The 68,588-nt window shown below is 33.6% G+C and overlaps 11 protein-coding genes across 13 annotated transcripts in view; 3 read left to right on the top strand and 8 right to left on the bottom strand.

Annotated features, from left to right (window-relative positions):
• Positions 1 to 1,917, bottom strand: part of LOC18039011 (transmembrane emp24 domain-containing protein p24delta9) — a 2,529-nt gene extending 612 nt beyond the window's left edge. The window contains exons 1-3 of one of the 2 annotated variants that reach the window (XM_006431146.2): positions 1,513 to 1,917; positions 928 to 1,137; positions 246 to 322 (exon numbers count right to left, since the gene is read on the bottom strand). In XM_006431146.2, coding sequence (XP_006431209.1) covers positions 246 to 322; positions 928 to 1,137; positions 1,513 to 1,728 — 503 coding nt within the window. In that variant the 5' untranslated portion in view covers positions 1,729 to 1,917. The remainder of the gene's footprint in view (positions 1 to 245; positions 323 to 927; positions 1,138 to 1,512) is intronic. The other variant, XM_006431145.2, reaches the window with a different exon arrangement.
• Positions 1,918 to 4,866: 2,949 nt separating this feature from the next.
• LOC18039010 (phosphate transporter PHO1 homolog 9) lies at positions 4,867 to 8,629 on the top strand. Of its 2 annotated transcripts, none has more exons than XM_006431143.2 (13): positions 4,867 to 5,506; positions 5,630 to 5,918; positions 6,015 to 6,063; positions 6,160 to 6,231; positions 6,318 to 6,447; positions 6,545 to 6,665; positions 6,747 to 7,005; positions 7,104 to 7,208; positions 7,300 to 7,344; positions 7,473 to 7,622; positions 7,737 to 8,015; positions 8,096 to 8,235; positions 8,338 to 8,629. In XM_006431143.2, exons 1-13 carry the CDS (start codon positions 4,945 to 4,947, stop codon positions 8,435 to 8,437), a joined length of 2,301 nt encoding a protein of 766 aa, XP_006431206.1. In that variant the 5' UTR covers positions 4,867 to 4,944; the 3' UTR covers positions 8,438 to 8,629. The 2 variants fall into 2 exon arrangements, with proteins under 2 accessions (XP_006431206.1, XP_024037291.1); XM_024181523.1 differs by having other exon boundaries at positions 5,419 to 5,506; positions 5,635 to 5,918.
• A 148-nt stretch (positions 8,630 to 8,777) lies between these two features.
• Positions 8,778 to 11,194, bottom strand: LOC18039009 (SPX domain-containing protein 4). The gene is made up of 3 exons (XM_006431142.2): positions 10,282 to 11,194; positions 9,563 to 9,722; positions 8,778 to 9,369 (listed from the first exon to the last, which is right to left on the bottom strand). Exons 1-3 carry the CDS (start codon positions 10,600 to 10,602, stop codon positions 8,891 to 8,893), a joined length of 960 nt encoding a protein of 319 aa, XP_006431205.1. The 5' UTR covers positions 10,603 to 11,194; the 3' UTR covers positions 8,778 to 8,890.
• Positions 11,195 to 11,425: 231 nt separating this feature from the next.
• LOC18038986 (cystathionine gamma-synthase 1, chloroplastic) lies at positions 11,426 to 14,871 on the bottom strand. The gene is made up of 10 exons (XM_006431141.2): positions 14,247 to 14,871; positions 13,899 to 14,002; positions 13,724 to 13,797; positions 13,453 to 13,621; positions 13,224 to 13,283; positions 12,903 to 13,106; positions 12,734 to 12,820; positions 12,413 to 12,520; positions 11,903 to 11,998; positions 11,426 to 11,810 (listed from the first exon to the last, which is right to left on the bottom strand). Exons 1-10 carry the CDS (start codon positions 14,725 to 14,727, stop codon positions 11,568 to 11,570), a joined length of 1,626 nt encoding a protein of 541 aa, XP_006431204.1. The 5' UTR covers positions 14,728 to 14,871; the 3' UTR covers positions 11,426 to 11,567.
• A 12,646-nt stretch (positions 14,872 to 27,517) lies between these two features.
• Positions 27,518 to 29,678, bottom strand: LOC18038985 (transcription factor MYB16). Its single transcript, XM_006431139.2, has 3 exons — positions 29,440 to 29,678; positions 29,197 to 29,326; positions 27,518 to 28,725 (listed from the first exon to the last, which is right to left on the bottom strand). Exons 1-3 carry the CDS (start codon positions 29,570 to 29,572, stop codon positions 27,834 to 27,836), a joined length of 1,155 nt encoding a protein of 384 aa, XP_006431202.1. The 5' UTR covers positions 29,573 to 29,678; the 3' UTR covers positions 27,518 to 27,833.
• Positions 29,679 to 42,100: 12,422 nt separating this feature from the next.
• Positions 42,101 to 44,017, bottom strand: LOC18038984 (NAC domain-containing protein 100). The gene is made up of 3 exons (XM_006431138.2): positions 43,492 to 44,017; positions 43,073 to 43,350; positions 42,101 to 42,930 (listed from the first exon to the last, which is right to left on the bottom strand). Exons 1-3 carry the CDS (start codon positions 43,664 to 43,666, stop codon positions 42,337 to 42,339), a joined length of 1,047 nt encoding a protein of 348 aa, XP_006431201.1. The 5' UTR covers positions 43,667 to 44,017; the 3' UTR covers positions 42,101 to 42,336.
• A 5,683-nt stretch (positions 44,018 to 49,700) lies between these two features.
• LOC18038887 (pentatricopeptide repeat-containing protein At5g15300) lies at positions 49,701 to 51,747 on the top strand. The gene has a single exon (XM_006431137.2). It carries the CDS (start codon positions 49,918 to 49,920, stop codon positions 51,538 to 51,540), a length of 1,623 nt encoding a protein of 540 aa, XP_006431200.1. The 5' UTR covers positions 49,701 to 49,917; the 3' UTR covers positions 51,541 to 51,747.
• Positions 51,748 to 52,002: 255 nt separating this feature from the next.
• Positions 52,003 to 52,941, bottom strand: LOC18038886 (casparian strip membrane protein 3). Its single transcript, XM_006431136.2, has 3 exons — positions 52,701 to 52,941; positions 52,481 to 52,604; positions 52,003 to 52,352 (listed from the first exon to the last, which is right to left on the bottom strand). The coding sequence occupies exons 1-3, from the start codon at positions 52,916 to 52,918 to the stop codon at positions 52,137 to 52,139; spliced, it is 558 nt and encodes a 185-aa protein (XP_006431199.1). The 5' UTR covers positions 52,919 to 52,941; the 3' UTR covers positions 52,003 to 52,136.
• A 2,196-nt stretch (positions 52,942 to 55,137) lies between these two features.
• LOC18039085 (pentatricopeptide repeat-containing protein At5g15280, mitochondrial) lies at positions 55,138 to 59,217 on the bottom strand. The gene has a single exon (XM_024182830.1). It carries the CDS (start codon positions 59,096 to 59,098, stop codon positions 55,319 to 55,321), a length of 3,780 nt encoding a protein of 1,259 aa, XP_024038598.1. The 5' UTR covers positions 59,099 to 59,217; the 3' UTR covers positions 55,138 to 55,318.
• A 634-nt stretch (positions 59,218 to 59,851) lies between these two features.
• On the top strand, positions 59,852 to 60,364 carry LOC112097281. The gene has a single exon (XM_024182461.1). The coding sequence runs from the start codon at positions 60,049 to 60,051 to the stop codon at positions 60,208 to 60,210; it is 162 nt and encodes a 53-aa protein (XP_024038229.1). The 5' UTR covers positions 59,852 to 60,048; the 3' UTR covers positions 60,211 to 60,364.
• A 3,331-nt stretch (positions 60,365 to 63,695) lies between these two features.
• Positions 63,696 to 67,654, bottom strand: LOC18039955 (KH domain-containing protein HEN4). The gene is made up of 8 exons (XM_006431130.2): positions 67,489 to 67,654; positions 66,383 to 66,981; positions 65,799 to 66,230; positions 65,440 to 65,697; positions 65,060 to 65,320; positions 64,768 to 64,832; positions 64,377 to 64,443; positions 63,696 to 64,196 (listed from the first exon to the last, which is right to left on the bottom strand). Exons 2-7 carry the CDS (start codon positions 66,959 to 66,961, stop codon positions 64,398 to 64,400), a joined length of 1,641 nt encoding a protein of 546 aa, XP_006431193.1. The 5' UTR covers positions 66,962 to 66,981; positions 67,489 to 67,654; the 3' UTR covers positions 63,696 to 64,196; positions 64,377 to 64,397.
• Between the last annotated feature and the right edge of the window lie 934 nt (positions 67,655 to 68,588).

Raw genomic sequence — 68,588 nt, 5'->3', positions numbered from 1 at the left:
TCCCCAACATTTAGTTGAGGAGAACTAGTCATTGTCTCTATTCAGCGTTCATCATGATGAATATGAAGAACTTGAGCTGAAAAAATTCTCTCCAAGTGTCTACACAAAATATGTTTCAATTAGAAAGATTTTTTTATTTATTTCCCTAAATCACTTGACCATCATTTAAACACATGGAAATATAATTTACCATGAATCAAACATCTGCTTGTTATTAGAATGTCTTTCTGTGCAAGAAGTCGTACCTCTCACGAAGATAAAACATTTCTTCATGAATGGATGAGACGGTATCAAATAACTTCTTGAGCTCCAGTTCCATCATCTAGCACAATTGATGAAAGCATACATCAATAACAATCATAAAGTTTAGATCTCTTGTGATAGTTTGAATATAAAATTATCTTGTTTTTTTAAAATAGAAAAAATTTTGTACATGGAAACAACAATTACCAAACCAAAGAATATACGATAACGTCGCTGAAAGTCACATAAAGATCACATTATTCATACATACATTAACTATCACAAAGAGAAAGCCAACCATGCCCCTCCTTAACCAACTCTTGTATATTGACAAGCACAAAATGCAACCCTAACCCGTACACCAACAATAATGAAATAGTACAGGCCTTGTACAAATGTAAATTCTCTTGTAAATAGAGTTTTGGACTTGTCCAGCAACTTTAATGGCATTATGGTTAATTGACAGAATACATATTTATAGAACCAAATTATATATCATTTTAGTTTAAAAGAAGAAGAGTTTACTTGGTATTATTAAAACAACTTGATCTTGCTATCTTGAATATAATTGGTATTAACCTAAAAGAAAGTTTTTAGCATACCAAATCATCTTGAAAGATACCACAAGACAAATGCAAAGTACTAATGAACAGAAGAAGTAAAATGCTTGTAACAGTCACTTACGTCAACCTGCCCTTTCTTAGCAACCTTAGTCCAATCCTTGGAAACTACACCGGTCTTCCACTCAAATTCAACTGTCACAGTTGCTGGTGGGTTGTGCTCAGGTGACCAAAAGCAAGCAGTATAGTCACCAGCTTCAGCTGCAGTAAATGCAAAATTACCCGATTCCACGTGATCCCCCTGGTGGTAACTGTTCCCATAAGGCGAAGTCACCTATATCATATTAAGCCCCTCATCTGCTTAAATTAAATCTCTCCAAACCAGTAATCTCAAGCATTACCAAAATGAGACAAAATATCAAAAGCTTTTGAACATGCATACACTCACAAGGATGCTAAGCTCCACATAATTCACACCATATACAAAATTTTCACTAACAAAAACACACCCATTTGGACTTAAGCTCCACTTTTGTCATCCAAGTACTCTAGATTTCAAGTTGCTACTAAAATCATATTCACGCTTAAAAGTGATGGGATTCAATTTTTCGACTCATAATAATGCACTCATCCCAAAAAGCGCAAAATTTTTCACATCAACTTCCGAAAAGATGAATACTTACAAAGCATTGAAGATTCAATCACAAACCTTAACAGTGAGCTTGTGCGTATCAGGCAAAGGGTAGCCTTCATTTGGATTAACAACACCGTACTTTCCCACAGTCATTCCATTGTGATTTATATCCTCTGATACGCATTTCGTGTGTCCTGATGTCAGATCGAACCTCATTGATTCTCCAAATTTTGAAAATAAACCAAGAATTATAACTACATTCGTTACAAGATTTGATATTGGCACGGTCATTTTGTGCCTCTAGGACAAATTTTGATTTTTTGAAGTGGGGTTTTTTTTTGGTTTGGATCAACTAGTTCGGAGATGTTGAAAATCCTGGAAGTTGCTTAAAAGTGAAGAAGACCTCCTCCTGTTTTTGTTTAATACTGTCTGAAAATTGATAGAAAGAGGCAAATGGATTGAACCGGCTCAAATGGGCCGTTGTCCAATCTGTTTTAAGTGGGTTTGCTACGGCCCATTTTTAGTGATCTTATAATTTCTGAGCACTGTACATGGTATCATCAAGCTGCTGCCGGTAGACGCAATGAATGCTCAACCTCTCTCTCTCGCTACACTACTTAAATGATCTGTGGACCCATTTCATTAATTATATTTATATTCGTCGATAAAGTTGGATGAGTGAAACGAGTTGTAAATTCGTAAGTCTTGTTTTGACTCGCAAGAATTTATGAGATTCATTTGATACATCCATTGATATATTCATAAGTAATTAAATTCACCCACATAATGTATACATAAGTACAAAAGTTAGGATTGTTGAAGTCCAACAAAATAGCAAAGCATGTGCATTATGCAGTTTCAATTTGAATGAATATGGCAATAAAAATACAGCTTTCATTTATACGGGGGCAATTAAGTTTAATCGCAGCAGCACAAGGAGAAACATTCAAATGGCATCTATTAGAAGCCTTTAGTTTAGGCCCATGCATTCCCATGTTTATATTAAAGCTCATTTATTCCGATTAAAGTTTGCAGGTGGGTGTATGAAGAAACTATCATTTTTTGGGTGATTTACACATATTAGACAAAAGAGAGAAATATCAATTACAGTTGGTTGTTTTGTCTCAAATTTTTAATGGGCAAGCTCTTGGTGGACTCTCATATTCATAAATGCATGACCGTAAATTAACGTGCATGCATAAACCATAATTTGTTTTAATAATTGAACCGACTATTCAAATTAATCAAGAAATAATAATAATATATAAGACAAGCTAACATTGAATCAAGCATTCATATGCCGCAGATCTTTTGGGTATGGAACGCGTCGACTTTCAGCACCACATGAATGGAAATAATAATAAATTTTCCAATACTCCTATGCAATCCAGAATTCATTTATGATCTATAACAAACCAAAAAAAAAAGATAAAATGTCACATTTCAGCGATTGAGCGACAAGTATTTTGTTAAACTATAGCATAAATGTCATGTCACTATTTTACTTTGTATATACACGACAAGTCGTACTGAAATGGGGCTTACCGGTCCCGTTGGCTGAATTTATACGCGAAATTGCAAGCTGGCCGGGCCTAGAAGCTAGAAGAAGAGACATCGAACAACCCTAATAATTGGCTTTAATTTGGTCTCGTCATACAAAGTAGAAAATAAAAAATAAACAAAGATCCTCGATATGTAAGTTGTAATCAAGCACTCGCATGATAAAATCTTTCATCATATATTGAACAATTTGGTGTTTGATGCATCATCCATCCGCGTTTCTATGAAAAAGGGAGATTCCCTCCCAAAGTAGAAAACTTTCAACTTGGATGTACCAACAAGTCTTCTTTTGCTTTGCACGAAGAAAATTTTTCAACTTGATGTACCAACAGAACATAATAATAGGTCAAAATTAACTTCAAATGACAGGTTGTGTATGTTGTATTCATCGACAGCCGTGATTGAAGGCAATAAACGCTTCATTAATTCTCAGCCCCATATCACAATTTACTCACTTAAAATATTGAAAGATATGTCATTATCATGGAGGAAGTGGGTATTACTATATACATATATATATATATATATATATAGAGAGAGAGAGAGAGAGAGAGAGAGAGAGAGGTGGTAATTGGAAAAAAAAAAAAAAAAAAGAAGAAGAAGAAGAAAATTTGTGACTGTTAAATAATTATAGTGTGCCGAGACGAATTCTTTACATGTGTCATGATTTTTTTTTTCAAAATTATTAGGGCAATAAATATATAGGTCCGCCTAAATAAATTACATTTAATGTAACCTACGGTCAATCTCTGAAATTTCATCTAGCCTCCTATGCTCTATGTTATTTATATTTTATTCATGAATATTATAAACTTTTTAAATTGTAAACTTTCGTTTAACTTCTTATACTCAATTTTATTTTATTGAAACCCTAAAGTATGAATTCGCCCTCATAATTTTAAATTCTCAAAATAACCTTCATTTAATTAAAAAAATATAATAATTGTTAAATGAATTATAATTATAATTATTATTTTATTATAATCATAAATGTAATTATATTTTTTTAAATAGATTATTGTTATTATTAATAACAATAATAAAAAGTATTATAATTAATTAATCTATTAACAATAATTAATAATATTTTTTATTAAATTTTTAATAATAATAATTAACGATAATATTATTAATAATTAATTTTTGAATAATAATAACAATAAAAATAATTAAAATATAAAATAATAATTATGATAAAAATTAATTAAGGATTTTATAGCAATTGGTTACAATTTAACTCATTCTAATTTTTATTCTAAGACAAAATAAACACATAAATGGTAATACAACTCATTCTAATTACGATTTCTTCAGTTTAAGTAAATAAATTAAAATAATAATAATAATTATTATTATTCATTTAATAATATATTTTCTCAAATATTTATTTTTAATTTACTTTTTTTTAACAGCCAATATATTTTCATCGAGTTAAAATTGATTTACATCTTATTCTATCGTAAGATTTTACAAAATGTGATTATTTTCAAAAGTTAAAAAAATCTACTCTCTCTCTCTCTCTCTCTCACAAAGGCTGACCGTAAGTTACGTTAAATATAACTTAGGCAGACCCTAAATATATCTTGTATCTATTAAAATGAAAGCACTAATGAATGAGTAGTTGAACAAACGAAGTTCTTTTTAACAAATACACAAGAAGTCATTTTCTACTATGAATGTTTGTTTTAAATTAGACATCAACTACATAGTTCAAATTCTTATTTTGAAATGAACGGCTTGATAATTTTCATATTATAAAATGTAAAACATAATTTTTATGTCAATAGCTGCGGAGTGGAATTAGATTAATTTTGGAAGCAAAGTCGATAAGTGGCTTCGTGCTTTCAAAACAAAGCTGAAGCACAGCCGTTTTATTATGTTGGTAAGGGTTGGTATATATATATGTATTAATCTTGAGTGAGGGGAAGATTTTGTCATTTGGAGAAAATGAAGTTTGGCAAAGAATTTGAAGCACAGTTGGTGCAAGAATGGAGAGAAGCATACATGGATTACAATTATCTGAAAACAATCTTGAAAGACATCTTACATTTCAAGCAAAAACACACAGCATCTCCAATGACAGCAACAACAAAAGAAGGGAGGTCATTGAAGAGAAAGGTATCATTTTATAGAGCCTTCAGTGGGCTGACAAACAAGTACAGAAGCTACTCTCCAAGGAAGAATCGTCATGAAGAAGATGAAGCAATTTTGGTGAGTTCTAAAGTTGATGAAGGAGACCAGTATCAGACAATGTTTTTGATGTCGTCTGACGAAGGAGGCCAGTTTGAGGTTGTGTTCTTTAGAAGGCTTGATGACGAGTTCAATAAAGTTGTTAGTTTTTATAAGAAGAAAGTTGAGGAAGCTGTGGCTGAGGCTGATGAGTTGAGTAAGCAAATGAATGCTTTGATTGCTCTTAGAATAAAGATTGACGATCCAATGTTAGCAGGAGCTAACATTTCTCCATCTTCATCAGTTTCTATTCATCCCAACAACGGCAGCAAGCAACAAGGTAAGGGGGCTCTTTTCTTTCTTTCTTTCTTTCATTCATTTTTTTTTCTTCATTAACGATGGCAAACTGGTGTGAATTCGATTGTGTTTTGCTATGCTCTCTGTTTGGACATGAAATATGAAGGGCAGTTGCATATGGAGAAAATTCAAGAACTTGAGATGAGTAGTGAGGGATCCTCTGATGGGAAAACGAGAGCTGATATGAACGGCTTTAGCCGAGCTTCATTGGAAGTGCTGGATCATGTAAAGCTCAATGTTGAGCCTGAAACGCCGGTATCGATATTAAAAGGAGTACTCATGAGTTCAAAATCAGATAGGTCATTCAGCAGAAATGAGCTGAAGAAAGCAGAGGCGCTAATGACGAGGGCTTTTGTTGAGTTCTATCAGAAGCTTAGGCTTCTGAAAAGCTACTGGTATAATTGGCCTATTTCGTTTTGTTTAGAACTAACAACAATTAGAAGCTTTTGGGTTGTGATTTAATCCAGTTAACATATCTAACTGTTTAACAGCTTCTTGAATCAATTAGCATTCTCCAAGATCATGAAGAAGTATGACAAGGTCCACATCTTTCTTTTTGAATGAACAGCTTCTTTTAAAAAAAATATATCTATCTTCTTTTGGGTTTACTTGGGCTAATTTTTGGTATCAGTGCAGATCACTTCAAGGAATGCATCAAAGGTATACTTACAGATGGTGGATAATTCTAATCTTGGCAGCTCTGATGAGGTTAGTTATAACTAATGAGACTCTTTGGGGTCAGTAAATTCATTGCCCTCCTGTTAATAACTTTGGCGTTACGTTCTTCTTCTTAGGTTACTAAGCTCATGGAAAGAGTAGAAGCTACTTTTGTGAAGCACTTTGCAAATGGGAATCACAGAAAAGGAATGCACACATTAAGACCAAAAGCCAAAAGAGAGAGACACACCATTACATTTTTCTTAGGTATAACTCGTTCTAATAAGAACTAGAATCCTTTTCCATCAATCAATTTTGTTAAATCCAATCGGAGTACTCTTAGCTTCTTTAAGCCTTCATGCAGGTACCTTCTTTGGCTTCTCTCTCGCGCTTATTGTTGCCATTGTTGTCGCTATTCATGCAAGGAATATCCTTGAAAGTCCTGGAAGAACTCAGTACATGGAAAACATATTTCCACTTTACAGGTGATGATGCTGCATTGCTTAGACATCGAAAGAAGCAAAATGAAGTCAAGGATTGATAAATTTTGCGCATACTTTTTGCAGCTTTTTCGGATACATTATCCTGCATATGCTAATGTATGCTGGAGACATATACTTTTGGAAGCGCTACCGGGTTAATTATTCATTCATTTTTGGCCTCAAGCAAGGAACAGAACTGGGTTATAGAGAAGTCCTTCTTCTCAGTTCAGGTCTTGCAGTCCTTACATTTTCTTGTGCGCTTTCAAATTTGGATATGGAGATGGACCCAAACACAAAAAGCTTCAGAGCTCTAACCGAAGTAGTCCCTTTGGGTCTACTCATTGTAAGTTTTATTTTTAGTGTCTTTTAATGCATTAAAAATTTACAATGAACAAATATTATCATTTGAACATAAACGGCTGGTCATCTCTTTGGCTGCAGATTGTGACTCTTATAACATTTTGTCCTTTCAATATCATATACCGTTCAAGCAGATTCTTCATTATCCAATGTGCGTTGCGCTGTATTTGTACACCTCTTTACAAGGTACCAAGAGTTACAAAAATTCTAGATATTAAAATGAATTGAATATATTTCAGCTTTTTTATTTTAAATAAAATTTTCTTTTGTTATTCAGGTTACCCTCCCAGATTTCTTCTTGGCAGACCAGCTCACTAGCCAGGTTACACATCATGCTGACGCTTGCCTGACTTCTAATTTTTATTGCCTGATATTCGAAGAATCTTGAGCTCATATGAAGATTCCGGCTTGGTTTATTTTAAAATTATCTGCGTTGTTGTTTCATTTCAGGTTCAAGCTCTCAGAAGCTTAGAATTCTACGTTTGCTATTATGGATGGGGAGACTTCAAAAGAAGATCAAATAATTGCAATCAGAGTGAAATTTTCCAGAAATTTTATGTAGCAATAGCAATCATACCATACTGGTTCCGGTTTCTTCAGGTACTTTATGGTTACTCAAACAGATCAATGTTCATTTCTGAGCTGTCCATGTTCAAGTCTGCATTAAAGCATATGCAGCAATGGTTCTTACAGTATCTGTGATCTACATTTTAGTGCCTTCGCCGCCTATTCGAAGAGCAAGATAGAGTGCATGGTCTTAATGCTCTAAAGTACTCATCAACAATTGTTGCTGTCGCTACAAGGACAATCTATAGCTTAAGAGCTGGGAAAACTTTGCTGATAGTGGCTGCTGCCAGTTCAGGAGTTGCAACAATTGCTAATACATACTGGGATATTGCCATAGACTGGGGTCTTCTGCACCGAAATTCAAGAAACCCTTGGTTAAGAGACAAGCTCATTGTACCAATCAGAAGTGTTTATTTTATAGCCATGGTAACAAAACTTGTGAGTTTCCTCTGCTTTTTATGGTGTAATTACTTGATGATGAACAATAATTTCGGATTGAATTGCAGGTGTTGAACACCCTACTGAGACTAGCGTGGATGCAGACAGTGCTAGGCTTTACAGAAGCTCCATTTCTGCATAGAACAGCCTTAATTGCAGTAGTTGCTAGCTTGGAGATTATCCGGCGTGGCATCTGGAATTTCTTCAGGTAAGAGAAACTGGAAAAGTATGTTCACATCAACAATAAACGAAAAACTAGAGGTATTATTGTCGATTTCATGATGACAAATTCACGATTTTGATTGGTCAGGCTTGAAAATGAGCACTTGAACAACGTGGGGAAGTATAGGGCATTCAAGTCAGTACCTTTGCCTTTTAACTACGCTGATGATGAAAACAAGGGATCATGAACAAGCGTATCAGCTCAGAAAGATATGACAGATCCATTTTAGTGCAGATTTACTGCACATGTATGATTTTTTTGTACCCCAGCTGATTGATATGTTATATAAAGAAAGTCGCAAAAGAAAAAAAGAGAATGTATGTGTTAGTACCGATACAAAGAAATGACGATGCTTGCATCATAGCAAATGATGTTTAGTCAAACAAAAAATGAAAAAAAAAAAAATCATCAACTAAGTGGCTTAAGTGATAGTTCTGCAAATTGCAAAAATGTACAAAGGCAACCATCTAATCCACAAACAAGAAACTTTGTTAGTAACTTCTAGAGGAGTTAACCTTTAACACACATTAATTCAACTAGCAGCTTTCATACAATTGAATGCCTGTTATTATTCAGTTTCAACTTCTTACAAGGAACTTGGAAAGGAAACAGAACCCAAAAAAAAAAAAAAAACACGCATTCATGAAGAGTGGGTATCATCGTGATTGTCCTCTCGATTGTTTAACATGGCTGGAGAGTTACAAGCAGAGTTTTCAGCCGTTACAGCACCAATGCTTTCATCATCCAGACTCTCAAATAGAGACGAGAAGGACAATGGGTTAGAAGTAGAGCTAGCCTTTCGAAGGCCTTTTATGGCTTTCATTGCAGCAAGGGTGCTTCTATATACATCCAAGGTTTCATCCCTGAGATTTGGTGGATTGTCAGACGATGTGTTTGCGGTATTCAGCTGTGATTTTGATTCGTCTGGTGTGGTGGCAGTAGCCTCAATGACTTCTGCTTCCAACGGGAAGAGAAGCTCAAGATTTTCCTCACATTCATGGACTAGCCTTGTGAGAGATTCTGTAGTAAAGAAAGGTTGATGAACTGCAAGTTGTGTGAAAGGTTGACGCAACAGTCCCCCAGTTCTTTTATCATACTTCTTCAAAATTTTCAATAGTCCTATCAAGCCAAAAAAACAGAGAAAATAATTTCAGAAACTGAAGCAGCTGCACTAAACCATCCCATGTCGAATATAGGAGAAAGCAAATTAATGATGCACCCTAGAAAAATAATGTTTAATCAGCATCATCTGCGAGGCAACAAAGTTCTTACAAACCAAAGTCAATAGAACATCACAAATGTAGTTGCTGACCTGCAAAATTTAGGGAGCTATAATTTTTAAGGAGCACCATTTCCCCGTGAATGGTGACAAAGTCCTTCCGAATTTCCATCATTTCCTCGCTAAATTCACTTTCAGAAGTAAAAGCTCCACCAGTTTTCTCCTTGACTCGCTCAATTCTGTCCTTCAGCTCCTATTGTAACAAAAAGAAGAAAAGATCAAAATAGCCATAGTAGCATAATAACGTGGGGCCTTGCCATCCTAAATATGCAAAACATCATCCATAGAATTCTTCAATGACAGGTCATTTGGTTCCATCAAGGAAAATACTGAACAAATCATTGATGCAAACAGAATTTATAATGATTATAGTCTAAAACCTTCATCAAATCTCTCTTATCAACAAAATAAACGAGTACAATGAAAATTTTGATTGATAAGATAACGTAATCTCAAATACACCCACATAAATACCCTCAAACAATGAAAAAAATGCTCCTGTTATAATCAAATTCATTCTAATTCATTCCACTATAATCATTGACAAAACTAACAGACTCTAAATACACAGACAGCAACATACATATTCTACTATCCAATCAAAGGTCTCTCCTTTCCCATGAAAAATATGTCCCTTTAGGATTTTCTAATCAATTAACTCCAATTCAATGTTCATTGATAAACAAACAAATTTCTAAATACACCTATACAAAAATATGATTTTGAAAACAAAGTTGGCAAAATAACGGTACCTGAAAACGGATGACAAATTCTTCCTCCTTATCAATATAAAAATCATTAAACTTTTCAAGCTCTTCTCTGAGAATTCTGACAAACCAATCTTGTAACCGATCCAAAGACCAGCAGTTACTGCTACTGCTGCCCGTACGATTATGATCATCATCAATAATAACAACAACATCAACGGTGGGCGTTGGCTGTGAATGGGGTTGAAAGTCAGCCGCAGGGAAGTGTTTGAGGAGCTTTTTGAGAGGCTTGTAGCACAGAAACTTGTCCCTCCACTCCGGCAATGTCTCCTTCAAGTGGGTTGTGAATTCTTTGCCAAATTTCATTCTATTTGATTGAATTTCCCTTTTTCTCTTTTTTTTATTTAATTTTTTTCTTGGCGATGATAACAAATCACAACGATGATGATCAACTGAGAGAGAGAAGAAAACAAGAAAAGAAAAAGAAAGACACAACCCAAAGGTGGCCGAGGAGGCGGTATTTGGTATCTTTTGGCAGTGAGTGTTTGCATGTGTGTATTCGGATTTGAGGCATCGTTGGATTTGACATTTCTTTTTGCTAATGACATTTTGCTCCCTAATCTCGTGTTTTCGGATCTTCCTCTTGAGTAAGCTTTTATATAAAATTTACCTTTTTATTGATATTATAAATAGAATAAGACTAGTAGTCATGAACTTGATTAACATTAGGATAATAAATGTAACTCAAAAGTCATCTGCAAAAATTAGAACAGTCTTCATGAAAACCAAAAATCAACTCTCACAATGATCTACTTTCATTTTTATCGAAATGCTCAGTGGTCCATTTATATCCAGAGATCTATACAGCAATGAACAAACTGTTCAACTCATAAAAAATATACTAAAAGAAATTAAGGGGCCAGGATAGTTTCGTTTTATGAATAGGTATATCAACGACTGTGGAAAACAATAAACTACAAAATGTCAATTTTCTTAATACATACTCTTTAACAAAATTAATGAAATCCTACTAAATTTCCTTGTGCGTAAAATTAGTCACCAAATTTAGTTGTATAATATTAAATATGGATCGCAAGCCCCTCTTCTCTACATTTTCGTTTCCTTCTGTTCTCTTCTCCACTCAATCATTCAGAAACTAAGTAACAAACTAAACAGAAAAGGAAGAACATTATAGATGAAGTTTTAAGATTATTCAAGGATTATTGTCACTAAAACATAATAACAAAACGAACATATTCAAACATCAAAAGAGAATGCCGTTAGGAAAAGTAAAATGAAAATTTTGCGAAGGTGAAACACAAAAAACACTTCTATATGGCATGCAGGGCCTGAAGTACATCTGCCTTCAAATCTTCAAAATCTTCCACTCCAAAGCTAAAGCGAACCAAGTTATCCATAATCCCATACTTGAGCCTCTCCGATTGGCTAAGGTCCCAATACGACATTATAGCTGGCTGATCAACAATGCTCTCACAGCCACCGAAGGATGGAGCAATATATGGGATTTTCAAGGCATCAATAAATTTTATGGTGGCCGTTAGGTCTCCATCCACCTGCATGTATTATGAACAGTGAATGTTCAAAATTCCACAAGAAGGTACTTCTGCGAATAAAATGTGAATCACTGCTACAAAAAGACACACACCTCAAAACTAACTACCCCACCAAAACCAGTCATTTGCTGTGTGGCAATGTGATGCTCAGGATGACTCTTCAAGCCTGGATAGTGAACGCGCTTCACCTGCAAATGATATTTCACATAAGCTCTTGGAATACAATAATTACTAGGAAATACAAGTGCACAAACTATCAAATAAAATTTCAATAATTTTAACATTTTTAAGATCGTATCGTCAATAAAGAGTAAATGGTAATATAACCCGTCAACAATCAGATGAATATATTGTTGCTTAACACACCTATCAGCTGCACTGCATGTAGAGAGAGAAGTTTACAGTGGAAGTGAATGCTTGGCTATATTAGTAAGATGTACCTAGTCGTGCTAAAAACCAAAAGTTTTGTAGAGAAGTTGTTATTAAAGTTCAGAATACATCACATTCATTAAAACCCCCATCAACATGGTTAATTATTTCATAAACCCAACTAAGGTGCCATTATAAAAACACAAAAGAAATGTGATAAATAGCAACAATACCTTTGGATGTGCCTCTAAAATCTCGGCCATCCTCAACGCAGTTGAATTTTGTTGCTGTACACGAAGATGCAATGTCTTCATGCCTCGAATGATCAAATATGCGGCATTCTGTCAAAGGAAACAAAATAACATTAATATCTCCAGACTTAAGTTGCATGGAAGTTTCAACGAATAAGATATAAAGCCAGAAATCCTCAAAAAACAAGTTAGCAGCATAATTGAAACACCATCCAAACTCATATTCTTGAGTAAAAAAAGTCTCTCATTTTCTGGGTATATGCCAACTAAAAACCCTTAAGACTGATTAATACATTTACTCACCGGGTTGAGAGCACCACCCAAAACATGATGCAAATTACGAATTTGTGTAACTAACTTCCCTGAACCACTAATGCTCCCAGCAAGGACCTGTACAGAAATATTAGTTTGTTCAGTGATCAAATTAAAGAAGATTGGCAGAGTGGTAGCGGATCAATGCAAGCTGACTAACATCATTGTGGCCACCAATGAATTTTGTTGCAGAGTGCAGGACAAGATCAGCACCAAGGCTGAGGGCCTTCTGATTGAGAGGTGTGGCAAAGGTTCCATCTATGCAAACTATTGCTCCTTTCTTATGGCAAAGATCTGAAACCAGTTTGACATCCACACATCTCAGGAATGGATTGGTTGGAGACTCAGTGAAGAATAGTGAGACCTGCATGAAATTACCACATCACTCAACTTAGTATGACCAGTCATTTTCAAAGTACATCAAAAGATAGAATTAAATGGAGAAAGAAAAAAAAAATTGGCATATTTCTTCACTACTGACATTGTTATTGTTGAGTGCTGCCTCCAAACCTTCCATATCAGCTGGGTCAATCACCGTAGCCTGCATATCAGACAAATTGAAAACATATGTTGAATACCGGAAAACTTTTGTTCCAGAGTACCAGAAAACTACCCTATGTTTCCAAACATCAAATACCAATGACCTAGAAAATATTTTCTGTCGTCAAAGCACAAAGCAACTGCAACCTAAATGATAGCATAAGATGTACCGTGATTCCCATTTTGGGCAGAACAGTCTCAATGAAAATCCTAGTCTTCCTGTAGCAATCAGTGGTTGTCACAATATGCCCACCGGCTGGAACCAATGCCAACAACATGACTGTGCTAGCACACATTCCAGATGCCATAATCACAGTTGATTCAGCCCCCTCAAGTGCACTAAATTGAAAAAAGAAACGACATGGCGTCAAAAACATTCAAAACATATCACTGCCAACGAAGTACTAAAACTCTATTTAGTCAAAGAACAGATTAGCAAACCTTATCTTCTCCTCAACGACCACAGTTGTTGGGTTTCCATACCTCCCATATTCAAAACTTGCACGACGTTTCTCCTGCCACAAGACCATAGAAACAGCATTAGCATCCATCCCAACTTCCTTAACAATAACATCTTTAATAAACCACTTGGTCAAAACTTAAATAAAATGCATACCTTGAAATCAATAAGCTCAGCAGTTTTCTTAAAGAAGTAAGCAGAAGTATTCACCACTGGGGTAGTAATTGCATCTGTTACTATACCACGACCTAATCTTTCACCTAAAATTGACAGAACCCAAATGTTACAGATTCATGCATTAGCTAAACATCACTCATATTAGCAACTTAATTAATCACCTAGACAAGATCAATAATTTTGGAGAAAAATCATCTTAAAAAATATATGAAACTAATATCCAATACATTTATTGCTGTCCGCAACATATAAATATCTAAAAACACGAATTAATAACCACATAAAGCATCGAAAATAGAAAAATAAAACTAAGTACAAAAGTTTTACCGGCATGAATTGCAAGGCTCCCATCGGAGCTCAAAAACGAAGCCTCGTTTTTCAAATCAGCGAGGGCCTCCAGATGTACATTTTTCAATCCGTCAACAAGCGCGATGTCATCGCCGCTCGTAATCTCGACGGGGACGGGCGGGGCGGGGGCAGCGGAAGCTGCTGCAGCCGCCGCCGAGTTAGAGCCGGAACCCACACCGTTCGACCACGAAGCCGCCACGATTTGCGCCACGCCGATGTTGCTGCAGTTCCTCCTGGCCTTCGTGCTAAGCTGGCGCACGAAGTTCGGCGGAAACCTGAAAATCAGAGACGACAGGCCGCTAAACGACGCCGTCGACGCTCCGATGACTCGCGCCGCCGAGATCCTCGGTTTATCAAACCGAGCCGAGCCCGAGAAGTCGGGATCGGAACGGCACTCAAAAGACGAACAAGAAGAAGAGAAGGACAAAATTTTTTGACTCGAACATGAGGACACGGCCATTACGACGTCGTATTGAACGGCGGCTTTGCTCTCTCTGTATTCTATGATAAGAACACAAGTCAGAAATGAATTTGAAGATCATATGCGACGAGGTTTACGTCTTTTAAATGCGCTTTGCATTGTCGTTTTCCTAATTTAGAGTGTTTGCGGGCAATTACTGGAATTAAATTTAACTAGGGTTAGGTTAAGGTTGTGTCAGAGGGTTGGTGGATGAGTGGCGGACGGAGACTGGTTGGCTGTAGATTTTTGGATGGTACCGCGACGGAGCACATTATTGCTAATCTTACACGGGTTCTGTTTATAATTAGGTGTGTGTAATTAGATTAGTCAAAGGTAATTAGTTAGATGGTAAGACAAGGAAGTCCAGTCAAAGTGTTACAACTTAACAAGCTGTTATTCTATTTTCGTATTTTTATTTTTGAATAATTTGTGTAAGAAGTGCATTGCCCACTTTGTGACAACACAACGACATAATACGGTAGAATAAGGCATCGTCATCAAAATTAATGTAGTTGATTAATAAGATATAGTAATATTGTTCACTCATTAAAGCATTTATTTTGAGTACAATTTCAATGTCCCTTCATATAAATAATTTGTTACCATATGTCAATATTAATATTTGTATTTAATTAATTTACCTTATATTTTAACTGCGATAATTTTGGATAAGTTAAATTTAAGTTGTCAATTGGTTCCTTAATTTGTGGATTCATGGAACATGATGTAGAACATACTTATGCTGGTTTTTTTTTCAAACTTGTAACTTTAAATTAAAGCTCCATTTTAAAGTTTGATGTTATTCAATAAAAAAGTGTCTTGAATATTATTATTTTCACAACTTGAAATTTGTATTTAGAGGCTTATTGATTTTTCGAATAATCAATATTTATTTAGATATATGAATTTCTTCAAATAAGTACAGTTAATCTTATCATTATTGGCGTATGTTATTTGGCATAAAAATATGTAAATTCATATTCCACCTTTCTATTTACAATATTATTGTAAATCTTAACTTGTTAAGGTGCCCACTTTTGTTGACTTATGTATATTTATAATAACAAAAGTAACTAAATACTCACCTAATTGAGTACTGAGTTGGTTAAATATTGTGTCGATAATAGACAATAGAAAGAGAATAGGAAAATACTTGGTGTAAAGAAACACGAGAGAAGCACAAGAGAAAAACAAGAGAAACAATGAAGAAATAGATAGAGAAAGAGAGTGGATACATAAAGAGAAAGTAAAATTCTTTCGTCTTTCTTTCGTGCTTCTCTCTCTCCAGCACTACTCAAAGGAATATACCCTCTGTCCTACATAAAGATGCTCAGGTGGTCAAGTTGTTTATGTTATGGTTGGTGCCCACAATGACTCAAAGTCCAACACTGAATTTGGTCACTCAGAATGTTACAGTTGGTACCATCAACAATGCTCAAAGCATGTTATCCGATCAAATCAATGTACTTTGCATAATTCAAACATTCTTGTTGTTTTCTTTCGTTTTTTTTTTTTTGGGACTAAACACACCCATCTTGAAAATGAAAAAGATTTAAATTCCATTTCTGTATTCTTTTAATTGAAATCAAATTTAAATACGAAACGTTATAACTTGTAATACTAACAGAAAATAAGAAATACATTAATCATATGTCTATAAATGGTAATTTGGGTGATGCATTAATTCAAGATAATTTACACTCATTGTAGAAATAACTCGAAACAATTGTATTGCATGAAACTTAATTATATAATATAAGGGAATGATCTTATTAACAGGATAATATTCTTTGTCTTTTACGTACATAATCATGCAAATTTTGGGAAAAATAAGAAAACAATCTGAGTGGATTGATTGAATATCGAAGAATATTTCTATGCAAACTTGAGGCGTAATCCAAAAAACAATAGTTTCTTAGAAGAATTTTGAGGTAACAAATTTGCGACTAGACATGGCCTTTTTTTTTTACATCCACAAAGAGATGAGAAGTACAAGAACCTAAACCCACTACTAACCGTAAATGAATCAGAACTATTGAGATGGATGGTGCCTCTGATTCACTGGACACCAATTGTTACTTTTTGAGGAAAAAGGAAAAAGATAAAACGAAAAGACGCCACTGCATTCATTGCGGTCCTAGTATATTCAAACAAGGCAACGCAACATCAAAAAGATAAAATGTTATATGCGCTGATGAATTCGGAAAGCATTATCTATGCGTGGTTTATTGGTGGGTCTTTGTTGGTTGATTAATTTATTTAACTGAGTTGTCATTATTTGGTTTATATGCAATTTTATGATTGTCTGTACACTAATATATACAACTAATACGATTGTTTTGTAGCAAAAGCCAGCGACGTCCCTTCTCTCATGTTTAAAGAAGAGGGGGGAATGGAACCAACAAAGTGTTAGCTCCTAGAGATGGCAAAACTTCGGGCCGGGTCTAGGTTCGGACCGGATTTTTATCCGGGTACCTGAATTTTATATTTTTTACTATTATATATGTATATATATTTTATTTTTTGGTAATTTTATAAATTTTAAATTTATTTCAATAAAATTTGACATGAAAATATAAACTTTAAATGTTTAAAATTTTATATATGTATAATAAATGAGTCAAATAAATAAATATTTATATTTTATAATATTTTTTTAATAAAATTCGGGTTCCGAGCTTATCAAGTGATGCTCAAGTCCGACCCGGCTTCATACCCGGACCGAGTAATACCCGGCCCACAACGCCCGGGTACGGTCCGAGTCCGGACCGGGTGGGTTTTTTTACCACCTCTATTGGCTCCACTGGCAATGGAGTCCCCTTAAGTGGCTTGACTGGGTTTGCTCCCCAGTTCGAGTCGCAGGGAAGTCGCCTTTGTTAGGAGAACTTGTGCCTCCCGATTCGAGCGGGGACATCTAATCTGAGTTGTGGTACGTGTTTAAAGGTGTCTTCCACAATTAGGACCCTCCTCAAAATATCTCGTGGTTAAGATCAAAAAAGAAAGAAGAGGGGATGGATTTCTTTCATTTACTATCGGCGACATTTCGTTTCACGTCTCTTTTTTTTTTCCTTAGTTCATTTTTTCTTAAAATTTTCTCTCATTTGTTTGGTTACATCTATTCAATTGAAACTCTTGTATGACACATGGTTTGTTTAGATTATTGACAAGAAAGTTATAATTGATAATGTCTTAATAGCCATGTGCATACAAAGTGAGGATCAAGCGAAGTGTCTAACTGCACACGTATCAAGATTTGAGATAGAATCGTGGCCCGTGGGCCACACAACACAATTATCTACCATCTCCGTGGATCTTGACTCGAAAATCTTGTAGTATATCATCTACTTTTTCTGAAGGGTATATATATATTCTGCAGTAAAAGATGCTCACAGTCACAGACGAATGCCTCTGCTAATGATGCATATGTTTTGGAAATTTACCGTTCTCATTTGCATTGTTCATTGAATAATTTGACTGTTAGTTCAAAACTACAGACTTAACTTCAAAGCAGCCTTTTGTGACTTTTGACTTCAATACGAGGCATCAAAGTTGCTTCTCAATAAAGGCCTGTAAAACGTGTGATTAAACTTAGTGTGATGATTTTCTTAAACAACATGTAAATATCTTTACGACTCTTATTAATTCCAAGTTTTATAATTTTTTTTTCCTTTTTAACAGTTTAACGACGGATCAATATAAATAAAGATGAAGTAATTTTTCATTAGTGTATTCTAATCTAATAAGAGAGAAATTCTAAAATACATTAGATGTATTACAACTAATTGATGTATGAATGACATGTGTAGTTAAATTTAATACAACCACCACTAGCATGACGATTTTTCAAAATAAATCACACATGTCATAACATTATTTATTTATTGTAAAACTGACATGATATCTCATATGTATTCTAAAATTTCTCCCAACAAGGAAGTACGCCGCCCTCAATTAGAAGCCAATCAAGTTATTTATTAATTTATGTTCGACTCACTGATGACATATTAGAAGCATGTAACACGCTGTGAAACCCTTGTGATTCTGCAGCAATTAATTAAATAGTTATTAATTTGCACAAGTTTCAAATTAATCCGGAGCGCGACATAATTTTATACTATAATAACGCGATCGCATGCAGCACACCGTTGATTTAGAAAAGGAAAGTCCAACGGCAGAGATGAATCATACACCCAAAACCCTAATAACGTCACAAGAGTCTCTCTCATATATAGTCAAGTCTCTTATTCCTTGGCTCTTCGTCTATTATGCATAGAGTCGCCGTTCCAACTCCCAATCCAACAAATTTTAAGTAATAAGTCAACTTCAGCAAATGCAGCTGCTCTTACTGCTTGTAAGCTGAGGGTGGGTTACATACTTTTATTATTCGCTATTATTGTGAATATAAATACCCACTTCACTTTTAGTTTTTTTTTTTTTTAATTTTAATTTTTGGTATTAGATTTGGTTAAGTAGCAATTATCAACTGCAGAATGCACAAGTACTGAGGCACCGAGAGTGAATAATGGAGTTCTCGGTCGCCTAATCTTATTGAATGTGCAGAAAATGAAAGCCAAAAGAAAGGGATGCGCTTTGCAGCTTCAACTTGTTCGACGTGTTTTTGCTGCCTGTTCATGCCCTTACATTCTTTTATCTCTTTCCTTTCCTACTTTAATTTTCTCCAATCGATCTGCTTCTGCTTCTGCTTCTGCTTCGCGCACACAAATATTTATATATGGAATCATCGAAGAAGCAGAGATAAACGGATTTGGATCCTCTCCTAATTTAATCTTTGTAGGAGATTTAGACATATGGTAATTAAATAATTTTATGGACAAAATTAAATCTATTATTGACTTTCCTTAATAATTACAAAAATTCACAGTTTTGGACTAATTAAAATTCTAAACTTACTGTTTTGGGCTAATTAAAGTTCTAGAACTAGCAAACAGAGAAACTGCCGTTAATTTATTTTAATTTTCTTTAATCGTCTTTTTTCTCTTTTCTCCTTTTTTTTTTCCTCTTCTTCAGTCGTTATTTATACATTTCTCTTGGATTCTCCTCTGAACTCTTCAAGAAAGGCTGCCATACCTTCAAAAAAAATTTCAATAAGTAACATTTTTTAAATTTTAAAAGATTAAGATTGTAAAATATATGTATATATTTGTTTGTGATTTTTTTTTTTGTATTTTAATTTAACCGCCGTTAATTTTGTCACTTGTACCCATCCCAAAGCACAAATTAAAAAAAAAAAGTATATATATTTGTTTGTGATAGGAGAAAATAAAGAAATACAAATATTAGGTTATAATTAATTTTTAGCATTAAATACTAGCACAAAGTAAAAGAAATTAATAAATAATCAAAAATCGTTGTGGAACATAGCAGATTAGAGCAAAAGTAGAAACCATGCATGTATGAATATATATATGAGTGATGATACAATTATAAATTATTGTACAAATTTATCTTATACAAATTGATGTGATATTAATTCATTGGTTGATTGAAAATATAAAATAATAAAAATAAATCATGTGGGCGAAGAAATATTTAATTTAATCAATGAATTAACGCCATATCAATTTATACAAAGTAAGTTTGTACAAGAATTTGTGGATATATCATTACTCTATATATATATATATATACAACTATTAGCTTTAGATTGGATTTAGGCAGCAACAACAATAGAATAAATAATACTAAAACAATCGCTGACATTGCCCAATCTCTCTCTTTTATTATGTTGAAGTCTTGTGTCCTGCGGCTGCTAGATTTTTTTAGAGCAAAAGCAAACCAACGACAATGTCTCAAGAAAAGAAAAAGAAAAATAATGATTAATAAAAAAGAAAGAAAAAAAAAAGAGTTAACGGCGTGTGTTTACTAGTTTTTTAGTTAGCCAAAAATGGCAACTTTTTGTGATTATTAAAGAAATTCAAGAATAGATTTAATACTGTTTATAAAATTATTTAATTACCACGTGTCTAAATCTCCTATAAAGATTAGGAAAAATTAGGTTTAGGAGAAGATACAAATCCGAGATAAATATCATATATATGACATATCAACATTAAAAAAACATCCGTAGGATTTGTATGTTAGCATGTGCCATGTGTGTAGTTTGCGGAGTTCAGACAGACAAATGGGCTTCGTAGATTGTCCAGGCCTTTCTCTCAGGATCATATGGGTATATGTCTTCGTTTGGAGTCATCAGGCCTATTAGAAACAAGCCCAAACTAACCAAAACTACTTGATGTTTGGGGTTCCTTTTTAGCGAGTGTATAAACACTATAAATAAAGATATGATGATCTGTTAATTTCTCGGTAGTCTTTGGGGAGTCGCAGTTTTCTCAAAATCGGGCGGGCATTTATTACTAATTGGTTGAACTGAACAGGACTTTTATTCGTGGACATAATTCTCGATAAAGTGCTTCTTTTTTAGGGAGAGGTCTAAATTAGTTGCATAAGATGGCCCATTTTGATTAATTTGTCGATAATTAATTTCAATTTAAATTGGTGGCCTTAAAAAAAAAAAAAATTAGTCTAATCTTCAACAAGATTTCTTTGACGTTTGAACAACTACTTTGATTATTAGATTAATTTCAAGAGTTTTCAATTAAGTTGAATTTCTTCGAAAGCAATAATGATTGCTTTTATTTTCTTTTTCTTTTTTCGGAAATTAAATCCAAATGAATAGATAGATGAGTTAAATGCCTTCCCAAGTAGCAAAAAATCTTGATGTTGAAGTTGAAAACTGAGCCGTATCCGTAAAGGTTTAATTTTCCATATTTATTGAGGTTTCTTTAGAACAGAATTTGACCTGTATCCATAAAAGTGGCTGATTTTTATTCAATCATTTACCTAGCCAGTAAGTAGCCAGCTAAAATCATTCACTTCATCTATTTTTAAACGTACATCTTGGAAATTAATAGTTATTTACGTTCATGCTCCTTTTTTTATATTTTTTTTAAAACATAAAATACATATCCGTATGAATTTTTTTTTAAAAAAAAAACTGCTTAAAAAAACCTAATATGTTGCATTGGCTTGAGATAATAATTAAATAAAAGCTCATCTCATACTACAGCTTTCGATCAAAACTTGATTAAATTAACATGCGGGAGTGATCGATGACTTACTTCTGAGTTAATGTGTTCATACAAAAGTTTATCCAAAACAATTTTAACAGTTGTACTCTTTTCAGAAAACAATATATAGTAAAATAATGTATTTATTCTTCTGGAGGAACGATGACAGATACATAGCATGGTTTCTTTCCGCAATTTTTCACTTTCTTTGACATTTTATGTCACTATCTATTTATTATCGCATTTAATTTCACAAGAAACCGAAGCCACGGGCTGCATTCAACAAGCAAGCAATGGTACAAAAGTTGGAGTTGGACTTGCAGCAGAGACCTTAAAAAAACTTTTATTTTAAATCGATGCAATCCCAAATTGTACACTGTGTCTTCGCGGAAATATAGCCAATGCATTAGTGAGTGGACATGGAAAATGCCCGTCACCCCCCTCTCTCTTTTTTTCTGTTCTAATACACTCCAATCAATACCCCTTATGCGTTAATGGTTTGCATACGTAATAAACCTATTTGAAGGAAGTGGCTTATTATTTCAGCGTACCAAATTCAGACACACTGATAAAGATTAAGTCAGTGTGACAAATTCTGAAAAAGTTGAAGGATTAAAAAAAGTAAAGAATAAGGAAGTATTGGGACGTTTCTAAAAAATTAAGAGGTAGTAGTGTGAGGTATTATTAGGCTGAAATGCAGGGGTGTGGTGTGGGTATGGGATTTTCCTTTTTTTTTTTTTGGTGGCTGAAAACTGGGGACATGCATAAATGTCAAAGAGGGAAGAGGGAAGCCAAAAAAAAGCTCATTAAATAAGAACAGTTGGGCGCAGTCGAGGAAATTTATGACCCATGTGATGAGCAATCGAGCATTGTGTGGTGAAATAAATGTTCGTGTACGCACAAAAGTGAGAGCAGTAGAATGAATGGAAGAAAGGATCAGTTGATGTGTGTGCACTTTTAATTTAATGTAATTTTTGCTTTCAAACGGGGCCAAAAATTTCACTATTATTATTATTATTATTATTATTGCTCCACCACTATCAACACAGCTGGCTTCATTATCCATTCATTTAATGGGAAAATAACATTTTATCTTTTCCTTTTTTTATTTTTATTTTATTCTGCAAATTCTCAATTTGTGGACGACGAGACTGACTTGCCATGTTGATATGTTTCGCGAGGTTTAATTTTTTCTGGTAATTTTGCATGCAAAGTATTCTTGACAAGACTGCACCAGGTGACGAGTGATTTGGATATTTTTTTAAATCAAAGACGGCTTTTTGTCATTCAATCGTCTACTACAAAAGCACATAAGCATGCATCGGTGGCTTCTTTAAAAAAAAAAAAAAAAGATACAGAGACCCCAACGTTTGAATAAAAGAACTAAAATTTTTTTATATTTAAAAAAAAACATTCAAACCTCCATTAGTTAACGAAAACCGTTTCTTTTAACAGAAATTATAATTTTATAAGTACAATTACCATTATACCCTTATAGTATATTAAAAACTAATTGTTCATTGTCCAATTTATCCCTATATTATTAATAATATTACGAATATAACTTCATTACCCAATTTTTCCATTTAATTTTTGATAAATTTTCTCTTCAAACTAAATAAATTTAATTCATTGCTCAAGAATAAAAATAAATTAAATTGATTATTAATATAATAAAAATAACAATTCTCCATATGTCAATCATTTAAACTTATATAATCAACAAAATAAAAAAAAATTATTTACAACAATAATTAAAAAATCTTAATTGTACTAAATAACATATCCAATAGACATTAAAACCATCAGTCCAGTAAATTGATAAAGAAAAGAAATAACAAAAGTAATTAGCAAGAAATCTCCAATAAACCTAATCGGACAAATTAAGAACTCTGTTCATCAAACAACCATAAACCAAAAAAAAAAAAAAAAATTCTCGTAATCATTTATTTATATTCTTGCACATACATCACATATGCATCAAACATGCTAGAGAAGTTAATTTAGTAAAAAAAATGAAAATTAAAGAGAAAAAATAGGATTTAAGAGAATTGAGCCCTGGATTCCACAAGCAAGAGCAGCATCCAAACGCGAGCAGTTCCAGCAGCCAAACGCGAGCAGTTCCAGCAGCCAAACGCGAGCAGTTCCAGCAGCCAAACGCGAGCAGTTCCAACAGCCAAACGCGAGATTCCAGCAGTTCCAACAGCACAAGCAGCAACCAAACGTCGATCGCGAGCAGATCCGGCAACCAGACGCGGTCTCGATTGACGCACGAGCAGTTCCAGCAGCTTCCGGTAGCGTGACCAGTTCCAGCAACTTCCGGCAACCCCAGCAGCTTTCGGCAAGGCAAACCGTGAGTGTATGTTAAAAGATTTGTCTGGAATCAGTGTGTGTGGGGTTTGTTTGTCCGTGTGATGTATGTGTGGGTTTTTAGTCAATTCACTTGTTTTTAATTTGTAATTACGGTATTAACCTTGTAATGATTTAACGAAACGATTTCCGTTAATCAATTGGGGTCTGTGTGTCTTTTTTAAAACTTTAGGGAGTTTTGTGTCCCTTACTCAAACGTTGGGGGTCCCTGTGTCATTTTTTCTTTTTTTTTAATTAAATTTTTTCGGACACAATTTCTTTTCTTCTTGATTTAAAGTTTTCAGAAATTTTATATGAAAATTTACAGAGGGAAGTGAGTGATGGGTTGGAGACAGAAAAAGGCGGATCCAAAAATTTGATTCATAGGAGGAGGCAACACGTTATAATAAAAAATAAAAAATTATAAAATTAATTTCAATATCAACATCTTAGCCCACATATATATTTTCAAAAAATTAAAAAAAAAATATTTTTAAGCGGCCTTAATTACCCACAATCCCTTGAGTGTAAATCTGCCCTAATTATATCGATTGATACGAAGAATAAGGGTAATTTGAAAAATAATATCTCTATTGATAAGCACCGAGATAGGTAGAAGTATCATTTAAAAACAATATCTCGGGTGCACTAATTTTATCCTTGTTTGTATGTTGCTCAACTCTAATAGTTTATTCAGTTGTCGTTTATTACAATGCATTATCCATCAATAACATTTATAGTATGATCTACGTAGACAGTTACAACCTACGTCTGATCATTGTTAAACTGTGATCGGTTCAAACTACAAAGGTTGTGTTGTGAAAGTCAAAACGAAAATGTAAAACTTGTAATATACAAAATATTCTATGAGTGATGATGCATGCACAAATTCTTCTATAAATTTATCTTATATAAAGTGACGTGACTTTAATTCATTGGTTGAATGAAAGTATAAAATAATAGAAATAAATCATGTGAGCCAAGAGATATTCAATTCAACCAATTTTATCATGCTACATCAATTTGTACAAAATAAATTTGTACAAGAGTTTATAACTATATAATTACTCAATATTATATATAAGAGTAATGATATAGCTACAAACTCTTGTACAAATTTATTTTGTACAAACTGATGTGGCATGATAAAATTAGTTGAATTAAATATCACTTGACCCACATGATTTATTTTTATTATTTTATATTTTCATTTAATCAATGGATTAATGCTATATCAGTTTGTACAAAATAAATTTATACAAGAGTTTGTGGTTGTATCATTACTCTATATATAAGGGATGTAATAATTTATTAAAAAAAAAAACACTAAAAGATGTTAATAGAATAAACTCAAACGATACATGGGGACCACCACATTGAAAATTTTGACTGTCAGCCGGTGGATCGATCGATGATTTGCTTCTGCTGCAGGGCAAAACTAAAAGCTCGCTTTCTACTTGACCCATGCATGCACTTGTTCTTTAAAAAAATGTACATGAAGGGTGCTGCACAGACGTGCATGCCTTCTTACAATCCCTACAGTAGCTGTTCTTGCAAAATCTCAGCATATGACGTGCCAATTAATACTAGAATTATGATGTGCATATGATGTAGAGAAAGATGATAGAACCTGAAATTGAGCTGAACCCCGACAACACTAGCAAATAATGAAAGTTAATTAGTGGAGCATGTAGTCAAACTCAAAATCGGACCCTAATTAGGTTAACTAGAGAATCCACAACAACATTATACTCCCTAAATGTGTGCGTTAAGGGACAACAATTTCAAACTCAAAAGATTTCAAATTTTAATTAATTTATTAACTTACCTAATTAATCACTTCTCTTGTCTTAATAAAACTCGTTCATTCAAAATCTCGAGTCTTAGGTGTTGGTGATCACAAGAGATATATTCTTAATTAACTTCATCATATGTATTAAGCAAATTATATGTCTAGGTAATGCAAAAGATGTAGCCTTTAATTAAAGACATAAGTATTGCCAAATTTCGATGGTCAAGAAAATATCAAGTGTATAAGCAGCTACACGAAATGGAAAAAGAAACAAAAAATTAATTTCATGGAAAGCTCAACAACGCTGCTAGAATATAAACATATTTCCTTAATTGAATATAACTTGTTGACAAATATTCGAGCACATCTTCCGTGGGCACACGCACAAAATTACAAGAAGTCCAAATCATATCTATATTCTCAATCAAATTAATACAATAGTTTCTAGGGATTGTAAAAAACGACTCTACACATGTATTTGAATGGTCTAATTTAATAAAAGTCACTTATAAATATTGAAAACTACGAATCTTAACAATTATAGGAATTAAGTGGATTTGATAAAAAGTACTTAAATCAAGAGAGAATCTTTATTTTTAATCGATTCAAAGGCGCCGAGATGAGGTCCAAAAAATAATTCTTGATCAATTCGAAACACCAGACATGATTTTTATACTATATATATTTTAAAAAATATTTAACCCCAAAAACTTAGGCTATAAATAAAGTAAGACTTGATATATATTAAAGATAAGTCTTTCACATCAATAGAATTTTAATAAAAATTGATGTTAATAATATTTTTCAATATGTATGACATAATCGTGATATATATTTGCTAAGCTACCAACTCTAAAATCAATCTATTCCTATCGAGCCATAATTGAACCTGTGAAGAAATAATGCTTAGCAAAAGCATGACACACCAAAATTAGGGCATGCAAAGTTGTCACAATCTTAGTTTGGTGCCCATATTTTCTACCAACGAATGGTACGTTTATATGTATATATAAACCAAACACTCAGTTTCTTTATTACTTTATCAAAATTAAATGAACATTATCATTAATGCATTAATTTCAAACTCAGTGACTGCATGCAGCTACACCAAATCAAAAAGAAGAATCAGCTTGGGAATTCCCCCTTAGATTTCTATGAACTATCATGACAATTCATCAAATCTATGGACGTCTCATAAAAGTCGCAGCTTCACTTAATTTCTATTTTATTTTTCTTTATATTATTGTTTTTTCAAAGTATATATATACATGAAATCAACAGCAACACACACACACACATTGATATAAAATCATTATTTTTCTTGATTGTGAGCAGAATGTGACATGAAACCAACAGCAATAAAGTCTGCAATAAATACATCTCTTATTGCACCTCTCAAAATTAATATTTGTACAGAAATTAGTAGTCTTAAATACACCAAGAAAAATTACTTCTGGCAACTCTCTGATCACTTAAAACACACTTCTTTGGAGTCAATTTTGATCTCCATTGGACTACTTCAAAGATTATTTAAAATAAAAAATAAACAAGAAGAAGAAGAAGCAAAAGGAGACTTGGAGATTGCCATTGACTTCACTCAAGACACGTGCAATAATAGTTGAGCTATGAACATTTCACTTGAACTTGTAATTTCTTGCTTTCATGCAAAAGCTAGTAGTAATACAGAAGCAGCAGAGCAGCACTGCGACTTTTTTCACTTGAATAAACTATTAAATGACTAAACTGTGGAAACAACAAAACCCTAATTCTTTGGCAGCTGCAGAAACATTCCCAATAGTGTTTTAGTTCAACAATATTGGAAAAGAATTAATGATCAGGCTTCATTATTCTTGGATCAGAAACTTATTATATATCTCTTAGAACATTGGTGAGCTAGATGGAGATGAATTCACCAAATTGAGAATGCTGTTCCAGTAATTCTTGTTATCTTGATAATAATCACTGCCACTATCACCACCATCACCTCCGCCACTATTCTCAGAGTCCTTGCCACTGTCAGATAAGCTCGGCCGGTCGCCGATGGAATCATTAAGCAAAAGATTAGTGAAACCCTCCTCCATTGTACTATTGTTAACCCGAAATGATTCATCAGGATTCCATGGCCCTTCTGCCGCTGCTTCCATTGAAATTGCCATATCATGATGATGAAGAGTACTTGAAGTAAATGATAAAGAATTTTCAAGTCCTAATTTATTCCAATCTTTCTGCAAATTATTATTTTCACCTTCTTCTTTGATCAAACTAGCTTGATGATCAGATGATCCTGAACTTCCCACAAACTCAATCATACTCATCATCATAGGCGGCGCCGAGTTGTTATTATTGTTATTTTCAGAGAAAGTAACTGTAGATGTTGGAGACTCAAGATCACCACCAATACCAGTCCAATTATTAGCTGAAGTTTTGTTCACAATGAACTGAGCTGAAGCCGAAGCAGGAGGCGGAACAGAAGATGAAGAAGCAGAAGGAGGAGGAATTAACCCCAGCTGAAAAGAATGTGAACGAAGCTTTGATTCTCGAACAAGTCTAGCTTCAGCTTCAAGCCGGGCACTTTCCCACTGAGCCATGTGGCTAAGATTGGCAGAATTCTTGTTTTGACCGTCGCTTGAAAGCAAAGCATCATTTTTTGGCTTGTGGGTAACTGGATCAATCCCCATCTTAGCTAGCCTCTTCTTAAGATGCGTGTTCCAGTAATTTTTTATCTCATTATCTGTTCTTTTTGGCAAGTGAGTGGCTATTGCCGACCACCTGATCACCAAAAGACAAATTAAAGCACCTTTTTTTGAAAAAGAAAAAAAAACATAATGCAGACAGAGGCTTAAATTTTCCTAATAAAAATTAATAAAAAACCCTAGAAACCATCAACTCCCACCAAACAATTCTCAATGCTGTAGCCATCTGCAGACAAAAATGTCTCATTCATTTTAATGTTTGAGGTATCAACGAGAAAACTGAATCATTTTCTTTTCTGTGCCTCGTTTCCTTTCGAATTTATTTGAAACCAACCGAGAATTCTGAAATTGCATGGTTTCGGATTAATTAAAGTGAGGTTCGAATCCGCTCACACTAGAAAGGGTTAAAAAAAAAAAAAAAAAAATCTATAGAGAAGTATGTATAATTAACATACAATAAATTCTACTGGAAATGTTAATGACAGTCACGAATGTCAACGAGATTGATGCTGATTACAAAGAATTTTTTTGTTTGTTTTGGGGTTACCTATTTCCTAAAAGGGCATGAAGTTGAATGATGGTTTGCTCTTCTTGTAAACTGAACTTTCCCCTTTTAATATCAGGTCTTAGATAATTGGTCCATCTAAGCCTGCAGCTCTTGCCGCATCTTTGAAGCCCTGAAAAATTGAAAATTCACGAAAGCAAATGAGATGAAAAGTTTACTAAATATAAAATTTGGTATAGAGCCTTTAGCTAGGGGAAGTGATAATGATGATATATATAATCTCACCGGCTTTCGCAGGTAAGGCACGCCAGCTGCCATGGCCATGCTCTTCAATGTAAGCTAAGAGTTTTTGATCTTCTTCAGGAGTCCACGGCCCTTTCTTCAAGCCAACTTTGTCACAGCAAGGTGACCTACCCATTTGGCTCTTGTGTAAAGATTTTGCTCTTGCTCTTGCCCTCAATTCTATGTATCACAAAGAAATTATAAAAGAAACACTCATGAAGAGAGAAGGTTGAAAGGGAAGCTTTGTGTTTATAAATAGAACAAGAGGGAAAGGGCCCAAGATGCAATAAATAGGATAAAGAAATTAATTTTCAATAGAGTTTATGTTAAAATTACATGACATAAGTACCCTTTACGTCACAGTATTGTGCAGCTTTTGGTTTAATTTTATTTATAAAAGGGTAACGAAAATATCCTATACGGGATTAATTTGAAGGAATTTTTAATTTTCCTAACTATGGTTCTATGGACAAGGTAATGTAATATTTAAATGGGACCAAAATTAAATCTTCAATATGCCCAAGTCTGTTTCAAATTTTTTTGTTGCTTCACTACTGTGGTGATGTCCTTTTCATTGCCCATTGATGTCTTTGCTAAAATGGATTTGTTCATGGAGATAGAGCTACTTGTATGCTAGCTAGAGAAGGTAATTCTTATAGGCTTTTAATATTTTTAATATTCCCAAATTAATATTTTAACCTCATACCTCTGCAAGATATGGTGGAGACACAAAACGTAAAGTCATAAATCACCAAGATTTCTTTTCCAAAAAAAAAAAAAAAAATCACCAAGATTGAGTTTGCCGATTAATACATTTTTTTTAAATCACGCTAATCTCATCTTTTTCCATTGTAATCAATAAAACAATACACACACACACACCAATGAGGGCATCCTTACTTTAACAAAGTGAAGATGTTACTAATTAAGAAAAAAATATAGATTTCAATACACTAATAAATAAATAAAAAATTATAGTTTTCAATATATTAAAATCTTTTTTTAATATATTTTAATGATATCCTCACTTCATTAAAGCCCTCAAATTCTTGATTATTGTAGACCCGATTAAAAAATTTACATAATTTAACCAGACCTAGGATTTTTTATAGAACCTATATATAGCATCTTGATTTCTTTGCTTGAAAAAAAAAAAAAGAAATTGATTTAATTTAATTTTTCCTTTCAGCGAAACGATTTATCTGACAAAACCAACCCCATGTCCATACTCTAGATGTCTTATATATATGGAGCAGCTCAGCCAATAGCCACCATATTCACAGACTGTACGGTGCCTTGTAAATTGCTGTAATTTTTCAGTAGAAACAGCCCCACGAAGGCAATTTATTGCATGCAAGATATGAGTAAATTTACAATGATGAATCGTCTCTTCAAATATTTGTAGCTAGCTAGGCAAAAGCATGTGAATTTGCAAATTTGCATTACTTCTAGTATTGCACAGATGCCAGATATCATTCAGTGTAAAGCCATTCATGGCATGTCGATGGCACGTACATCTGTGATACCAAAGAAAAGATAAAAGGATTGTTCTGGGAAAGCTTTTTAAAACCAAAAAGGCATTTTTCAAATCTATTAAACTATTTCACAAACCGGAGTTTTTAGAAAATATTTTCTGATTACGCTCAAAATGCTTTTTCTCCACAAACATGGCTCAAGGGCTGGCGGAAAATTTTCCCTCAGACAATTGTTTGATCTAAAAATTTAAATTATTTATGTACAAAGGTTCATTAGAGATGTGCGTCCACGCACAATAAATCGCTTATTTAATTAGATTTATATACAACTCTATTTGGTAGCACCTTTGTTTAGAATCATATCTAAATTTATAACTTGTGAAGGCAATTTTATAAAGTGTGTTTGCAAAGGAGGACTCTAGTGTCTGAAGTCAAGTTGACATATTCAAGTGGCTAGTATTTGTATGGTGTAATTAAATTACTGGAACAAATTTACAGAGTCTTCAAGAAAGATCAGCGCGTTCTGCAAATGATAGTGGAGTGAATTTAAAAATTTCCCAATCATACAAGCAATGAAGGAACCGATATTACATCAACAAGCTAAGACTGTTTCATATACTTTTAAAGCTTAAATTGCTGACGACTAAAGCTTTTTTTTTTTTCATATATTTGCCAATGCATGCAAATAAGGGCTTAACTGCCTTCATAATTCTTTCATAAATATTGTTTTTAATTAATGTCCCAATAGGTATGGGTCCGAATTCGAGCAAATGATTGGATGACATGTTTCAGGAGTAAATACTTGTTTAATTTTTATGTTATGATTTAAGTGACCGTTTATTTTTTATATTTTAAAAAAGTATCCCAAGACATCCTATTATTAAATATATTATATTTTTACCCTTACTTTTTTTTATTGCAATAATGTTCTTGACCAATAATTATTTAATAGAAAATTAACAAATAGATATTAGTTTAAAAGAACTAGTATTTTTTGTACTTTGCAACAATTTTATTAATGATTATTTATAAATAAATTAACATCAACCAATCTAAAACAATGTTTTATATCATTACAATAATCTCACTAATAATTATTTATAAAAAAAATTAATATACCAAATTATCTTAAAAGTAAAATAATAACATTAACATTTTCATTCCTTCTTATTTTTTCTACTTTTAATATTATTTGATAAATTAACTTTTTTTCATTAATATCTCCAAGAATATTGTCACAAGGGTATTACCCTATGTTACAGAGTATAATTGTGTGTGTGTGTGTCAAGGTGTTTTGAGGTATTTTTTAAAATATAAGCATTAAACAAGTATTTTCCCTATATTACACAGTCCAATTATATTTAATATCTACCTAGTATAAACTTTTGAATATAAAACGTTTTTCACATTAAAAAAGTATTAATGATATTTAGTTCCAATAAAAAAAATTATATATAAAATATGCTGTAACTGATATCCTAGTAAATTTGGGCTCTTTTATGTACTCACTTGACTTGGCGGGATTCCCCTCCTTTGGAGATCATCGATCTTCTTTCTCGGGATGCAAATGGCTTTCTAAATTTTTTTTTTCACCAGCATAGGTCCTGCTTTCATACTATATTTATATTATATTTAAGATTTTATTTTGTCTTAACTTTATGCATTTGATGAGAGATAAGGCTTATTATCTCTCCCAATTTAACTGTGTTTCATTTTCATAATTTAATAAAGTTTCTCTCATTTATTAAGTTTACCTTATATAGATTATAAATATATAGATCATTCCTTGGGAAGTCATGTCAATTATTTTCACATAAAATTTATCAAAAAAATTCTCTTTCCAATGCTAAAATATCTTTATTAAGAGAAAGTCTTTAATGTTTCAGAAACATTATTTCTTATTCATTTACTATTTACTGTATGTGAATGCATATTATGATGATTAATTAAAATATTTATATGACAAGAAGTGAATTTGAAAAAGAACAGTACTTCAAGAACACCCAAAAAAATTTTATCACTCAAACAAGCTGTATCTACAAAACCTGCTTTTAACTCTCTAACCCATTATCCCAAATAATCAGGAATGTGGGGTTCATCATTTAAAACAAAGGTTAATTTGAACTTAACCTGCCCGCCAAGAAAAGTTGACAATTGATGGTGATGATTGTGACCTATTTATAACCCTGTAACTTCCAATGAAGGACTTCCTTCAATGGAATGAATTAGCAAGTGGTAGGGGATACTTCGGTCACCAAGATAAGCACAAATACGTACGAGCAATTTATTGATGTGGGCTCTAAGCTTTTTTTTTTTTTTTTTTGAAGGTGGTCTTCAATCTTCCATTGATTTGTAGGATTGTAGCATGAAAAGACAAGGAGAGAAGGGTCCCATAACGAGGGAAAAAAATAAAGAAGCCAAAAATGATAAATTCAATGTTATTTATTTCTTATTATTATTCGTGTATGTGTGTGGGGGTGTGTACCATGTGTGGTGAGTAGCAAAGCATTAAGCAAAGCCAAACGGGATCTGAAATTTGTATCGGCTGGTCCAATGAAAAGAACGTCAATGGGGACACCAATCTTAAATTCTTCTTCGCTCAATGACAGCTTTAGCTTTGTGTATGGTCCAATATTGTCTTAATTGTGTATTAAATGATTTCCATTACACTTGTCTAATTTTCATTCGATCACGTGAGTTTTCAATTTGCCCTTGAATAGAAGCATAAGAAAGGGGAATTGAAACCGTAACGAGAGTTATAAAGACAAGTAACAAGCTCTATGATGTAAAATGTGAATGATTGATTTTAAAATCATGCAATTTAAAGAGATTGAGATAGCAGTCAAGTCAATTTTTAATAAGCTCTCTCATATCAAATGTGAATAATATGATTTTAAGATCACACAAGTCTAGAAAATGGAGAAGAAATTTGGATATAGAAAAAAAAAAAAAAAACTTTAGCCTTGATACCTTGAATCTAATATCTTTAACCGTTGGGGAAACGTTTTGACCTGAAAAACTAAAAAAAAGACCAATATTAGGAGCATTTAAAAGAATTCGGAATATAAAATTCAAATAAAATAATTTTAGTGAATGACGTGACACAAAAAATTCTACAAAAATTTAATAATTAGTATATTAGATCCATATTATTACATATTTAGTATGACTTGTCTAATGGTCAGAATTACTTCTTTATCTTAAAAGCTCTTTTAACAATTTTTACGTTATTTGATTGTCTTTCGGGTAGAGCTTTTAAATATTAAATATGTTATTTTACCTCTATTAATAGCTCAAATTTTGAACTTTTTAGAGTAGATGTTGCAAAACCATTTCAAAATGTTAAATTTTCACTTATTTCACAATCTTATTTTACTCCTTTAATAACATAACTTTGAAAAAGAAAAACTTACTAATTGAATTAATTTTAAATTTTTTCATAAAAACTCTTTTTGACAACTAAACAACTAAAGTTTTTTGGTAAAATCTTTACTTATAAAAATTTTACTAATAAAAACTCTAGTTGAATAAGTTATATATGAAAAGTTATACCAAATGAATTAGTCACTCAGGTCACTAAATAACCGAAATTGGAGTAATTAATAATTAAAGAAATTCATAATTCATAATTAGCAGGCAATAAATTAATTACATTATTATTGCACGGTGGTTGTCAGCTGCCAATAATTGGATCATATTCAAAATTTCAAATGCGCAGTTGCCCAATTTTTATTTGAAAAAAAAAAAAAGAGTGGGAGGTGGCGCGGGAGGGAGGGTGTGAAAGAAGATCCATATATTTAAATATGCTTACCTTTAATTAGCAATTTTTTTTATGAAGCTTGACGAAATAATTAATCAAGATTAAGAGATGTATTGCCTTTCATAACTGAGCCAGAAGATACAGCAAATCTCCTCATTAAAACCTTTAATTAAAGGTCAAGTTTACATCTGAAACTGAGGCTAAGTTGAGATTAAAATTGGAACCTCTTTTAATCTTTGTATAGCTCATATTAAGATTATGTTAAGTAATTATCAGAGTAAATTATGAGGTGTTTGGGAGTAAATTTGGGACATTGATTTGGACCAATAAGCAAGTGAAATGTGGTAGTAGAAAATGAAGAGAAGAAAAGTCAGCAATTTTAAGTAAAGGAAGCATAGTTGAAAAACAAGTTAGGGTAATCTCTGAGAGAGGGGACAGCTCCAGTAAATCTGTCCAATTTAAAAGACAAAAGTAGATTTCAAAAATGACAATTGGAGCCCTCAGATATGTGGGCTACAGGCCATCAGAAAAAGAATAAATATCTTTGTCCATTAGGTTCAAAGCAGGCCGACTTTAGTATTTTTTGAGCTTTATGCCAATTTTTTTAGGATGACTCTTTTTATTCTGTAATTTTAATATTCAAATAAATAGAAAGTATTTTAAAATTTATTTTATATTTAGTTATTGAATTTCTACAATAATTAAAAAGATTTTTATTTTTTTATATATAATATTATTTTTAAATAAAATATTTGCATTTGTAGGACATAGAAAGTCGAAAAGATGAATTAGTGATCAGATAATAGATATGGACTTTATGTTTCAAGAAACTAATTTTTTTCTTTTTTAAATGAACCAACGGATGTAAGAATTTTATTCGCAAATAAGACATCAATAAATTGTTTCATCTATTAATTTTTGAGATTATAAGGTTTTTAATAGAAATTAAAAGGAATACTAAAAGTCAAAAATTTTAACATTAAATAATTAGAATTTCTTGGAAAACTCAAAAGGTAACGAATTTAATTTTTTTTAAAGACTAATAATGAATTAATTAATGGTTAGATAATATTATTAATCATATCTCTTTAACATTAAGGTTGAAAAATATAGATAAGCTTTCTTAAAATACGTAATTTTAAAAAAAAAAACTTATTAATTAGAGAACTATTAAGGAAATACTAAAAAAAAAAAAAGATCTTCCCAAAATATAGAGCCTTAGACGACCGTCCTATTCGCATATACTTAAAGCCACTACGGATTTAAAGTAAGGGATCAATATCAGAATAATTAGTTGAGCATAGCAACGTGGAAAAGACGCATCAGTAATCCCCAACTGTCTTTTGAGAAGCAGTAGGGCCACTACTCCAAGGTCTGCCAGGGAGCAAAAAGTAAGAAGCACATGAGGGATAGAGGAATTGCTTACTCATTAAGCTTGTAGGTCAATATCAATTTAATAAAGAAAAATATGAAAATAGCCCCACTGGAGGAAGACAGCACTGATAAAAAATTTACATGTGATAGAAAAGATAAAAATGTCCTTAGAGCACATATCTTATGAATTCAGTTCATGACACGAGACAAATGGGCTTTTTTCTAGATCTTATTTCTGGAGAGGTTGCTTCATCTTATTCTTCCTCCGTTTCTACGATTTCTTCCTCCATTTTCATATCTCCATAAAAGATCTTGACCATCTTATCTTTAAAATAATAATAATAATAATAATCTCCTCGTTCTTCACTTAGAGAACTCTTCACGAATTCATATTCTTCCTCATGTTATTATTTATTATCACCAACCTTTATTAAGGGTTTGTTCATATTGTAATGAAAATCTTGTAATACTTCACACACATAATGGATTGGAGATGATTACTCCCGTGAATGCAGGCCAAAAGATCGAACCACGTAAAATATTGTGCATTCTTTACTTTTATGCTTATTAGGATAATTCTAATGCTTAGATCATATTTCATATATGAGGTCACCTAACTTATACCACGAGCTCTACTGGGTTCCCCGAATAAGCCCTTTAGAGCTATCCTTAAGTTCATCAAAGCTATTCCTTGAGCTCTCTTAAGCTCTCTAAGTCAGCTTTTTAAATTAACTCATTCGACCTCCATGGAGCTTTCCATATTATTTCAAACTCAAAACACCTCAATTCACAATCCCATATCACCTTAGCTATATAACCTACCTTTAAAAGTAGAAAAAATACACATGAATCCAAACTTAGCTTAATTTCCCCTCAAATATAAATTTACTTGTTTAAGTTCGATTTAATATGGATCTGGTGAAAACAACCACTAAATGGTTCAAATCATATTCTCACGAAAATATGAGGAAATCATGAGGTAACGTTTTTCCTAGTCAATCATCAATCACAATCCCAATTCAGAATTTTTTTCAACAAACATTTCGATATAACTCCCTCATTGTCATGATAATGCCAACATCAATCTAATTATATATGACATCCCAATTGACAACTCTAAACTCTACCAGATCTGCTCATAAACTTAGAAAAGTTGAGAATATGAAATTATATAGCTCATAATTTTTGAAATTGATGTTGATATTAAGAATTCTCTTTGTTGTACAGTGCCAATTAGCGAGTCATTTCAAAGAAGTCTCCTTATCATTAGTCATAAATTGATGCCAAGATTGATAATCAATCGTTTATGATTAAGTAGTAATCACTACAACGTCAATCTATAGGTAGTTGGACTGAACAATCATTTGAAATTTCCACATTATTATGTCCCACAAACAAATTAATCACTAAACATGAATTGTGCGATTGTCTTTCACAATACATACAATGGAAAGTGGGTGATTTTGAGCTTTCAGAGTTTAGTTGGTTGCCTCTTGAGTCTTGATTGTTGAAATCATGAGGCTCAAAGCCCATAAACTCTTCAATGATTTTTGTTTTTTTGGAGAAGCTCGTCAATGATAATCTGGAAGCATTGCATGCACAAATTGGGCCTATTCTGCTTGAAGTCAGAAAAAGCTGGCTAAGCATGCCCACTTTTGTTTTAAATTCTATCAAGGGCTAACAGAATAACCAAGGTTAAAAATATCGCATTCCTTCAACCCTTTGTCTTTCTTATTTTAGGAATTACCCAATTAGTGGGAAGGCGCTCGAATCCTTAACTATATAGAGAAGAATTCTTTCAAGTATTTGAACTTAATTAGGCCTAAAAAATTGTCGGCAGATTTTTTTATCGCAGATATCAATTTAATGGTATTATAATTTTTTTCCTAAGCCGAAAAGAATGTTTTTTGCCTTGTTTCAACAATGCATCTAAAAATTGCATATTGATAAGAAAATCTGATATCATAAGATTCAAACCTTACATTTTTGGTATAGCACTCAAAATGTTAGTCCAAGTAACTGGTACCCGTCTAAAGATTTTTTTTTTTTTTTTTTCCACCTGCCATGGGTTTTAAGTTTTCATGGTTTTTGGTTATTTTTGTGTTGATTATGCCTTCTTTCCCGTTGGTTTAATTTCGTTGTCACTCTGCATAGATTTATACATTGAAAGTGAGAGATCTTGGAATTTCAACCATTAACATGAAGACAGCTAATGTTATAATATTGCCAATCTCATTGCAACGTCAAGCAAAAACAAAAGAGATTATGTTTGTGTCTGGTCACATTTTCTTTCAACTTTTCCCATATAACACAAAGAGCCAAATGAGTTTGTGAAAGCAAGATTGGGTCCATGCATGCATCACAATGAGTTAGCAGTCGTCAGATTTGATAAGTTTGGAAAATATTTTCATTCTAATTTAATTTCATTACTATGATAGCATTTTAGCTTTTGATAAGTTTGGAAAATATTTTCATTCTAATTTAATTTCATTACTATGATAGCATTTTAGCTTTTATTTTGTTGCTTTAGAATATTAAGTAAAGATAAACAATTATAGTATATTTATACAAAGAGTGATGCTAAATATATAAACTCTTAAGGCTAGTCACACACCTTCAACCTTGAATCCAGAAAAAACTTGCCGACAAATTTGGCTCACGTTCTGAAGTTTTAAAACGACAAATTTTTTGTGCGTTCAGCGTTGAAAGTGTGCTGAGGGTGTGTGACTAGCATTCCTCCAACCTTGATCGTTACGAATAAGATAAAGAAACGGGGGGCCTCATCATCATCAATCTTGGAGTTGCCACCTCTCACACGAAGGAGAAAGATATAGATACAGTGCATTTTGCATGAAAAACCACTCGAGAAGACAAAAGCTTTAACAGAGGTTGTTTCCACAGCATGCAAAAATAGAACTAAAAGTACAATTTCTCACAAATTATTTTGTCGATCGAGAAGCGAGTCTCGAAACGTGTTGCTTCTTCTTTTTTCCAATTTCCATGCAAAAGTAACTTTCATTCATACTAAAATACAAAAGTACTTTTGTTTTAAATTGGTACATGAAAAGAAAGCAAGGATAAGACCCACCAACATCCCTTATCCAACTTCATCTACTTCATTAAAATCAATTTTTTTAGAAACTTTTTTTTTATATAAATTTTACCACACATTTTATGATTATGTTATTTATCATTTGTTATTAAAACCTAATAGGAATTAGAGAAGATGATAAGGTCTTTGCATTTTATGGCAGTTTTCGGTTTATGTTTAATGTTGACTTCTGGTCCATTGCCTTTGCTTCAACAACTTACCAAGCGAAATTCTAATGCATATAAATAAACCCATGTTCGCATAATAATTGCATCACAAAATTTTCGATTGCTAAAAAAATTCTTAGTTGAAAAGAAAAAAACAAAAAAAAAAAGCAGAGAGAGAGAGAGAGTTGGTTTTGAATAATGCTTCAAATATTGAGATTCTTTCATCACATCACACGCGTGTTTGAATATATCATGTTTGGTTCCATTGGTTGATTTTCATGCGAAAATGATTGATGAAAGTTCTTTGGCCGACTGATTTTGTTAATTGAAAAGGATGATATACATATTATTTTTATTTTTATTTTTATTTTTTTACTTTTACTATTAGATTAAGAATAATAAATCAAGACAATTAATTCATCACATCAGATTATTTTAATTAGATTTTTTTGGTCAGTTGTGATCACCATTCATTTTCTATGCTCACGTGGTCTCTCTCTCTCTCTCTCTCTCTCTCTCTCTCTATATATATATATATATATATATATATATATATATATACACATACTTGGGAGCTAAATTAAAAAAAAATGGAAAATGATAGAAACTTTGAGATGGAATGAATAATAGACATAAGCCTTATCAAAAAAAATAATAAAATAATAAACAGACGCAAAATTGTGACCCCACTAGTAGAGATTGATGAAACTTGGAAGGCTGCGCATGAATCTCATTATTGGGGGCCTTTTCTCGCGAAAAGTATGATAATAAACAATAATAATAATAATGGGTGACACTCGTGTTTCTGTTATTACCACGTGGCTAACGTTTACTGGTGGCCAGTAGAATGCAAAGATGGCGTGGCAGTTCCCAACGAACGGTCTGAATGCCCATCATGTGGTGACGTTAACACCGTGTCTAATAGCAAACCAACGACGCGGGGAAATGGAGTGGGCTCCACTTGGTTGCCTAACTCTCTTGTCCTACAGCATTTCCCTTTTTTTTTTTTTCTTTTTTTGAAAAAGTTATTTTTTTGGTAACTTTCGAAAATTTCGATTTTTTTTTCCCCTTTAGAATTGAATTGTATGGGTAAGCTTGTATTATAATTTTTAAAATGAACACTTTGAAAATGTTCATTATCTAATCCATTAATTCAAATTTGAGACCGTAATAATGAAAATATATAATGTAATTCAGTAGTAAAGATTAAATTCATTTTACGTTGATTTGATGATTTTGTATATGTTATTACAATATAATATTAAATATATGATTTTTTAATAAGAGATCCATTATTCTAAAATACGTGAAAAAAAAAAAGATACACACTCTAATCACACACATATGGTGTTTGAAATATATCTAAAAAGAATTGTTTCATATCCTTTGTAATATCATAAAATTCCTTATTTTATTTGGATTTTGTGTTGATTGGGACAAAATGTCCGATGTGATTTATAGCAAAGATTAGAAAATGCTTTTACGTTATAATGCTATCTTGAGTCGACAAAATATCAATTATTCTTATGTCTGCAGCTCATTTATGGCAGAGAAAAAGAAACTACATGGCACAACCAACTAAATAATGAAACAATAACGAACAAAATGCACACCTGTTTGTATAAGGTCATTGCTATGTGAAGCAGAGTTCCAATATCAAAACTAAAATTGGATTTCGTGGCCTTTCAAGCACTAAAATACAAAGGATAGCTCCGACTGATCTAATTGGAAACAATAACGTTTTCAATATATAGAATGTTTCATTTCGTGTAAGGCTTGGGCAGTGGGTGATGCTCTAATCTTGTTGAGAAAATGAGAAAGAATAGTAAATGGATCTCCATAAATTAGTGTGAATATTCTCATCAGATTCTTACGAGAGATCTTTACGTGTGAAAAAACTACTTAAAACATTAAAATATCATAGTTAATTTTTCTTTCAATAGTAATAAATTTAAAAATAAAGATCATGTAAATAAATAAACTTGTGCAATTATCGATGAATTGACATTAATTTTACCGTACTTAATTGTAAAAAAAAAATCTTATTCAACGTGTGTCTTAAAAATACTCGATAAAATAAAGAAGTGACATCTTTATTTTTTTAGATGCATCAATATTATTTAAATTTTTAACTTTCTTTCAACGAATCCAATACTGAAAAGTATTTTAAGATATTTTACCATGGAACATTTCAAATTCCTTCGCTTGAGATCTTATACATTCATATAAAGTCAAAGGATCTAAAATAGTGTTGCAATCAAAACACAATAAGTTTCTATCTATCTCCATGTGATACAACAAGCTAAGCTATATAGTTGGCTAAGAACTCGAACAAAGTAAAAGATCACAGGATTGTACTTTGTTTTAAATGATTTTCAATGCACTCGTGCATCTTGTCACCTATTCTTTAATCGGAACTGAATTTAAACTCTTGGTAGGTGGCCTAACATACGACATGATGAAACTTTGACTAGACTGAGAGAGAGAGAGATATATATATAATGGCAGTAATTGGTAACTAATCTACCAAAAAACGAATGGCAAACTTGAAAAAGAACATTCACGACCCCGTTAGCCGAATAGTTAGATCCACAGTTTTCTTTCATGAGATCTGGAATCCGAGCCTCAACCATTGAACATTTCTTTTTTCTTTTTCTTTTTTTTGAATGGGAGTATATTTCATTCAGATACCGCCATAATAGGACTTGGCTCAAATCACATATCCCGCTAGATATATGAAGAAAAGTCAGTAATGTAAACTGTAAAGAACTTGAAAACGTATAACTAAACATGTTGATATTATGTATAGTCAATAACATATCTCTAGTCATTAAATGACAAATTCTATGCTTACAATTTGAGCCCCAATGAACCGAAAAGCGAGAAAATATCTACAATCCACAAGGCTAGCAAAGCAGAAATATTGATACAAGCTCTTCATTTTACTACCTATTATTCGAATGTAGATAATTTATACACACTCCCCACAACTTTGCAACAACAATAATAATTACTAAGATTCTATATCACATTTCAATAATTCCAAAGACAATCAAGGGCTACTGGGCCAGCAGAACTTGACGGGTCCTCTTGATCATCAAATGACCCTTGAATGAATTCATGATTTGACACAACTGAATCATCCTGTGAGAACTCTGCTTTTGAATTTTTCTTCATGTTGGGTCCATGATTCTCCAGCAACATCTTCAAAATGGATTGGTCTTGCATCAAAAAAGAATCTGGGTATTGCATATTTGCAATACGTGGGAGAATTTGATCGGCGTAGAGTGAGTTTGAAAAAGAGGATTTGGACAAGAAAATTGAGGCAGGGGAGATTTCGGAGTGAGGGTTTGAGGAAGATGAAGAAGCTAAAAGAGAGTTGTTAAAGCTATCGATCATGTCTTCCTGAGCTTTCTGGTCCTCCAGGGCATCGGAGAAGCAGGTCACGTGAAAGGTTTCATTAATGGTGGTTCTCGTTTCACTATTGTAAGGAGATGAATCCATCAATGGAGGCAACGCAGAAGAGCCCATGCCGTTCCCGAATGAGCCTAATTTCACCATCCCTTGAATATGTGTTTTCTTTCCTCCACCACTCTTTTGAAACACCCTACAAATCACCCACTCATTCTGCTACCAAAAAAAAATAATAATAAAAAATAGAGAAAATCATCAAAAACATTGTAAAAGACACGGTGAAAGCAAAGAAAACAGAGCAGAAACAGAGTAAACACAGAGGGAAACAGGGGCAAAACAGAGGAAGGGCACATACTTTGGCTGTTTTGGGGTGATCGTAGGCAGAATATTTGCCTTCTAAACGATATTCATGCATGACCCAGTTGGTTTTTTGACCTTTCGGGGCTCTTCCTTTGTAAAAAACCAAAGTTTTCTTCATCCCCACAAGTGCTTTTGCTTTGTAAATCTCCTTATCTTTGCCTGTGGCTTTCCAGTATCCTGCTTCAGTAGCTCTATTTGTTCTCAATCCAGTTGGGTACTTTCTGTCCCTAACACAAAAAAAATACCATTCCTTTTCACCCATTTTAGCTCTCCCTTTATAGCAAAAACACGAACACCAAAAAAAAAAGAAAGAAGAAAAAGAAAGAAGAAAAAGAAAGAAGAAAAAGTTAGAATAAATTCCATAAAAAAGAACCAAAAAAAAAAGAAGAATAACAATAATAAAAGGCTACTTACGAGGCAAATCCCAGGGCTCACACTTGTTCAAATCAACTTCACCGATAGCTCTAGCTGAAAAACAACCATCAAAAACCTTTGGTGTTAAGTAATGAGTTATAAGCTCTTCATCCGTGGGATGGAACCGAAATCCTGGAGGCAATTCAATCTGTTCTTGATCGTCATATTTCTCCATTCCTGCAAGAAGCTAAGAATGACTAGTGCTTAACTGAAGAATAGTTGTGAAGTGAAAAGCTTGTTTATAATGAGGCTTTAAGAGAAAAGGGAAGTTTTGTGAAGAGTATAACTAATTAAATAGTGTTTATTTCTTGGAGAAGCGTGGATTGTAAGGCAACTTTGTGGGTATTTTCGAGCTTTCATCTTTCTTTATTTTATCTTTTTGTGTAGTAATTTTTTATTTTCTCATTCAATTTGACCAGGAACAATTCATTTTCTGCTACCTGCTTGTAAATTTGATAACCACTTGATCTTTTTCTTTTTTCTTTGGTTAGTGTAATGAAGATCTTTTGTGAACGCTAGTTGTGATAAAGAAAAAAATGAATAACAAAATTAGGCAGATTCAAAGTATCGTTGTTAGTTGTTATCTATTTACCAAAGTTATTATATATGTAGTCACAGTGCAAGAAGCAATATTTGATTTGTCCATTGGGGAGGTGAAATTAGGAAATTAATTTATTATAATTTTATTTTTTTTCCTGAGGGGTTTTGGTGCTGGAAAGATTGTAAAAGTCACATGAGCCACACCCCATGCATTATATAAATAAAAATAATTATTAGGAATTATATCACATTTTATAAGTCGATATGACCACATTGCCCACACACACTCCCCAAATAATGTTTCTAATAGATTCATGATGCATTTCACCGTATTTTTTTACACTATTTTAATGAGCTTTTTTTTTTAATGCACCCTTAAAATAATTATATTTTAAGAAAAATATCATTGATGAGCTCCATAAGAAGAAGCAAGTTTCTTAGACAAGAGGACAAATATGACAAATCTGAAAAAATGAAATTATCTTTTCTATTTTGTGTTATTGATTATGAGGCTCATAATGAATCTTGCATCAAGCATGCTTACAATTTTTTTTTTTTTTGTTCATATTAAAAGAAATTAGGTTTGTGTTCATTCTGGCAATAACAACATGAACATGCATGTCCATTAGCACAATTTTAAATAGCTCTATCCGTTATAAAACAAGCATTTGGAAATGTTGATTCTTTATTACCCAATTGAGCAAAGCATATTTTCGATCAGATGATAGCCATTTTATCACAATCCCACCCTCAATCAAGTGACCATATTTTTCTTCTTCATTTTTCCTCATTCTAATTTCCTTTTAAAATTAATTTTTCTATGAAGAATTTGTGTACTTGCACTCAAAAAATAAAATAAACTTGCCATTACTTTTGCTTTTCCTGATTTGGTTTCTGTTGAAACTAAAGCTTATCCATGCAAAAATCTCTCTCTATATGGAGGAAACCGACCAAACTTGTCAATACAAAGAAAAATCTTCAATGGACTACGTCATCAATGCTTTATGCTATAACAAATACTCACACCTCTCCCATTTTTTTTACCCTAACTTTTAAATAAGATAATGCAGTTTTTTTTTTTAAAAAATAAAAGTAGGTTGCATCCAATAATGGATTGAAACGCATATAATGATAAATAAGAAAAATAATTTGAATTTTTTTTAACATCATTAAACACATTGTCATCCAATTTAATTTTTTTGTGAAAAATTTTAGAGAGAACAAAAAAAAAAAAAAGGTACCATATTTGTCATAAGAGAAAATAGAGAGTAAAACCTTTTTTTTTTTTTTTTTTGGGATGAAAATATTGGAAAATAAGCCTTTAGCAATAACACCAGTATATCAATAACTTATTTGAGAAAAAAAATAAATAAATATACTTTTCTTTGAAGTGTAATTACATCCTCCGTGCTCATAATTCGATTTTTCTTTAGATTACATATTTCCAGAAAGAATTTTTTTTTCTTTTTTAATTTAATAAGTGACTATTACTCATTACCTAACTATTATTAGTGAACATCTCACCCATGTAATTATCATTATCCTCGAACAATAACTAATTTTTCCTGCTTTTGTAAACTTTATTTTAGTACAAACAATAATAATAGTAACATGATTATAAAAATAATTTAAATTATATTAGTATACAACTTTCATTGTGGACGTTTGTACGTTTTTAAATATAAATTAAATTGAGACTTTTAGTTTAATTAAATAGATACAGAAATGATTTTATGTGAAGGTGAGGGAGAAGATTGTAATTGGGTCAGTTGTAGTTGTTGTTGTCTTGTTGATGTAGTTTGTTAATAATTGAATGTTTCTTAATTACTTAAATGCCAAAATGACTTATTTCCTTTTCAGGAAAATAATTCAATATTCACCAAAGACGCGTGGCGATGATCGACTATTTTGAGGAATTTCAACCGTCTAGGCAACCTTCTTGATCCGACGGCTGAGATTAGATCACGCAGTCAACGTTGATATCCGCCACGTAAGATCCTAGAAAAATGAAATAGACAGTGCCGCCTTTGCCGACGGTGAGGCAGCCAAACTCCTCCACGTGGAGGGTTCCAACTGGATGGGATCAAAAGTAGTACCGAACTTCGCTTTTTGATGTGTTGACAAATGTAAACCCAAGCGCTGCGATGGCGCTTGTGGGCCCTGCTTCCTCTGTTCCGACATGATGCCATGACAGGAGCAATACACGTGGTGGGATTTTATTTGTTGAAAAGCGCGCGAAAGGCGTGCAACCAGTTTAATAGAGTTAGGCTACCCAATTATCATTACAAAGTTACTATCAATTAGATTATGGTCAAGCTTAATTGTTTGAATTAATTAATTGGCACTTGCTTCAAAATAATGATGCATTGGGTGTGATTATCTAGAAACAATTATTACTTTGTTAAACTTAATTTAATGCCGTTAAAGCGCAACAAATTTACTCATGATTTAACCCAATTGGTAACAGTACCACATCAATAAGGATGATATTCAAAATTACATGAATAAATTGATGAATGGTGTTAAACGTGTGGAATAATTAAATAATATTATGTGATCGTATCAAACATTAAATCTGAATTGTGTCTCTTACTAAATAATTAAACCATCGGTCTTACCTTTTAAGTTATATTTTATATTGTCACTTTCGATTGATGTGGGTATGATCACACAATACCATAAAATTCTGTTATAGAAAGAGTGCTTTTTGGGAAATTAAGAACGCCCAATAAAATTTTGATTTGCGCTATAAAATATATATGTATTTAAACATAAAATTTTTGTTAAATTGTAGATATATGTATATATAGATTGTCACAATTTAAAAAGTAGAAAGACCTTATTATTTGTCGATAAGAAGCAACACATAAAGTAAAAAGTTATTACAAATAAATAATGTTCTGACACCAATCAAATTCATGATGAGGCCATAAATGTTGAGCGTTAGAAAATGTATATTTATAAAAGAAAAAATCGTCATTTTACATTTCAAGTCTTACTAACAACCCTTACTTTTATGTATTTAAGGTGCTTGTAATTTAATTATGTGTGTTTTATTTTAATTAAGTATTTTGTATATTTTAGGGGCATCATAGTCATTTCACAATAAACGAGAGATCAGACAGCAAAACGGACATCACTTTTGAACTCAGGACGGTCGAAAACCGTAGGAGGAGCATAAAAGGAAAAATGACACTGTTCACATGTACGGTACTGTCTATGTTACTGTTCACATAGACGGATTGATGACGTAGCATTAACCGATGATGTGGCATTGACTGATGAGGTGTCATGATCCTGTTGGTCTAAAATTCTTATGAACTATTGATGGTGACGTGGCAACATATTAATGGACCAATAAACATTTCAATTTTTGTTTTAACCCAAAAAAAAAATGTTTTAGATAAATATGATGTGATCATGCAAAGACATTACAAAAAGCGGCGGAATTACGGCAGCATTTGAAATATTTTTGGCAGCTTCTGCTTAATTATACATGGTTAATCTCAAGTTGTGGTTACCAAACCCTTTATTTTACACTAAAAAAAGATCAGTTATTCACATCTTGATATGTATTAAATTATAAGATAATTAGAGACTAATTATCAGCTTATTGTGCTCTACAAGATCGGCCAAGTGGATTAACATCTGGGTACTAAGTGTAAAATATCTTGCTATTGCTAATCAAAGTGTGATAACTTTTCAGACGCAAATAAGGAAAAATGCTTCGTGAATTGCTTTTTAGATATTTTAACTAACTACAGAGGAGAAAAGGAAAATATATTTTCAATAAATTTCTGAACTTTTATTCATGTGCGTGACAATAACTACTTGATTAGGTTGGTTAAGCATAAGATCATTACATTAAAAATTATTTTGTAATGAAACTCGAGAAATTAAGTGATTTTTTTTTTCAAGATATTATGGCATTAAATAGTATATTTCACTATTATTCTTTGAAAATGATAAAATAACAGTTCAAAACTAGGTCTGAATCGTATGATAAATTGATTTTTATATAGTGTTTTTAAATGAGCCCTTTTTTTGAATTATAAAACCCAATATAGTTTTTTTCTTTTGAATAAGTACCAAGCATCCCTCAGATTTTAAATTTGCGTTACAGCGTCTAAGTCAACGGAAACACTTGATACAATCGCTGCATAGGATAAGATTTTTAATGATATTTTGATAATTCTACATCTCTTTGTGAGGGGGCAATTTCAAATAAAATTATAATAATTTTATTCTTTGAATACGTCATGACATTAACTAGTTGAAGATTTGGAAACACATAAGGTGGGAGTTGTAACCAACTAGAGTTTTATATGAAATAGGTGGTAGATTTTGGTTGGTTTTTTTTTTTTTTTTTAACAACCAAAAATCCTAACCTTTCCTAATTTCTTATAAAAATGACTTGATTAGTGCTTTTAGTTAAATAAAATGTGAGTAACATATCTATGGTTGGGAGAACTTGTGCCTCCCGGTTCGAGCGGGGACTTCTAGTCTGGGTTGTGGTACGGGCTTAAAGGTGCCTCCCACAGTTGGGCCCTCCCCAGGATACCTCGTGATTAATATAAAAAAAAAAAAAAAATTGGCTGGCAATAATATCGTGATTGTTAGATAAACATTCTCCATTATATTGTCATGGGCTGTCCTAATTTCAAGTCAAAGAGACTAAATACTCAAATCAAGGGATGTTAACTTGGTTTGATTTAGAAAGTTTCATGTCTACCATATTTTTTATTTGTACACATATAGAAAATCTCTAAATAATGTTTGAGTGTTGTAGCATGTAACTTGTACATATAATACTCTAGACTACTCTAGGATATTGTAGAAATGAGAGTTCTTTTAAAACCGTGAGAACTCTCTAGAGTTATAAAGTTTTAGAACTAAGCAAGTCTCCTTATAAATAGCGCTTAGCACTTGCGATTTCATTTAAGAGCAACAAGCAATCAAACTTATGAATAATTCAAAACAATCTCTCAAATCTCTCTTGTACACACTCTCTTGTGAATAATACACAATCTCTTTGGCTCATTTGCTCACTTTTCTCTCTAACTGTTCTGTAAGCATATCAGCTTAGCTAGTTGAAAAGTTCAAGGTTTATTTATTAACACTCGAGTAAGAGCTGCCTAATTGTTGCATGGGTGTGCTACGTAAAATATTCATCCTGTGATAATATGCAAGGCTGAGGATAAAATCAAAAGTACTTAAATACTATATGAAGTTGAAGGGCTACGTTATGAGTGATGTAATCTTTTTAATTTATTTATTTTGATAGATGAATTGATCAAATGGGGATTTTGATTTTAAGATTATTATCAATATAAAGTTTGATACACATAATAAATAAATAATTGTTCCACGGTTAATATATATATCTATCTATCTATATATATCATAAAAAATAATTTTTTTTTTTTTAATGAGATGCAATAATGTTGGTTCTACCTACATGGTACCTCATAGAATATCCTAAAGAATATTGGCCTTTTTTTATCAGGTACTTTAGATTTCAGTCAAAATGACACAACTCGATTCTAATAAAAAGATATCAAAGTTAAATATAAATAATTCGAGTTACTTTATCCACGTCAACGAGTCTTTAAAGATATTGGAGACTTTGATGTATCTCACTGGACTGTATATATTTGTTCCGAAAGTTGAACCAAGGTTGCAAATCAGTTCGGTTTAGTTCGATTTACTCGGGAATTGAAAGATACGCTAAATCGAAACACAGGACAAAATAACTTTAAAAGGGCTCAATATTTTGTCCATTTTATGGCTTTCGTTGGCTAAGCGTGTTTGGGCATGTAGAAAGTTGGCATTACTTTCGCATGGCCCAAACCAACCATAAGAACAAATCTCACTTCAGTGCACGTGATGTACAGAAACAGAACAAATCGGCACCGAAGCTCAAGGCTATGGAAAAAATGCACAAATCTCCGGACTTTGAAACAAATCCAAGCATTGGTAACCATCAATGGCTTCAACTCGGACTCTTCAGCTTTAAGAGAACTGATTTATTCCGGTTCTGTGGTCATTCCAGGTGCAATAAACTACGCCCACAAGATGTTTGTGAAAATTACTGAACCAGATACCTTCATGTACAACACCATCATTAGAGGCTCAGCTCAGAGCCAGAATCCACTAGACGCTGTTTTTTTATATACCCAGATGGAGAAATGCTCTATAAAGCCTAATAAGTTCACTTTTTCTTTTGTGCTTAAAGCCTGTACTAGGCTTTTGTATAGAAACATGGGGTTTTGTGTTCATGGAAAAATTGTTAAATACGGGTTTGAGTTTAACAGATTTGTTAGGAATAGCCTTATTTACTTTCACGCTAATTGTGGTGATCTGAATACTGCTAGTGTGCTATTTGATGGTGATGCGAAAATGGATGTTGTTGCTTGGTCTTCTTTGACTGCAGGCTATGCAAGAAGAGGAGAGTTAAGCATGGCGAGAAGTCTTTTTGATGAAATGCCAGTCAGGGATTTGGTTTCTTGGAATGTGATGATTACTGGGTATGCGAAGCAAGGAGAAATGGAGAAAGCAAATGAGCTTTTCAATGAGGTGCCTAAAAGAGATGTTGTGTCTTGGAATGCAATGATTTCTGGCTATGTTCTTTGTGGAATGAATAAGCAGGCATTAGAGATGTTTGAGGAGATGAGGAGTGTGGGAGAGCGGCCAGATGATGTGACTATGTTGAGTTTGTTGACTGCATGCGCAGACTTGGGAGATTTAGAAGTGGGGAAGAAGGTACACTGTACACTTCTGGATATGACTTCAGGGGTCACAAAGGTTTTACACGGGAATGCACTAATAGACATGTATGCTAAATGTGGAAGCATTGAGAGAGCAATAGAAGTGTTTATTGGGATGAGGGATAGAGATGTTTCAACATGGAGTACATTGATAGGAGGGTTAGCATTTCATGGTTTTGCCGAGGAATCAATTGCTATGTTTCGTGAAATGCAGAGGTTAAAAGTTAGGCCAACAGAGATCACCTTTGTTGGTGTTTTAGTTGCTTGTAGTCATGCAGGTAAAGTGGAAGAGGGGAAGAAATATTTTAAGCTTATGAAGGATGAGTATAATATCGAGCCAAATATAAGGCATTATGGGTGTATGGTCGACTTGCTAGGGCGTGCCGGACTGTTGGATGAAGCATTCGAGTTCATAGACAATATGGATATTGAACCCAATGCCATTATCTGGAGAACTCTTCTTGGCGCTTGTAGAGTTCATGGCGATGTTGAGTTGGGAAGGCTTGCAAACAAGAGATTGCTTAACATGAGAAAGGATGAGAGCGGGGACTACGTATTACTTTCCAACATTTATGCTTCACAAGGCGAGTGGAACAGGGTTGAAAAGGTTAGAAAGTTGATGGATGATAGCGATATAAAGAAACAGCCTGGTTGTAGCCTAATTGAAGCAGATGATAAAGCTTTCTTGCAGTATTTGTTTAATTTGAAACCTAAGCCAAATTCAGGAAACCTGGATACTTGAGCTGCAAGTAGTCTAGAAAAATACTCTCATTCTAACCTTAAATGTTAACCGTGTTGTGAGCGAGCATTATACAAGCTTAAATGAAAGCTTGATCGTTCTTGGGTTTTAAATTTTATCTTCGAGTCTTTCTGGTTATCTGTAATATACCAATTTCTGTAAAATTGACCCACAAGAAAATACTAGATCGGTTGCCGAAAGTGAAGATTATAGTTGGCTGCAAGATTCTATTTTAATCAAATTATTGCATTGTCCACTTTGTATATTAGTTGACTTTTAAACTTCATTGATTAATTAACGTTATGAATCTTGTTGACAATGAATCTTCTTTGTTAATACATGAATGGATGCAAGTGGCCGTATTAGAAAGATTTTGTGAGGGGACGATTCTTTTGTGACACTTTCTGCTCTTCCGCTTATAGAAAATTCACTCCAAAAACAAAAGATAAACAGACTAATGGTCGCTATACTGACATTCAAATAAAGAAATGGCAACTTCGAAGACAGCAAATGCATTACATTACAGAAGGATAACCAACGTTAAAGGGAATCCGCAAAGATAAACCAACCGACACACTTTGACACACTGATCACCAATATTAACGTCGAGAAAGGGCTACACCACACAACATGATTATCAGTATAAGCAGCGCCATTCCTACGAAGGATCCGATCAAAGAACCAGAGATTCGCTGACAGAAGGAGTTAAATTGTTGGCAGATAGCAAACCATTTTGCTTTAGCATTCCCCTTGTGTGCTAAGTATACAATAGCAGCAGCTGCTGATGCACTACCCGTCAAAAGAGCTAGCATTGCCTGCGTCAATAGACACAAAGTTATGTGATACTTATTTGCTCATGCAAGTTATTTGCTCATGCAATTGATAGAGACACAAAGATCGTGTTCATTGAGCTACACATTAGCTTAGTGTCTATGGAATTTACCGTGTCAAAGAAGACCAAGAGAATTCTACTCTTTTGTGCTCTGCTTCTAACGATATGGAAGATCGAAAGAGAGAGAGACAAGATCAGATATCTACTCACAACAGCATTGGCTGCCACAAAAAACCTGTTCAAATGAAAAGCTCAATATTTTGCCAACGAAAATGCTAGCTAAAACATATTATTACGATTGTATTTAACTTAGGAATGAAGAAGAGCTTACGTGAGCGAAGGAAGATCATCGTACTCAGCCCTGAATCGAATGAGTTGTGAGAAGAAAGGAAGTGTTTCATTAGTTGTTCCCATGGCAATTGCACTTCCTAGAGCACCAGCGAAAGCAAGCAGCCTCAAAACGAAATCTAGTATTGAAATTCCTTTATTCACCCCATATGTTGGGGTTGAATTCTTGGCCTCGCCAATCTCAACAGCACCTGCCTTCATTATCCTTAAATGGAATTATCTGTTATTTCTATGTTCCTTTAAAGGTTATAGAGCACTTAGATATCGAGATTTGAATGTGCATGGAAAACGAGAAATGAATAGCTTATTTATATGCACGCGGGCATGTGTTCTAACATGCAAAAACAAGACAACCGAGAGCAGTTTGGATAGCTTTTAATTGCTTGAACGCCCCACATTCGTGCCACGTATCAGGAAATTTGTGCTTGTAACATGACCGTACTTCCTAAAGCTATGTGATAATGTATTTTTATAAGACTACATGCTGTACTTGCACTATTTATTTACGAGAAATTATCAGCCATATATTTTTAAATGACACCCATATCAAACGTGTGTGAACACTTTTCAAGTGTATCACTCGTATACCTTAAATTGACAAAACACTTCTACCATCCACCAATTCGTTAACTTCCGTTAGAAAGTTAACAGAATTGTGACAAATTGACTATTTTACCCTTGAAACTCAAAATGAGGTAAAAAGATAAATTTACCCCAAAAATTTACATAATTTTCAATACACAAATTTTTTTATTTTGTTATTAACAATACATTTTTTTATTAAAAAAATAAATTATTAATGGTACATATTATTAATAATTATCCATAAAAAATATCCATATTATACCATAAAAGATTATTAATAACATATTATTTACAATTATACATATTATACCATAAAAATTTCCAGTTAGAGCTTGGAGGAGTAGATCTTCAAAAATTTAAGTTAAATTTTAGAGGAGTAGATTCGGTTGTAAAGTAGTTTTTTTTAGCAATTATTAACAATTATCCGATAAATGGAATGACATGTCATTTTTTACTAGGTAAATGGGATGACATGTTTTTTTTAATCAAAGTTTAGTCAATCTTAAAAGACTAAATTACTCTTATGATGTCAGCGCTTGCAAACGAAAGTTAACGGATTGATGGACGGTAGAAGTGTTTTGTCAATTTAGGATATACGAGTGATACACTTAAAAAATATTTACACACATTTAATAGGTGTGTCATTTAAGGATATATGGCTGATAATTTCCCTTCATTTATTTTTTGAAGTTTCCATCAAGAATGATAATAGCTCTTCCAAGATCCAACTCCACCTGACCAAACACATGACCCAAATTGGTAAAAGAAGATTAGTTGGTTGCACTCCTTTTTTGAGAAGATGAGAAGAAATCCTCTTATTGTTCTTTGTTAGATTTTAGGATATTCCACTCTCTGCATGGGAATTTTGGGGATATGGGGCAGTTGCCATTTTTGGTAGCTAGTGGGAATGACACTATTGAGTTGGTATCTGATTACTGCATAGTGTGAACCAATCCACTTACTGCTATTTCATCAACAAGAAAGACATCAAAAGCTTCCCTACATTTTGGGTTCTTCACTGGCTTTTGCACTTTATACAATTTTATTTTCATTGCAAGTCAACAACGTGTTTATTTATTTATTTATTTTAAGGAAGAAAATTTGTGTACAGTTCTATGCGATGCAAAGATCATAGGATGATGATTGATGAAGTATACATTAGTAGAAAGCCGCACAAAATAGGAGGCATTAACATCAAGTTGGCCATGTGAAGGAAAGGTAATCTAGTAATGAGATTATAAAGACGCGTACGGTATGAAAATAAAACTGATATACAGCACACACCGTTCTTTAATTATCTTAGGGCGTGTTCGGGGCATTGCTTCAGCTTAAACTTTTTTTTTTTTTTTTGAAAAGCCTTTAGCTTAAACTTTTGAAAGCAAAATAAATATAATATTTGACGACGCCCAAGTTTATTTATTTAGTAGCTAATATTTATCACCTATATAAATTAATTATTCTCCCCATTCATGTGAGCAGAGTACACTAGAAATTTTACAAATTGAAATAAATAACTGGCACCCACATTAAGTTGTCATATCCCATTATAGACTTAGCGCCAGCCTTATAGAGGTGTTCGTGAAAAATCTAGCACCCACGTTACGCTGTCATGTCTCATTATGGAGGTGTTCGAGAATCGAGAAATCAATGGCTTGCAGATGAAAACTCAACTGACGGAAAAGGTAAAAGGGAAATGGAATACCTCTCAAAAGTGAGAACAGGAGAGCCAAGAGTTAGTTCGAATTAGATTTCACGAGGATAAATGCATTGCGAAGGAAAAGAAAGAACAAACAGGCAAAAAGGAGATTCTTTTCTTCACAAAAATTTCGCTTCTATATCTGATATATTGAACAGACTTCACAAATATACATCTCACGCTACAAAAGGCCTAACATTTTGGCCGTACATCAAAACAAAACGATGCAAGACTAACCCCAGAACCTGGGAAGATAGTAATGGTGCTTTTACTTTTTGAATTGGGGAATCCTAATCCACCATAGGAATCATCAATAATATTTACTTAATAAATCCACTTCCAGAAAGAAGCCTTGATAGAAAACCTTGGCTGTTCCTGTTGTTGTCCTTGTCATTTGAATTGCGTAAGTTACTTATCAGAGACCAATGTGTGCTGAAATCTGGACTATAACCACTCTGTTGCATAGCTTGCATGAGTTCAGATGCCTTCCCGAGATTGTTTTCAAGGGAATATCTGTTAACTACAGATGAGTACATCTCCTGTGTTGGAGTGTCTCCTAACTGAACCATAGAAATCAACAGCCTTTCTGCTTCGGTGGTCCTTCCTTCTTGGCATAGTTTATGGACAAGCACGTGCCATGTGTTCATACTTGGTTTCAGATCCCTAGCCATCATCTCGGCATGCAAATCCATAGCTGGATCCAACTTATTACATGTACTAATTATAGAATCATAACTAGAAGAATTAGGAGTGCTTCCTTTCTTCAACATTATGTTCAAAAGATCAACAGCCTTGTCTAGTCGTCCATACCCACAAAACCGCTTGATTAGATTGTCGTAGTTGATAGTATCAGGGACTAAATCTTTATCTACAATCTGATCCAAAAAATGTTCTGCTTCCTGAAGCTTGCCCCGAGAAAGAAGCCCCTCAGCAATTGCATTTTGAACAATTGAATCATGGACCAAGCCTTTTAGTCTCATTTCTTGACTCAACTCCAAGGATTTTCCCAGTTCCCCAACTTCACACAGGCAGCTTATTACTGATCTTAAGCTGCGATTACTGGGGTTAAATCCCTTAGAAACCATTGCAGCAATATAGTACATAGAACTTGAAACATCTTTATGCTTTGAAAACCCATATATTAGAAAATTGTAAGTGACTTCATCTGGTAGCAACTCATTCTCTTGCAGTTCATCTAAAACTCTTTTCACATGAAAAATGTTTCCAGATGACATAAGGTGAAAAACCAAGATGTTGAAGATGATGAGATTATGAGACTTGTTTTGTCCAAGCATTAACTCTTTCAGGTTTAATGCCCACGGGACTCCACCCTCCATACACATCCAGCGAACCAAATTCCGATAACTTGAGATCGACAGGCTTAATCTTTTTCTTATCATGGCAGAAAGTAGCTCCCTGACTTTCCTCAAGTTATTAGCTTCACAATGCCCTTGAATCAGCATATTGTAAACTTCATCTTCCAGAAGCATCCCCTGGGATAACATATCTCGGAACAACTTAGATGCTTCTTCAGCCTTCCCTGTCACGCAAAATCCACTTATGAAGGCACTGTGGAAAGAAAACAATAATAAAGGTTGCTCCTTCAAACTAATCTCTCTTAATGCAACAGCTTTTTCAAGTCTACCAGTTCTGAACAGCTGTGGAATTAATGAAACAGAAACATCCAAGCAGGGAGCCATGTTCTTATCCAGCATAGAGTCCAGCATTTTAAATGCAACTGAAAACTTTTTCTCCTTACATAACCCTCTTATAAGATGGCTATAAGCCATTTGATCCAAGTTGCAACCCTGCTGTAGAAGTTCTTCCACCAGTGCATGTGCATTGCTGGAGAACCCTGTAACACAAAGCTTTTCCAGGAATATATAACAAATATCTGACCTTAAGCAGGGACAGGACACTAACATGCATTCAAAAAGCTGTAATGATTCTTTCAGCAATTTTTTATGGCAAAGACATTCCACAAGTGATTTGCAATCCTCCAACCCAGGCAACCACTTTCTATTTTGAGCAATATCCCAGAAAGCATGAAGATCCTTGATGAAGCCTTTCTTACACAAACTCATTAATAGAGTAGTATAACTCTCATTCTCAATTGTTAGACCCCTCTGAAGCATCCCATCAAAAATTTTCTTCCCATCACGTACCAATCCCTTCTTGCAGCATGCTTGAATAAGCAAATTGAGAGATTCTTGGTCTAGCTTATTGGCCAATTTTGGCATTTTCTCAAGAAGACCAGTGCACGCCTTGATATGGGAGCGAGAAGCACACAGCCCCTTTACTAGTGCTGAGAAGACAGACAGAGACAGTTCTTGACCCCAGCGAACCATTTCATCTACCAACAGCAATGCAGCTTTTAAATTACCACGTGCATGTACCATCTTTATAAGAGAGTTAAAATTAGGTATCATGGAATCTTCAATAATCTTACTTAGTTTTCTCTCATACTCATCTAGGTCTGTGTCTAAATAAAGTCCATTTCCAAGATTATCAAAAAACTCCACCTTTGAAAATCCCCTGTCATTGTCCCTTCTCAATCGGACAGCTGATGGATTGAGCCCCAAGATCATAAAACCCTTGGAAAGTGGATCCTCCAGAGAAGATAGTTCAATTAGACCAGATTTAGCCATCTCAGAGACCATTATTTTTGCTTCATCAAATTGCCTGGCTTTGCAATACCCAGCTAAAAGAATTCGGTAGGTGGATAAAGTGGGAGGTATCCCTCTATTCACCATTTCATCAAGAATTTCTTTGGCATGCTTTGACATACCCTCCTTAAACATCCCACTGATAAGAGAGTTGTAGGTATGTACATCAGGATTTAAGCCTCTTGATAAAATCTCCGAGAAGAAGACAAGGGCACTTCTCAAATTCCCTTCACCACAAGTCCAACCGATCAAAATCCCAAAAGTTATTTCATCAGGCCTGAAACCTGAATGCTCCAACTCTTGCATGAACAAATCTGCTCTCTTTGAACCAAAGATGCTACAGAGTGTATGAATAATCCTATTGCCAGCAAGAACATCTGGTGCACACTTCATCTCAGTAAAGAAACTCAGTAAATCTTCAAAATCCTTCTTCTCACAATACCCATAAGCAACCTCGTTGAACACTAAACTGCTAGGCTCCAATCCAAAAGCCATAGCCTTCCTAACAAGGTTTCTCGACTCCTGAATCTTTCTGTTTCTACATAATAACCTAACAACATCATGGAAACTAGCCTTTTCTAGATCAGTTAAATTATTCCCCATTACCACCATATCTACACAGACGCGAAAAGCCAATTGGGTTACTTTCATTTTAACCAAATGATTAATAAAAACACGATAACAAGACAAGAAGGGAACTAAACCCCTCCCCCTCATTTGATCAAACACCAAAACAGCCCGCTCTACATCACCAACACCAACATACCCTTGAATCAAATTACTAAAAATTTCATTACTTTTCAATAAAATCCCCTCCCTCTCCATTGCCAAAAGCAATAACTCAACTTCTTTCAGCATCCCCGCTCGTATAAGCATCAAGGCCATAACCTCACATGATCTAGGAAGATGCCTAAAACCCTTATATTGCTTACTACCCCACTTAAAAATTTCCCATAAAGTTTCAACCTTTTCAGGTCTAAACCCAACCTTTTCACACTCAAACCAAAACCCCACCAATATTTCAAGCACATTTTCAGGTTTCAACACTAAAAATCTCAGAAACTTACGCGCAGTTGCAGGTACCACATCAGATATATTCAAAAGAAGGTCTTTTAATGAAGCATTAGCATATGACTTACCTTTCTCTGTCTCTAACAAATGAGAACTCCTAGAAAGGCCAGATTTTGCTATACCATCGAAACTTACAGAAGATAAATCTATGTGGGTTTCCTTTTCCTGGTCCTCTGATGATGATAACGATGACTTTGGACGATTTTTCAGAACAATATCACTTGTGAAAATGTGTTGTTCTGTGGACAAGAAAGAACGAGCCTGTTTGATTTTGTGCAGCTTGCGGGGGTTCCTGAGAGTGGAGAGGATTTGCGACATATGATTGCTATCAATTTCGAAGATTGATGTTGTTCTTGTACTCATCTATCGTCTATGGCTACATTGCTTAATGCTTAATGACTGATTACAGAGTTGCGGCAGCTTCATCAGTTTAGAACAGTGAGAGAGAAATTTCGTGGGAACGACTTGATTTTCAATCCTGCTACGGGAAAATAGCACAAGGAAGTAGAAACTTAAATTCTTTTGAAATCTAACACAAAACCCAATAGAAGCGCATAATAACATCAGAGTCCTTATTGTTCTAAAACTTCACATACTCAGTACCTTATTGCGCTTTGTTCAACGCGGGTCCTGCAGTTAATAATGTCTTACATTTTATATACAACGGGTATTAACTATTAACAATAGTGAAAACTCATTGAACAAATTACATTTTTACAAGTTAATATGGCATTAAATGATTGGTTGAGTAAAAAATAAAAAATAATATGTAGACTATGTGTGTTTTTATTTAATCAATAGTATTATATTATATCAATTTGTGTAAAATATTTTGTACAATAAGATTGTGTTTCAATCATTTCTCGTATATTCTTTTTTACAATTATTCTATATAATAGTTATTTAAAATAAATTATTGTCTAATCAGCCTAATTACAATAAATTATTGTCTAATTACAATTATTCTATATAATAGTTATTTACAATTATTCTACTAAGAAACATAAAATAAATTATTGTCTCAAATTTCACTAATATTCTCAATGTCAATGTATCATGATATGTAATAAAAATAACTAAAATAGAAAAAATAAAATATTGGATCAATTACAAATGTCGGCTAGCTCTCATCTAATCAGCCTCTTCCTCCCTCTTGAAGAGTTGACTTTCAAGACTAGAAATTGGCTTCAGATTGCTCTGAAAAGGCCATAACCAGCTTTCATAATTGTTTAAATCGAAACAATCAGACTCACCAAGGGAGGCAAGGGGAACGAAGAAGACTAGAAGCCACTTAGCACCACAACACAAACACAATGAATCAAAACTTGAGCTCCCTTTTGATTGGTCTGGTTGGTGCAGTAATCACTTTGTCTGCATATTCACAGACTCTCATCTCTTCAACTCAATGCATCGCTGTTGGCCTCCTTGTTCTCGTGTTTGGTCTTCTTGTCAGAGAAGGGTTCATATCTCTCTAGCTAGCTTGGTTCTTATATCGCGTTTGACTTTGCTTAAGATCTTTGATTTCTTATGTTAAATTCTTTTCTTAACATTTTAATTTCTATGTATGTTTGGCAATGCTTTGACATGTTAAGCATCTCTTCTTCTCCATTTTTAATTTTTTTTTTCCTTCCTTCCTTCCTTCCTTCCTTCCTTTTAGAATGAGATAATAATATATATTTTATCATTTAAAGTGATTATAGATCTTGAGGCGTTGTTTCTGAAATTTAGTTGTTTAGTTATTTACCATCTTAAGTATGTTATTTTCAATCCATTTAGCTAAAATAATTCAACGATCGAGCATTATCGCTCACCATATAAAGTAACAATTATACACGTGGTGCAATTTCGTAAATAGTTTTAAAATTATGGATTAATCACATATCGTCTTGTATACTATTTCTCATCTTAAATACTTTGTTTTCCTTGAACAACTTTGCTTAGAGAGAAAATTGCACATATTGTACACCTCTCGGATTGCATAATGCTGAATCTATGAATCAAACAAACTTGAATTTCATCATATCATTACTATTAATATTTCCTTTTAGATATACATGGATATTGATCATGTTATAGCTGAAGTTTAATTAATTCAACATGTAAATATATTATTCCAAAGCTAAGTGCCTTGAGGAAACCGTGTTCGGTGCTTTACACAAAGATATATCATACATGGAACGGAATGCACGGATTACGCATAAAAGCTTATGATACAAATGATACCAAAGAAAGCATCCCTAATGATCACAAGCCCTAATCCATAGGGCCTGAAACTTTGCTATATTTAGAACATGGATACTACTATAATATGAACATTAATTAATCAGAATTCTACCTACAAGTATAAAAACCTGAACAAAAACTGCAGTGCGTTAGGCCAAAGAAACTGTCCCACTAGCATAAGAAAAAAAAAAAAAAAAAAACGAAAATCCTCAAAGATGTTAGTAAAATGTTTACCAAGATTTTTGTGGTTGAATTGCTTACTCACCGAAAACGAAAACATCATAACTACATCACCATCATCATTATATCGCGATTATCATCTGATATCCAGCATGAGAGAAGGAGGCAGTATTGTAGCCAGAGACGACTTGCCGATGAACTAGTTAACACATTTATGTAGTAGTGTCATATCTAATGAAGCAAAAATGATGTGATCAACACGCCAATGTTGCCGGCAAGTCATCCTTGGCTGCACCACATACCCTCATTCCCACATGCAAGACCTTAGATGAAAAATACCGTAAAATGTTTTTAAAAAAAGGAAAAATGCTCACTTTGTGACAAAAGACTCATTAACAGAAGTAACGGACATTCGAAACAACCCAACCAATCAAATAGAGACTACACTGCCATAAACTCAAAGATATGGAACAGAATTTCCCAAATGAGAAAGACAACATTCTCTACTTGAAATAAGCAAAAGGGAACACACCCATCTTTATTTTTTTTAACACAAGAACAAGCAAGAAGCTGATTGGATAGAAACACTTTCATGGCAGTGAGTAAACAAATGAGGTTGGGTTGAAGCAAGAGTTGTTTATAAAAGGACTTTGCATACTGTGTCACCAAAAGCTATTAATGAGGTTATGATAGCTTTAAAAGCTCAAATAGGGCAGCTTTAGAGCAGTCTATGCTGTGACTGTCTTCGTTCAACAAATTAGCTGAGAAAGCTGAGTTACACGGAAGGTTCAATGGTTAAAGATGTGACTTTGCATGGGTCCTAACACCAAGATTTATTGAGCTTGAAGATCTGTCTCTATCACCCAAGCTCCTCTGTAACAAAATAAATTAAGCCTAGAGATCGATCTTTATCAGTTAAAGATGACCTGGATGGCTGCAGAATCATTTAAGATACGCTGCAACCGTTTTTACTAGTAGTAAAGGAGGTGTCTGTCCAAAAGCAGTGCTACTTGTCTACGGGTGTTGGGTTAGTTGACTCAATTTACTCCTTTTTGGTCACATCAATAATTTGACCATCTTGCCAAGTTTGAATCGTGCATGAGCCCCCTTCAATTGTTTCCTCTGTTAAGACCTTTCTTTTTCTTCAATTGAACTCTATGCACAACCCAAAATTAATTAACGGTTCATTTTTTATTAGAAAGTATGGATCCGTTTTGTATTATGTTTAATAAATATATGGTTTATTAATAATGTTTTTTTCACAAAACTAAAAAAGATATTATAAATTTTCATCAAAGAATGACTTATCTTAAACAAAAAGTCCGTGGAAAGTGTGCTGTGGGAATTGGGATGATTGAAAAATGCATTATCATTCAAGCCGGCAAACCATGCAAGTGTTCCGCCCCAATTCAAACATACAAAAATGAAACAGAGCACGGCAGCTGATCAATTTGTAACTTTGTTTTTATTCATTTTCAATATGCAAATACGTTTTCTTTTTGTACAATCGAAATTAAGTACACTAATCGTATTGATGCCAAAAGTAAACAATGTGAATACAGTTGAATTTCCTCACAACCACTTGCCACCGTAAGATGGATACCTGCCAGATTATATGCCCACAAGAAACAGTGCAAACAATCAGCCGCTTATTGGATAACAAAAAAATGATCTAGTGAGCAACTTTGCACATCATATGCCGAGCAACAATATGTGCCATGATCTTGTAACGGTTCATAAAAAGCAATGGTGTTGTGAAGTAACCAAACAGACCATTGCAATGTTGCATACCATAATGAGCAAATGTCACCCACTAGATCTAAAAGCACATAAGATAGGAGTTAGAAGAAGCCAACCTACCACTTGGAATTCTTAGATTCGCCTTCAAAAGCCACCGAAACATCCATAAAAAAGTCATATACATGATACAACATACCTTTTGATTGAGGCCTCCGAAACCACAGGCATTTTAATACATAAGGACAACCTCCAGAAATTACAGAAGTGAGAATACCACGAAGCTATTTCTTCAAACAGTTTAATATTTACAAACTCCTTTAGTTAAGAAATTCATTAGTAGTAAGAGATATCAGATCTCTCAGTTCAACGTAGCAAAGCAAGCAATAAAAGTGACTAAGCTAGCAATTCTTCAAATGGATGTAAAATATAAATTAGCGGAATAAACTAAGGCCAATAACTCAAAGCTGTAGCATGGGGAAAACTAAATTATAGGGCATAAACCTGATAGGCCATTCAGAAACTAGAATATGGAATTTCATCAGTTCTGTGTCCAACAAAACCAAAGCCTAAATGATATCAAAACTCATTTGAGCATTGTCCACACCTGTAGTACACTTAATGCATGATGCTTCGAGGAAATGCTGCTTCTGATGGTTCTATCGACTCCCATGGCTACACCCAATCACAATTAAAACACTAGCTAACCACTTTCCTGATTTGATTGAACCTGTTAATTAGCAAGGGATTTTCAGCCTCTAGTGCAAGGGATTTTCATTCGAAAAGTTAGAACTCACACAGCCTAACCTCACAACCACAGTTCAATAATTCTTACTTTTAGATTGATGCAAGAATAAAATAACAATACCAGCACTGTGGGTTATGTTAATTCCGCTACTTCACAGAAACTGGAAAGGTCAAAGAACAAATCCGTAAAAAAATAAAACTATTAAAACCAAGACAACATAGCTGAAGATAAACAAAGCCTACATTTAATACAAATTCCAGAGGATGGAAGTCACGGTTTTGTACTTCTAAAGGAACGTGAACTAGGGAAAATAAAAGCAAAATAAAGCAGCAACATAGGCAGCCAGCTATGTAGGTTCTTGGGAGCACAATGAGTAGAGCTTGGTAAATTTGGTGTCAAAAAGATGTCAAATTCAACAGTGAATAAACAAGTCCTCCACATATATTTAGTCCTTCTAATTACAGGCAAGAGGGTGGGCCATGAGAATGTCAACCCTGGTTCATCTGGTCTTCCGGTTTAGGCAGGCTTCATCAAAAGAGGCAGTAGGCTGGCTTCAGGCTTCATGGATCTCAGCTGTTTTAATGGGAAGGGAAAGGCAACAAGGTAAAACACGAACATCAGAATCCTATTTTGAGGGAGTTGGATAGGTTATCATATCAAACTGTCATATGTATGTGACCAGACTATATGCACCGGAGTTGCCAACTATATCAATTGAAAGTGAAATAAAAGAAAATGAAAACCATAATCTACCTGCATGGACTGCACAGAATTCTAGTAATAGCTTTTGCGCCGAGAAACAGGGGCATGACTGGATAACCTGATAAGAGAAGCTAATATGAGGATTGTGGCTTCATAAGGGCGAGACAATAATTAAATGATCCCCCTAAACAATCTACAAACTATAACCTCTTCCACAAATATATGAGAAATCTTAAAATGTCTCAGTGATAGTAGATGAAAATCCATGGCATGCAAACAATAACTCCCAAAATTTGCGTTCAACCAAGTACTTGAACAATCTTTCACCCCAAGGGATCAGTAAACTGTAATCTGTTGTAAGAACCAAAAAGAGAGGAAAAGCAAACAACTAAACCAAGCTCAGGCACATTAGAAAGAACTACAAAGAATAAACAATACTTACCCAGAGCCACTTCGTCCTGAAGAATAACTTCCATAACTTCCATATGCACTGCCAGTACCACCGAGCTGCAGATAACATGAAAGATTATTATAAAGCAAATAATAGACGGGTTTAACACAAGCTGGACAGATGGCAAAATGTATGAGACGGGCAAAACATAAATCATAATATAGAACAAATTAATAACCAAGCAGCAGAAGCAACTTGCCTAAAAAAATTTAAACAAATAATAATACAAGTACAAAAATTATTTTTAAAAAAGGTACACCAATTTTTTTTTAAGAGGAAGTACCTGTGAACTACCATAGCTTCCATAACTATCACCAGCAGCCAAATCACTTGATCCATAGCCACCATAAGGAGGTCCACGTCCATGCCTTTTGCTATCTCTACTTTCATAATTTAAGCCATCTGACCCATTTTCTGACACGGGAATGTAAGGCAAAACAGGCACAAACGTAGAAACAGCACCCTCCCTATCGAAAAGATTTGCTCTCAACCGTGTCATTACTTGTATGAGAGCATCCTTGGCAAGATCAAGGTCTCCAGATATCTGATCATAAGAAATTAACAATGTTTCTATCAGATGAAGGGAGGAGAAAAAAAAAAAAAAGCTAAATATACAGGACAAAATTCAGAATACACATGTAAAGGCTTTAATTTAGACTTTACCTGCACCATCTCATCATCTTCAGATGCAATTTTTGGGAGGTTTTCCTTAGGAAGTATGCGAATATTAGCTTTGGTCAGTCTCCTCATCTCAGTTATAATAGATCCTCCTTTACCAATAAGGCATCCAATACGAGAGGTTGGAACTAGAAGTCGGGTTGTGAATGAGATAAGCCCTGAATCTCTTTCAATTTTCTCACTGCACCTGGGTTGCAACCGAACGACTGCTTCTATCGTTGCAGATAGTGTGTCCTCAAAAAACTGAAACGGCCCCAAATTTGAATATGTTTAGAACTATACACACCAAGACCCTCCATAATTAACCATGCATAAAAACAAACAACAAAAGAAAAAATATTCACCTCCTTCGATGAAACAGTTATTAAACAATCATCTCCTTCGGTCGATGAGCTATCAACTTTTATAGCTGCACCAGATTCCTGTCTTATCTGATTGATTATGGCACCACCCTTGCCTATAACCCCTCCAATATTAGCAACTGGACAGACCAACCGAAGGGAAAATTCTTTTGAAGACAAATCATCCCTTGGAGCTGAATATAAAGAACGTGACCAGTCTCCAGCAGTATCACCTTTGTATCCTCCGTAAGGACCCATCAATGGAGCTATTCCCACAATTGGAGCGGCAGCAGTTGGACCCACAAGTGAGCCACTGGAAGAGTGGGAGTTGGAAATAGCAGAAGCAAGCAAGTGTTGAGACCGAGATGGATTATCATGAAGGCGAGATGCAATTTGACATAGAGCCTTTTTCACAACTGAAGCTTCCCCAGATATCTGGCAGCCAGAAAAAAGAATATTAAGTAAAATAACATTATGACAAGCAACCCAGTCAGAAGCCAAAGCCAAGAAGATATTAACAAATTTAACAAAGAATCTCCAGGCATAGCAGAACACTATAGGAAATTTATAAAATTCATCCAGAATACCTGCACAAGCTCATCTGACCTCAAAGCACAAGAAGGTAAATGCTCGTCCTTAAGAATGCGAATCTGCGCACCTGTTTCACTACGAATGTTCTGAACTATCTGTCCACCTTTCCCAATAACACATCCAATCTGGTCAGATGGTACAAGAAGCTTAGCAGTAACCTGGTGACCTCCATCAGAGTCCTCATCACCTCGCAATTCTTCAGCAATAACTCTATCGTGCACCTTAAATAGTGCATCCTGAGCGGGTGACACAAATTTGTCGCCATCTTCAAAGGCATTAGTCTCATCACTAGCACTGTAGACAGTAACAACACGTTCCTCAGAACCTGGAACAGTCTCACCGATTCTGATCTTTGATTTAGTGTCTATTCTTAACTGCTTGACAATCTCCCCTCCCCTTCCAATTATGCTCCCAATCTTTCTAATTGGACACAAGTATCGGTACACGGTATCTTCTGGACCAATTATAAATTGGTCTCTATCATCACCAGTATATCTCCTTTTATTTGGGCCATGGTCAGCATAATCTGTCTGAGAGTGGCTCCGTTTTCCGTAACTATTCCTCTGGCCAGCCATGACAATATTGGTGTTTATGTCTGTGCAAAATCAAAGACCAATACATGAAAATGCTTATCATGTAACCAAAATTTATCTTCTAAATTGTTTACACAAACTATAAATTAACCGTTCCATCACTTGGGAGGCAAATCAAACTGCTAAGCGATCTTAATGCATCAATCTGAACATAAACAGGCAATGCAGCCAATTACCCAAAGCAAGCTTCTACTTTTACAGACTCACCCGTAATAAAATAAAAAAATTCAAACCCAAGATTCAATAGCATTTACCAAAAAATAAAAAATGAAGGACAAAATCCTCCAATAAATTGTTGCTGATAGAGAAACGGCATCTTCCAGTTGAACTCATAGATAATTTCATCATAGAGTTAAGAAATTTACACATGATATGTAAAAATGAAACATGCAACGTAGATCTGATCAATGGACGGTAAAGTCAAACGCTATTTCCCAAAAAAATTAAAATTAAAATAGCAACAAATAAATTGAATCAAGAAATTGTAAATATAAGGACAGATACTGTACGTCGTTTGATAGATGCCGGTGACGGCAGAAGAGAGTGTGAAACTAGAGAAAAATTCTTCTTCTTCTTCTTCTTCTTCTTCTTCTTCTTTGCAGTCACTCTCTTCGTTTCGGATTCTAGGGTTTTGACCGAGCTTGTGTTCGTTTATTTCTGCTGTTGTGTGTAATGTGTATGTGTGATGCTATGTTACACGTGCGCTACACGTCGTTCAGATTCTTGATAATCACATAGATTCCCCGTATGTTTTGGATATTCGATATAAAGTACAAATTGTCTTAAATTGCAACAATTTACTTCTTCTTTAAAATTACAAATCTTTACGGAAATTTTCAATATCTTCGGTTAATCTTTGTGGTTACTGAAAGCAACCAAATTCACATCATGACAGATCTGGTTTTGTCGAGTTGCCAGTGAATACAAAATTAATTTGATGGATCATTCAAAAAAAAAAAATACTATTAAATGTCGTCACATATCATAACTTATTTCATCACTTTAATTTCAATTACTTTCTAATACTTTTCTCAATTTCTTATCTCGATAAAACATGGATAAGGAAAAAAAATGAGAATAAAAAGACTAGAAACAAAAAAATTAAAACAATATAATGAGAATGTGATCATGTGTAGAAATTAAACGAGAAGTAACAAGAATATTCATTACTTTTTAGTAATTTTTTTCTTTGAATTACATGAAACTATTAATCAAATTACAACTCATATTATATGAGACTATTACCGATATTTACAATCAGACAATTAGTGTGACTAATAGTTTACATTAAATCTTGTATAGCATTGCCTAAATTTTTACTCTCTCTAATATTCGAGAAACGTCAATTCCACTCAAATTTCGAAATAAAAAAGATTACCTTAACTCAAATTTGAGAAAAGAAATTAACCCCCTACATGCTTTTGTTGGTTCGAACCACTACCCTCACCGTTGTTAGGGAGTGATTCTTTGGCCGAGTGGTTTACTAACATTCTCTTAAGAGTCCTTGTTTAGGATATACGATATGAAATTTTGAGAATAAAATAATAAAAAGGAAATGAACAATTATGACTTTCTAGTATTCTCTCGTGACCTTTTTGGCATTTAAATA

The sequence above is a fragment of the Citrus clementina genome, unplaced genomic scaffold (assembly GCF_000493195.1).
Source record: "Citrus clementina cultivar Clemenules unplaced genomic scaffold, Citrus_clementina_v1.0 scaffold_6, whole genome shotgun sequence".
Classification (NCBI taxonomy): domain Eukaryota; kingdom Viridiplantae; phylum Streptophyta; class Magnoliopsida; order Sapindales; family Rutaceae; genus Citrus; species Citrus x clementina.
Note: the sequence above shows the minus strand (reverse complement) of the source record. Positions and strands in the feature narration are given on the sequence as shown.

What these genes read in the sequence shown, in the direction of transcription:
- LOC18039010 (XM_006431143.2), top strand. Translation starts at nt 4,945, where the DNA reads ATGAAGTTTGGCAAAGAATTTGAAGCACAGTTGGTGCAAGAATGGAGA. An exon ending in TCCCTTTGGGTCTACTCATT is followed by an intron (nt 7,006 to 7,103) that starts GTAAGTTTTATT and finishes CTTTGGCTGCAG; the next exon opens with ATTGTGACTCTTATAACATT. An exon ending in CAGACCAGCTCACTAGCCAG is followed by an intron (nt 7,345 to 7,472) that starts GTTACACATCAT and finishes GTTTCATTTCAG; the next exon opens with GTTCAAGCTCTCAGAAGCTT.
- LOC18039009 (XM_006431142.2), bottom strand. Translation starts at nt 10,602, where the DNA reads ATGAAATTTGGCAAAGAATTCACAACCCACTTGAAGGAGACATTGCCG. An exon ending in AATTTGTCATCCGTTTTCAG is followed by an intron (nt 9,723 to 10,281) that starts GTACCGTTATTT and finishes TTGTTACAATAG; the next exon opens with GAGCTGAAGGACAGAATTGA. An exon ending in TAGCTCCCTAAATTTTGCAG is followed by an intron (nt 9,370 to 9,562) that starts GTCAGCAACTAC and finishes TTGGCTTGATAG; the next exon opens with GACTATTGAAAATTTTGAAG.
- LOC18038986 (XM_006431141.2), bottom strand. Translation starts at nt 14,727, where the DNA reads ATGGCCGTGTCCTCATGTTCGAGTCAAAAAATTTTGTCCTTCTCTTCT. An exon ending in TCATTGGTGGCCACAATGAT is followed by an intron (nt 12,821 to 12,902) that starts GTTAGTCAGCTT and finishes ATTTCTGTACAG; the next exon opens with GTCCTTGCTGGGAGCATTAG. An exon ending in GTGGGGTAGTTAGTTTTGAG is followed by an intron (nt 11,811 to 11,902) that starts GTGTGTGTCTTT and finishes TAATACATGCAG; the next exon opens with GTGGATGGAGACCTAACGGC.
- LOC18038985 (XM_006431139.2), bottom strand. Translation starts at nt 29,572, where the DNA reads ATGGGTAGGTCACCTTGCTGTGACAAAGTTGGCTTGAAGAAAGGGCCG. An exon ending in TGCCTTACCTGCGAAAGCCG is followed by an intron (nt 29,327 to 29,439) that starts GTGAGATTATAT and finishes TCAATTTTTCAG; the next exon opens with GGCTTCAAAGATGCGGCAAG. An exon ending in CATGCCCTTTTAGGAAATAG is followed by an intron (nt 28,726 to 29,196) that starts GTAACCCCAAAA and finishes TTTGGTGATCAG; the next exon opens with GTGGTCGGCAATAGCCACTC.
- LOC18038984 (XM_006431138.2), bottom strand. Translation starts at nt 43,666, where the DNA reads ATGGAGAAATATGACGATCAAGAACAGATTGAATTGCCTCCAGGATTT. An exon ending in TGAGCCCTGGGATTTGCCTC is followed by an intron (nt 43,351 to 43,491) that starts GTAAGTAGCCTT and finishes TTTGCTATAAAG; the next exon opens with GGAGAGCTAAAATGGGTGAA. An exon ending in ATCACCCCAAAACAGCCAAA is followed by an intron (nt 42,931 to 43,072) that starts GTATGTGCCCTT and finishes TTTTGGTAGCAG; the next exon opens with AATGAGTGGGTGATTTGTAG.
- LOC18038887 (XM_006431137.2), top strand. Translation starts at nt 49,918, where the DNA reads ATGTACAGAAACAGAACAAATCGGCACCGAAGCTCAAGGCTATGGAAA.
- LOC18038886 (XM_006431136.2), bottom strand. Translation starts at nt 52,918, where the DNA reads ATGAAGGCAGGTGCTGTTGAGATTGGCGAGGCCAAGAATTCAACCCCA. An exon ending in GATGATCTTCCTTCGCTCAC is followed by an intron (nt 52,605 to 52,700) that starts GTAAGCTCTTCT and finishes TCATTTGAACAG; the next exon opens with GTTTTTTGTGGCAGCCAATG. An exon ending in TCTTGGTCTTCTTTGACACG is followed by an intron (nt 52,353 to 52,480) that starts GTAAATTCCATA and finishes CTATTGACGCAG; the next exon opens with GCAATGCTAGCTCTTTTGAC.
- LOC18039085 (XM_024182830.1), bottom strand. Translation starts at nt 59,098, where the DNA reads ATGAGTACAAGAACAACATCAATCTTCGAAATTGATAGCAATCATATG.
- LOC112097281 (XM_024182461.1), top strand. Translation starts at nt 60,049, where the DNA reads ATGAATCAAAACTTGAGCTCCCTTTTGATTGGTCTGGTTGGTGCAGTA.
- LOC18039955 (XM_006431130.2), bottom strand. Translation starts at nt 66,961, where the DNA reads ATGGCTGGCCAGAGGAATAGTTACGGAAAACGGAGCCACTCTCAGACA. An exon ending in TAACTGTTTCATCGAAGGAG is followed by an intron (nt 65,698 to 65,798) that starts GTGAATATTTTT and finishes GGGCCGTTTCAG; the next exon opens with TTTTTTGAGGACACACTATC. An exon ending in TCAGGACGAAGTGGCTCTGG is followed by an intron (nt 64,444 to 64,767) that starts GTAAGTATTGTT and finishes TTCTCTTATCAG; the next exon opens with GTTATCCAGTCATGCCCCTG.